Here is a 71,690-nt window from a genome sequence, read left to right on the forward strand (position 1 = left end):
CAGTTGCTATTTTTAAAGATGATATTTTTATTTTAAATTGTGTGTGAGTGTCTCTGTGTGAGTATATGTACATGACTGCATGTACTTTTGGAGATAAGAAGGGGACATTAGGTGCCCTGATACTGGAAATACTAGTGGTTGTGAGCTGACAAGCTTACATGCTAGGAACCAAACTCAGGTCCTCTGTAAGAGTAGAATGCATCCTTCACTGACGAGCCATCTCTCAATTGCTATGTCTATAGAGCATTATCCTCAGTCTGTAGTTACCAGTTTCACATGTGGCTTGTGTGAAAAGTCTCTGTGATCATTTAATACTTCATTTATTTTCATAACAGTCTTATATTCTTCTTAATATTGCAATGTCTTAGCTAAAATGGGAAATGACGCAGCCTAAACAGGTTTTCAGAACCATACCCTAATATATCTTGGTGCTGTTCCAGATCTGTCATGCAGGGTTTTCCTGGTGTAGATGTTTGGACTGGACTTACATAGGCTCAGTTGGGAAAGCGCAGAGATAGAAGCTGATATGGAAGAAACTTCAAGGTTTTCTTAGCTTGATATGGGCTACATGCTACACATATGACTATAAAAAGGGACAAAAAAAGATGTAGAATTATTTTTCTAAGTTATATACGATGAAGGTACACCAGGTTTAAGGGTTCAGGAATTCAGTTCCTCCCTTCATGCCTAAGCCATGTCCTAACATAGATGCAGCATAACTGGGGCTCATGAAGAAACATCTGATGATCACCAGTCACATGACCATGTGGGTGTCAGGAGGCAGAGCCTCCCATGTGCAGTCACTGACTGACAGGCTGAGACAGAGACCTGCATCAGAATAAAAGGGCTGAGGGACAGGGCCCTTCCATCCTCTCTCCTCCTGAGATACCCACAGACTCTGAGCTGCCTATCATCTTGGTAAGTGTCCATGGGAGGCAAGAGCAGAGACTTTTCCAGAGGGGTTGGCAGACTAGAGCTGGAGAGGAGCCTGGGAAGGTCTCTCAGCCTAGAGGCCATATTGTTAAATCATTAACTGTGGTGAAGAGTGAGGGGTGAGACAATGCGGATATTGACAGACACAAGCCACAGCCTTGGTTCTGAGAGACATTGCAATGCTTGGAGCATTCTGGCTCTAGAGAGAACAAAGCACCTTTGGTGTGTAGAACCCTTGTGATGGGAGACTGAGCACGGACAACTGTGCTTCCTGACTGGCTCACAAGGAGGTGGCCTGTGAAGAGACTGCTCCCCCTCATATCTAAAGAAGAGCTGGAGTCAGGAAAGGGCAATGGAGTCTCACTTTATGTGGGACAAAAAGAGAGCCCTGGTTCTGGGTTCTGTCCAAATACTTTTCTAAGGAACAAGACACCATCAGGATGGCAGGGACTTGCTAGCCTTAGCTTGGGCAGATGCTCATTTGGATAACTTTGAATGTTGGCTTCACAACAGGGACTAGTTCTCCCAAGGGTGCCTTAAGAGGATTTACATAGTTTTTTTCTCAGAAACTAAGCTTACTCCATCAAGTAATGATTGCTCTCTCCTTTTATAATCACTTTTCTCTGAAATAATCCACATAGACTACACATTTGTGAGGACAGAGAACAGCAGAAAATTTAAAATGTCAAGATATTCATTGAGTACTGCTAGATACCACTTGACAATTTGTATATTACTTACAAGAGTTTCTTATTTGCCCAATTCATGATGAACACATCGTGACAGCATGAAGATGTTATAATAAATGAGAGGGCCATAGATTTTGTTACAACGCTTATTAGTAGAATTTCAGTGTGACCACAATGGGCCAGGTGGCTACAGTGTCTGGTGTATAATGTTTGTGTAATTTTTCTTGCAGCCTCTGAACACCACAGCTGAGATGTCCTGCCAACAGAGCCAGCAGCAGTGCCAGCCCCCTCCCAAGTGTCCTCCCAAATGCCAGACACCAAAGTGCCCTCCCAAGTGCCAGACACCAAAATGCCCCCCAAAATGCCCTCCTAAGTGCCCCCCTGTGTCATCCTGCTGCAGCTTGGGGTCTGGTGGCTGCTGCAGCCTGGGGTCTGGTGGCTGTGGCTCTAGCTCTGGTGGATGCTGTGGCTCCAGCTCCGGGGGCTGCTGCAGCTCTGGGGGTGGCGGCTGCTGCCTGAGCCACCATAGGCCCCGCAGATCTCTTCGTCGCCATCGTCACAGCTCTGGGTGCTGTAGCAGTGGTGGCAGCAGTGGCTGCTGTGGCAGCAGTGGTGGCAGCAGTGGCTGCTGTGGAAGCAGCGGGGGCAGCAGTGGCTGCTGTGGCAGCAGCGGGGGCAGCAGCTGTGGCAGTAGCCAACAATCTGGTGGCTGTTGCTAACCTAGGTGAGGAAGACTTCAGACAACTGTTGCAGGAGGAAGCCATGCTCAGCAGACTGGTCCATGCATTTGCCCTGCCCACTCAGATGCTGACATCTCCTGTGCAAGGTTCTGCATTCCACTCACCAGATGACAGTGCCCCTTTGCCTCTTTGTTACAAATAAAAAGGCCTTGGCAACCAGTCCTGACAAGACTCTTGCTCATTTTCTCAGAATTATTCTCACCCCACCCCCTAGTCATCTTTTCCTGCAGAGAGACAGAGGCAATCTGAGCTGTTGTCCCCTTTTAGACTTGTATGTGCTTTTGTGACTCTGTATCAACTCTTCCACTATATGGGTAAGAACTATGATGGTCTTTTAATAGTAACCTGATGTGAGGGCTTAAAAATGGCAGTCACTCCTCACAATTATAAAACAGGGGACAAACCCAGTGTCAATGAGTTGAAAGTGAATGTTCACTCTTAGACACTCATTAGATAGACAAGGATCAATACTCAGATTAAATGGGACAACCAGTACATCAGCCAGTAATTTCTCTTCACATTTATGTTGTTGATGCTCTTTTGTAAACAAAGTATGACTTAGACCTGCAAAGTTTACATTGTTTCCTTCACTTTCTTTTTGCTGTTGTAGGTGAGTTTTTATAATGTTATAATGTGGGAACTTCTGCACCACTCACCAATGTCAATGTCTCATTCCTTCCCTTCTTTTTGTTTTTTGTTTTTTGTTGTTGTTGTTGTTGTTTGGGTTTTTTTGGTTTTGTTTTTTTGGGGGGGGTTGTTTTTTTGGTTTTTCGAGACAGGGTTTCTCTGTATTGTTTTGGAGGCTTGTCAGTCCAGACCGGCCTCGAACTCACAGAGAACCGCCTGCCTCTGCCTCCCGAGTGCTGGGATTAAAGGCGTGCGCCACCACCGCCTGGCTTCATTCCTTCCCTTCTGCTGTGGCTGCTGCAATCTTGACATTGATGAGACCAGTATTCAAGGGAGGGGGGACTGGTTGGCATTCTTTGTGTGTGCCTGATCCATGCTTCTGTGTTTTGACTTTAAAATCAAGTCACTGCAGTAGTTCTTAATGGTTTCATTGAACTGTGGTGTCCTTCATGTCTCTAACTCTGCCCTTTATCTTGGAAACTGGCTTCGTCATCGGTTTCCCGACTGTAGTCCCACATATGAGTGTCCCCAAAATGTACTCATTCACTCTACAAACCTCCAGTTTCATGTTTATATCCACATATTTTGTAAATGTGTTTGAAAAAGGACCTATAACACTTAAATTAAATATATAATTTAAGCACAATAAATTTCATTAATTTAAATATAGTTTCAGTTACTTTGCAAAATATTTACGGTTGTATGGCACAAAGAGCAATGAACACTCTGCATATTGTTGAGTTTGGTTGCTATTTGAACAATTTATAAACAACACAATCTCACTAATTTATAAAGGAAAATATGGTGAATCTATTTTTAATAAAATTAAAATATTTGTATTAGTAAGCACTACTGAAGTGACAGAAGTTTCAATTCAGAAAAGTATAGTGCATATTAAACTTTTTGTATTTTAGTCTAAAGTCCTATATGATAGAAAATGTACAATATTTGTCTTTCTGTGAATGGGGTTTTAACTTAACACAACAGCTGAGTCCATCCATTCTCCTACAAGGGCCTTAACTAATTCCTAGGTGTGACTACAATTCCATTGTACACGTACACCTATTTTATTTGTCTACACTGAGCATCATCTAGGTTGTTCCTATATGGTGGCTGTTACCAATAATGCAGTGAAACATACATGTCTGTAGGGGTCTCTGTGCGATACTGAATTGATGCCTTTGGGTTTGTCCCTGGAATTTTTGGCATTAGATTTCAATGTAATTCTAGTTTTAGTTTTGAGGTTCATTTTCGCCAACATCCTCAGCAGCATGTTTGGGCACAGGTTCCCTTGATTGTGGCCACGATGTCTCTTGTTAGCTGAAATTTCAGTATCAGTTTCATTTTCATTACCATGATGGCTTAAAACAGCATACCTTTTCCATATATTCCTGGTCATTTCTTTTTAGAGTACTGTCTGTTCATTTCATTTTCCTTTTATTGATTTTATGATCTTTATGGTAACTTTGTGCATCTTTATACAGACTAATTGCACATCAAATGTATAGTTCCTCACATTTTCTCTTACCCTGTAAGCCATCTCTTCACTGATTCTTGCCTTTCCTGAGTGTGCACTCTTCAAGGTCATGTTACTCTTCACAAATCTCTTTCCCTTGATGATGAGCTTTTCAGAAAGACTGTGCCACTTTGCAAACCTTGACTTTTTTTTCCTTGAGTGTCTCGAGTAGTTGATGGTCTCAGCTTTGTGACTTTGACTCATTCATTTGGTTTGTGTGGGGTAAGAGGAAAGCATCTAGTTTATTTTTGTGTATAAGTGTATACAGCTTTCTCGGTACCATTTACTGGAGAGGCACTTTCTTGTACACATGTGTTATTGCCATTTTAATCAGAGATGTATGGCTGTATCTGTGTAGGGTTGTCTCTGGGTTCTGAAGTCTACTTTATTGGTGTACACATCTATTTTCTAGGACTATGCAGATGTTTTGATATTTAATACAATATTTTTGTTGTGAAATATAATTCCATTAGGTCTTTTAATGGTTTTAAAATTGTCCTTCCCGTGTTTGATTTCTTTGCTGATGTCAGCTGCTTTAAATACCTTGTACATTTTTAAAACTGCATTTTCTGTCCCTATGTGAAATGGGTGTTCTTCACATCTTTTATTACTTTTTCCAATTTCTATATTTTAAAAAAGTGTTCATTGTGGCAACTCTTTCATCTCCTAACTGATGTTTATTCCAAGGTTTTCTTTTTCTTTTTATGCTACCACCAATGGCGCTTTTCCTGGCTTCACTGTTAGGACTTTCAGGATTGGCTTACAAAAATGCTACTGACCTGGAACATTGATTTTGCAGTCTGCCACTTTGCTGAACATTGCTCCTAAGGTTTTTTTTCTGGTAGAATTTTAAGGCATTTCACATATAGGATACCACTGTCTATGAACAGAGATAATTTGTCTTCTTTCTTTTGTGCTTGCATCCCTTTTCTGTCTTTCTCTCCCAGAGCTCTAGCTAAGATTTTAAGAGTGGAGAAAGTCGATGCCCTTGTCTTGTTCCCAATTATAAAAGAAATGACTTTACATTCACTCCATTTAAGTAATATCAGATATATCCTTTGCAAACTTAGCATGTTCAGGGTTTTTAGCTTGAAGGTGTTTGATTTTTTTCTGTGCCCCTTTTTAACACCAATGGAGAAGATTATCATATTCCTGTCCCTAAGTCTATTCATACACTCTATTGAAGTTACGGATTACTAATTGCCCAGACATCCTAATATTCATGGAATCATGCCAACCATCATGGTAAACTATTTCTTTAATGTGCTCCATTTTCAATGTTTTAATACAATATTTATTAATTCATTAATTTTCTTACATGCGTGCCCTGAGTTTTGATGATATTCATCCATTTTCTTCCTACCAAGACCAGCAAGATTCTTTGACCTCTTCCAAGTTAAAGTTCTCCTCTTGGTTTTGTTTTATACCCCAGAAAGTCTGTTTTGTCCATAAACTCCTGAGTCTGGAGACAGCCTCTGGAGCAAGATCAGTCTACAAGTGACCGCACCCTTATAGAAAACTTAATGTTTTTTACCTGAAACGTTCAGCTCTCTCTATTTACTCAGCTTTCAGACGAACAAACTGCTGTGATTGTTATGAACGAACCAGTACTGTTTTGCTTTGGTCCTACCTGACCTCGGACTCTGACTCTGACAATCTTTTTTTTTTTTAACTTTTTGAAAATTTTTATTAAGAAAAAAGAAACACAAAACACAAGACTTTTTTCAGCTCAGTATGTGGAGTGTTGCTTTTTCCAGTTTGTTCAATGCTTTAAAGCTCAAGGATGCCTCACTTTGATTTGTACACGGGCCTGAAGCATCCTAGCTTTTGGCAAGCAAGCAGGAGACTCAACAAGAACAAAAAGGGAAAAGAAAATAAAAATAGGAACAAAGCACTAAATGCAGGGCACATCTGTAAACATATTATACATTTGAAAATTACAATATCAGTAAAAGAGATACAGTTTACAGGTGAAATGAAACTATCTGAAACTGGCCTACCACAAGTTTCTGAACCTGGACTGATACAATAAGTTGTTATATATATTATGTATAAAAAGTTTTTGTTTACATCACGTGGAATTGGCATTCCATGCTTATACTGTTTTAAAAATCTAAGCAGGGCAGAAATCCAGACTAAAAAGTATTTTTCTCTGCAGTAAATCAAATAGCTTCTTTCATGAACTATTTGTTAAAAACCTGAAATAATGAACAAAACCAGAAAATTCTCCATCCATACTACAATCTCTCAAAACTGGACATTTCTTAGAAAACAAGTAAGAGTAAAAAGTACTTTCTCCCCAAATTTGTCCAGGGGATCCAGTTTCCCTTTGTTAGAAGACTGCAACCCTGTAAATGCCCCGCTATTTTAACTTGTATTAGACATACATGGATACATTAATATTTCTCTGTATGTGTGTGATGTGATGCATCAGGCCAGAGAACTTGTTATGCCACTAACATCACCCAGTCTTAAATTGGACCCACAATTCACACACACTTACACTCACTCTCTCTCTCATATGCAATACACAAGCTGCAACATAACAGGATGGTAACGTGATGATAAGACAGGGCTAATGCTGTTTTCTGCCCCAAACAAAATTTCCAGAATTTCACATTATTTTCCTTAAAATAAAAACAAAAAGCCATCTTGCGCTAATAAAATATATTAAGATATAATTAGAAGCTAGTAAGCTCAGAAGTAGAATTTGCATGAAAACACACCTTTCACAAGCCGTGATTATTACCTCCTCACTGGCTAAAAGACATTTTCCATGAACTTTTTTTTCCCTTTTAGACTTTGCTGAGAAATTGAAATTATAAAAATTTACAGAAAGATACATAAGTTTCTCTTAGATGTTTGATGAAAAAGGAGTACACGCTTAGTGTTAGTGACAGAGAGCAAGTCTGAGCACCTACAGCGAAAAGCAGAATATTTTTGTGCTCCCAGTTACACAATTACAATGGATAATTATCAGCCAATTACTTGTTCTGCAACTTTGCTTTAAATGACACTATTGGATTTGTCAGCTGTTAAAAGTCAAACATTTAACCAAAGTTAACTATGTACCCACAAACTATTCCAGGATTGTAGAACTTCAATGCCCTCCCCCTATCCCCACCCACAAAAAAATAAAAGGAAAGGAAGGAACTATTTCCCCAACACCCCACAGAGGCTGCACAACTCCTGGCAAGACATGCAAATCATTGGATTAAAAAAAACAAATAAAAAACAAACAACAAAAAAACATCCCTGCAAACTTCAAGGCATTTATCCAGCATTCTGGCAGGGCTCAAAATAAAACCAAAAGATCAAGGGCGGAATAGGGGAAAATGTTGCGTCATTCTGGGTTCCCTGTGATTAGTGTATCACTTTAGTCACAGAACAAGATAGAGATACCTAGTAAGTGGATTTGCCTTTCCAGTGGGTCATTTCTTGCCCAAGTCGATGACAGCAGGAACTTTAGAACCACGCTTGTTAAGTCTGTATTCATTAATCATTTGCATTCACACTTAACAACAAAAACTAACAACAACAACAACAACAAAAAGACTATTCTGCAATGGTCCATGAGTCCTGGGAGTTTTGTGGCATAGCTGTCTCATTATAGGTTGATCAATATACTAATACTTATTCTCTAAAATTTGTTCCGTTGTGAAGCACTGTATTAACCATTGCTGATGGCACAAAAATTTTGTTCTGATATGTTCTGAGGACTGACTGGTCTAGAGTGTGGTCGTCCTTACAATCTGCAAACACCAGGACCCACAGAATAAGGATCCTTGTGAAGCAAGAAGGAAATATGAGAGAGAGAGAGAGAGAGAGAGAGAGAGAGAGAGAGAGAGAGAGAGAGAGAGAGAGAGAGTCTTTTGATTGTCTAAGAGCTAGATGCTTTTGCTGAGGTAACTGACCTTTAGGGGCACAAGAAATGAGGGTTTCTTTGTAAACAGAAATGTGCTTTATCAGACTCCCAGGGAATGTACAATTTAGGATTCTGTTCATTGAGGAAGAATTATTTTACTTGGTCATCATCCTTCTGTTCAGGAAATTGTCATCAGCACTCCAATTTGGAGGTGTGACACTTTGGACACAACAAACTGACCCCTTCTACTTCTACCAGGAGCCATCTCCAAGAATCAATTGCCATCAAAGGAAAAATTGGTTTTCTCCAATGGAATCTTATTGGATATACAAACCACACTTAAGGTTATTCTACATTCCCAGCAGTAGATAACCATCAAGAAACCCAACGCTATTTTTGGAAATTTTGTCTCATGATGCTTTATTGGGCTTTTTAAAAACCCCAAATATCTTTTATTATATATATTTGTTTCCACTTTTGTGTTTATATATATATATTATTTTTAAATTTAAATTTAAATTAGAAACAAGGTTGCTTCACATGTCAATTCCAGGTCCCTCTCCATTTCCCTCTCCTCCTCCTGTGCCTCCCACCAAACCCCCTAGTATTCCGTCAATTCCCCAGGGAGGATGAGGCCCTTCATGGGGATGTCCATAGTCTGTCATTTCATCCAGGGCAGGGCCTAGACCATCCCCCAAGAGTTCAGGGTGAGAGTGCATCTCTCATTGTTGGATGGGAGAACAAAGTGCATTTGTATACCCGGGATAAATACTGTTCTACTACCCAAGGCTCAATAGATTACCTAGGCCTCCTCGTGACACCATTCAGGGGGTCTTGATCAGTCCCATGCTAGATTCCCAGGCATCAGGCTGGGATTCAAGAGCTAACCCTTGTCAGGTCAGCTGTTTCTGGGGGTTAAACCAGCCCAGTCTTAATGTCTTTGGTCATCAGTTCTCCCTCTCTGTCAATGGATTTCTTGAGTTCAGCTCAGTGCTTAGCCTTGGGAGTCTGCCTCTTCTTCCATCAGCCACTGAATGAAGTTTCTGTTTCCCAGACTCTCTGGCCATGGGATTGTAGGCTGGCACTCCTCAGATCTATGTCTAAAATCCATATATGAGAGAGCACATGCCATGTTTCTCTTTTTGTGACTGGGTTACCTCGCTCGGGATGGTTTCTTCAAGTGTCATCCATTTGCCTGCAAATCGCAGGATTCCATTGTTTTTTCTGCTGAATAGTACTCCAATGTATAAATGTACCACATTTTCTCTATCCACTCTTCGGTTGAGGGAAATCTAGGTTGCCTCCAAGTTCTGGATATTACAAATAATGCTGCTATGAAGATAGTGGAACAGACATCCTTGTTGTATGAACGGGCATCATTTGGATACATGCCTAAGAGTGGAGTTGCTGGGTCTTGTGGTAGGTTTATTCCCATTTTCCTGATGAATCTCCATACCGATTTACAAAGTGGATGAACCAGTTGGCACTCCCACCAGCAATGGAGGAGTGTTCACCTTTCACCACATCTTCTCCAGCATAAATTATCATTGGTGTTTTTGACTTTAGCCATTCTGACAGGAGTGAGATGGTATCTCAGGGTTGTTTTGATTTGCATTTCCCAGATGACTAAGGATGTTGAGCACTTTCTCAAGTGCCTCTCAGCCATTTTAGACTCCTCTATTGAAATTCTCTATTTCTGTAGCCCACTTTTTAATTGGATCCTTTGGTGTTTTGGAGACATGCTTCTTGAGTTCTTTGTAAATTTTGGAGATCAGCCCTCTTTCAGACATGGGGTTAGTGAATATATTTTCCCATTCTGTGGGCTGCCTTTTTTCTTGCTGGCTGTGTCCTTTGCCTTACAGAAGCTTCTCAGTTTCAGGAGGTCCCATTTATTCATTTTTGATCTCACTATCTGTGCTACTAGTATTATGTTCAGGAAGCTGTCTCCTGTACCAATTGGTTTAAGGGTACCACCCACTTTCTCATCTCACAGGTTCAGTGTGGCTGGATTTATGTTGAGGTTTTTGATCTATTTGGACTTAAGTTTTGTGCATGACAACAGACATGGATCGATCTGCATTCTTCTACATGCCAGCAGCCAGTTATGCCAGCACCATTTGTTGAAGATGCTTTCTTTTTTCCATTGTATATTTTTAGCTTCTTTGTCAAAAATCAGATGTTCATACATGTGTGGGTTAATATCAGGGTTTTCAGTTTGATTCTATTGGTCTACCTGTCTATTTTTGTGCCAATACCATGCTGTTTTCAGGACTATAGCTCTGTAATAGAGCTTAAAGTCAGGGATGGTGATGCCTCCGGACATTGCCTTGTTGAACAGGGTTGTTTTGGCTATCCTGGGTCTTTTGTTTTTCCATACAAAATTGATTATTGTTCTTTCAAGGTGTGTGAAGAATTGTGCTGGGATTTTACTGGGGATTGCTTTCAATCTGTAGATTGCTTTTGGCAGGATTGCCATTTTTACTACATTGATCCTACCTACTCAAGATCATGGGAGATTTTTCCATTTTCTGAAGGCTTCTTTAATTTCTTTCTTTAAAGATTGAAAGTTCTTGCTATGCAGGACTTTCACTTGTTTGGTTAGTGTTACCCCAAGGTATTTTATGTTGTTTGTGGCAATTGTAAAGGGTGATGTTTCTCTGATTTCTTTCTCAGCCCTTTTATCATCTGTATATAGTAGGGCTACTGATTTTCTTGAGTTGATCTTCTATCCTGCCACTTTGCTGAAGGTGTTAATCAGCTATAAGAGTTCCCTGGTAGAGATTTTTGGGTCATTTATGTTAACCATCATATCATCTGCAAATAGTGAAAGTTTAACGTCTTCCTTTCCAATTTGTATCCCCTTGATCTCCTTTTGTTGTTGTAAGGCTCTGACTAGAACTTCAAGTACAATATTGAAAAGGTATGGAGAGAGTGGACAGCATTGTCTTGTTCCTGATTTTAGAGGAATTGCGTTTAGTTTCTGTTCATTTAGTTTGATGTTGGCTATTGGTTTCTGTATATAGCTTTTTATTATGTTTTGGTATGTTCCTGTTATCCCAGGTCTCTCCAAGACTTTTATCATGAAGGGGAGTTGGATTTTGTCAAAGGCTTTCAGCATCTAGTGATTTTTGTTTTTCAGCTTGTTTATATGGTGGATTACATTGATGAATTTTCATATGTTGAATCATCCCTGCATCCCTGGGATGAAACCTACTTAATCATGGTGAATGATTGTTTTGTTGTGTTCTTGGATCTGATTTACCAGTATTTTATTGAGTATTTTTCATCAATGTTCATGAAGGTTATTTGTCTGAAGTTCTCTTTCTTAGTTGTGTCTTTGTGTGGCTTGGGGATCAAGGTTATTGAAGCCTAGTAGAAAGAGTTTGGCAAAGACCCTTCTGCTTCTATTGTGTGGAATAGTTTGAGAAGAATTGGTATAAGCTGTTCTTTGAATTTCTGGTAGAATTCTTCACTGAGGCCATCTGGATCTGGGCTTTTTTTTGGTTTGGAGACTTTTGATGACTGCTTCTATTTCACTGGGGGTTATAGGTCTATTTATATTGCTTATCTGTTCTTGATTTAATTTTGGCAAGTGTTAGCTATCCAGGAAGTTGTCCATTTCCTTTAAGTTTTTGAATTTTGTGGAGTACAGGTTTTCAAAGTATGACCTGAATTCCTCAGAGTCTGTTGTTATGTCCCTTTTTCATTTCTGATGTTGTTAATTTGCATGTTCATGCTCTGCTGTTTGGTTAGTTTGAACAAAGGTTTGTCTATCTTGTTGATTATCTCAAAGAACCAACTCTTCGTTGCATTGACTCTTTGTATTGTTTTCCTGCTTTCTACTTTATTGATTTCAGCCCTCAATTTGTTTATTTCCTGGTGTCTATTCCTCCTGGGGGAGTTTGCTTCTTTGTGTTCTAGAACTTTCAGTTGTGCTGTTAATTCTCTAGCATAACTATTCTCCAGTTTCTTCATGTGGGCACTTAGTGCTATGACCTTTCCCCGTAGCACTGTTTTCAAAGTGTGCCATAGGTTTGAGTATGTTGTGTCTTCATTCTCATTGAATTCTAGGAAGTCATTAATTTCTTTTTTCATTTCTTCTTTGACCCAGGAATGGTGCAATTGTGCATTATTCAATTTCCATGAGTTTGTAGGTTTTCTGCAATTTGTGTTGTAGTTGAATTCCAATTTTAATGCATGGTGCTCTGATAAGATGCATGGAGTTATTACAAATTTTTTGTAGCTGATGAGGTTTGATATGTTGCCAAGTATGTGGTCTATTTTTGAGAAGGTTCCATGTGGTGGTGAGAAGAAGGTATATTCTTTTTTATGTGGATGAAATGTTCTACAGATGGCTGTTAATCCCAGTTGGGTCACTACTTCTATTAGACCCTTTGCTTTTTTGTTGAGTTTCTGCCTGGTATTCCTGTCTAGTGGTGAGAGTGGTGTGTTGAAATCTCCCACTATAAACATGTGGGCCTTTATATGTGATTTAAGATTTAGTAATGTTTCTTTTACGAAAGTGGATGCCTTTGTATTTGGGGCATAGATGTTCAGGATAGAAACTTCATCTTGGTGGGTTTCGCCTGTGATGAGTATGTAATGACCTCCTTCATCTCTTTTGATTGATTTTATTTTAAAGTCTAATTTGTTAGATATTATGATTGCTACCCCTGCTTGTTTCTTGGGTCAATTGGATTGGAAAATCTCTTCCCAACCTTTAGCTCTCAGGTAATATCTGCCTTTGAGCCTGAGGTGTGTTTCTTGTATGAAGCAGAAGGATGGGTTCTGTCTTTGAATCCATTCTGTTAGCCTGTGTCTTTTTATGGGTGAGTTAAGGCCATTAATATTGAGGGATATAAATGACCATTGATTGCTCATTCTTCTTTGATTTGGAATGGTTGTTGTTGGTGGAATTATGTGTTCCACCCCTTTGTTCTTTTGGCTGTTGGTAAAGTGGGATTATCTAATGCCTATGTTTTTCTGGTTGTAGTTAATTTCCTTGGGTTGGAGTTTTCCTTCTAGGACTTTCTGTAGGGCTGGGTTAGTGGATACGTATTGCTTGAATCTACTTTTGTCATGGAACATCTTGTTTTCTCCATCTATAGTGATTGAGAGCTTTGCCGGGTATAGTAGTCTAGGCTGGCATCTATAGTCTCTTAGTGTTGGTAGAATATCTATCCAGGACCTTCTGGCTTTCAGAGTTTCCATGAAGAAGTCAGGTGTAATTCTGATAGGTTTGTCTTTATATGTTACTTGACATTTTTCCTTAGCTGCTCTAAATATTCTTTCTTTATTCTTATATTAGGGGTCTTGATTATTTAGTGGCAAGGGGACTTTTTGTGATCCACTCTATTTGGTGTTCTGTAAGCTTCTTGTACCTTCATGGGCATGTGTTTCTTTAGGTTGGGAAAGTTTTCTTCTATGATTTTGTTGAATATGTTTTCTGCCCCTTTAAGGTGGTTTTCTTCACCTTCTTCTATACCTATTATTCTTAGGTTGGTCTTTTCATGGTGTCCCATATTTCCTGGATGTTTTGTGTTAAGGATTTGTTGGACTTAACATTTTCTTTGGTCGATGAATCCATTTCTCCTAGTGTATCTTCAACACCTGAGATTCTCTCTTCCATCTCTCATATTCTCTTGGTAATGCTTGTATTGGTAGTACCTGACCACTTGCCCAGCTTTTCTATTTCCAGCCTTTCTTCAGATTGTGTTTTTTTTCATTTTCTCTATTTCAGTTTTCAACCCTTGCACTGTTTGAATTGTTTCTTGCAATTTTTGGTTTATCTTTTGTACATTTGTTGCATTTTATGATTTTTTTGGTTTGCTTTTCTCCCATTTCTTGCATTTTTTGGTTTGTTTTTTCATCCATACCTTTGAGGGATTTTTCTATATCCTCTTTTAGTGCCTCTATCATTTTCATGAAGTTGTTTTAAGGTCATTCTCTTCTGCTTCATTTGCATTGGTATGTTGCTATTGTGGAGTCTCTAGAATCTGGCAGTGTCATATTTGTTTTTCTGTTGCTGAGTGTGTTTTTGTATTGTCTCTTTCCCATCTCTTCTTCTAGTGGGTGCAGAAAGAGGCCCTTACTAGTCTGGTAGTTAGGGGACCAGAGTTCCCTTTCGGTGGGTGCTAGCAAGTCCAATAATCTGGTAGTTCTTATATTCCTCATCCTAGTTCTGGTCCCGTGGGTGGGGAAAAACACAAGGAATCTTGGGTGCTTAGCCTCCCACCTGGTTCCCTGGTCCCTTTGGTGGAAGAGAATACTTGTGTTCTGGGGTGCTCCTGCCGGGATGGTAAGCTCTGTGGCCTTCCCCAGTCACGGGAAGGCATGCCGGGATATCGGGCTATGGGGCTTTTGTTTACATGGTTCCACTGGGTTCCAATTTTGTGTTTTTATGTGTTTGTGTCTTGTGAATCTTGGTTCTGGTGTTTTTTCCTTTTGTTTCTATTTGTTTGTTTTATTTATTCTGGTTTATTTTTTTATTTGACTGTTTCTTTTCTAAAAAGAGAAAGAATGAAGTCATAGAATAGGAAGAATGAAGAGGTGAAACAGTAACTGGGAGTATATAGTGGAAGATGGATCCTGAACAGAATATATTCTATGAAAATTATTTTCAATTAAAAATTAAAGCTAGGAAGAAAACATTATCTTTGTTTTATCCATATTTTTTATTTGGCTGTAACAACTTAAAAACAGTTTCTTCCTGATTTATTCTATGACACACTAGTCATTGCAGAGTTTATTATGTAGTCTCAATTGTTTGCATATGGTTTCTTATTTTTTTTCTTAGAATTTATTTCTAGTCTGATAAAGGAAAACGATTTTAGTCCTTTTGTATTAGTGAAGTACTTTTATGGTCAAATGTCATCTCTTTTTAAACAGTTCTCATAGCTACAGAGAAATAAGTACACTTTGCATCTGGTGACTGTGATGCCCATATGTGGTGAATCAACTTGATGTATGGTGAAATTTTATTTTCAAGCTTCATTGTTTATTTTTAGTTTTATGACATATCTGTTGATGAAAGTAAAATATTGTACTCAACCACTCATGTTTGGAACCTGAATTACAGAAAAAAACTTTCATACACACAGACATGTACTTAGACACAGATGGGAAGAAATACAGGGAAGACAGGGAGAGAGAGAGGTAAGAGAAGGATTATCATTTGTGTAATGTTTTATTATTTTTGAAGAACTCTTCCTAAAACAGTTTAAAATGATGAGACGATTAGAATAGTTTCATTACATGTCATCAATATACTAAAATTATACTACTAGCAACAATCAAATAGTATTATTTTGAAAGATGTTAATTAAGATTAATTGATTTATAGACTTTATACTTTGAGGGTATTGACACATTATGTGTAATTGATAAACAGGCAAAGAAGAAGAATCATATCAAAACAAAGCTAAATTCTCTTGATTCAGCCTCTGAAGTGTTGAGCACATACATTTTTATTTGAATTACTTTTTTGTGGGGGGTTCTAGGCAGGGGTTCTCTGTGGCTTTGGAGGCTGTCCTGGAACTAGCTTTTGTAGACCAAGCTGGTCTCAAACTCACAGAGATCCGCCGCCTCTGCCTCCCGAATGCTGGGATTAAAGGCATGTGCCACTACTACCCGGGCTTGAATTACTTTTCATTAGAGTTTTCAGTGTTCTCTTATATTCAGGAATATGGAAAATTCCCTTATAAAAGAGAAATATCTAAACACTGAAACCCACAAAATGTCAACAGGTTTAGGTGAAAATATTCATATTGTGTTGCAGCCTAAGTCTCCAGAGCTCACTCTCAAGGCTGACTGTAGTCTTCTCTCAGATAGCAATATACTAATACACACCTATGGACAGAAGTTCCCCTGAGGAACTGGGTGTTGCCCTGCAGAGGCAGAAGTGTGGACTAGCTGGCATGTCAGCCACAATATCCTAGAAGTCCTAAGATGAGCCATGTGTGACTACCAATGTGGAAATCAGGGATCTTGCCCTGACCACTCCCAGTTGCTAAGCCTTTTGGAACAACTAAGGGTGAGACTAAAACCAAACAAGCAAGATGTTGCAAGATTTCTCAAGGTCATGTGGGCTGACATACCTCACTCTTCTTCAGAGTTCAGGTTCCATTGGGGTGAGACAAGTCTTTAGGAGTATCTATTTCTAAGCTTACACGCCAAGGAAGGTGCCAGTTAGAGGATTAGACATCACTAAATAGTTACAGGATGAATGTGTTCAACAACTGAATATAAGAAAGCACAACCTCCAAAAAAAAAAAAAAGAAAAGAAGAAAAGAACAAGCACTAAGAAAAGTTGTTAAGGAATTCATCAAGACTACATTAAACATCACAGATTAAAAGAAAAATAATGTGGACCTAAGCTTCATTATCATAGCAGCTAAAGTTTGTAACATATAATTTAGAGAAAATCATGACCAAAGAACAGAAAACGGCACCATTCACCTAAGAACAAGTTTGAGAGCAGGTAGGAAATGCTACAGATAAAGTAGCTCAAAAGGCTGTGTTCTGGAGGAGTTTCTAATTTTATTAAGTGTTATACAGTCCTGAGTAAGTCTTTGGTGATGACTGTGTGGTAGTTATCATTGGGACTGTTAGGTCTTCTATGGGTCTAGTACTACAACATAGTCAATGAAATATCAAGGAGCTTCAGGGAACTTTGGGTATGTGTAAATATTAGATGTATTTTTGTAAAGACTTGGAAACAGATAATAGGTGAAAATGAATGACAGTATACTGGGAGGTATACATCTCGCTACATGAAGACTTTCTATACATTTGTAAATACCCATGTTTTTCTATCACATTTTCTTGGTATTCACCATGATCCTGTGTCCCAAACTCATGTTATTCCTAAGGTTTGGAAAGTACAGAGTTCACCAGCATTTAGGTGAAGAGATTTTGCTGATTTAGTTTGTGTATTTCTTTGTTCTTCTCACTAATATATTTTAAATTTAAGGTAATCTTAAATCATGACTCTTTAAAAATTTGTCCTTCTATGATGAATCACAACCATTTCTACTAAATCCTGAAAAGAAAAAAGTTCAAAATAATATGTTTGTATATGGCCTATGGACATATGAACTATAAATGAAAATTAGAAGCATCCAGACAACAGAGATCTAATGACCACAGAAACACATTTTTGTGAACTACTAATGAGTGATTCTTTTTTAAAATAACCTGACTTCCTTGAGTCAGGGGTATGGACCATTACCTCTTTGTCTCACATGCAGTGTAGACTGACTTTATTCCTGTTTTTAATATAAATGAACAACATCAGTCCCTTGAACTCTCATGAACCATTTTCCTCTTACTAATGTGCCATCTGAACTTACAGTAATAGCACACAGTTTTCATGAAAGAAATGTGCTGGCTTCTATTGAGTATCCAGTCATATTGAAACAATAAAGATCCAAGGAATTATATTCATAAATGAGAATTACATGTAAGTTCATGAAAAAATATGATATGAAAATATTTATTTAGACAAATATAAAGAAATTAGTAAAATAAGGATGCCCACTCTCTCTGAACACAATCACTGCTATACTCCTTTTTCATATAAATTTTCAAAATGTTGGCCTTCCTTTGGATATTTTCATAAATATTATTTATTGAACCAATTTATCTTCTTTCAGTGGCTATTTTTAATAATGATATCTTTATTTCAAATTGCGTATGTGTTTCTGTGTCTGTGTACATCTGTGTGTGTATGTGTGTGTGTTTGTGTACATTAGTGCCTGTACCTTTGGAGGTTGGAAGAGGGTGTTAAATGCCATGAAGATGGAATTAAAGTTGACTGTGAGCTGCCCAACTTATGTGCGTGCTAGGAACCAAACTCAGATCCTTTGTAAGAGCAGTATGCATTCTTCACCGAGGAGCCATCTCTAAGTTGCTGTGTTTAAAAAGAATTATATGCATTCTGAATTTAGTAGTTTGCACATATATCTTATATGAATACTCCATATGGCCATTTGATGCTTCATTTATTTTTGTAACAATCTTATATTCTCCTTAATATTGCGCTGTCTTAGGTCAAATGGGAAATGGCACATACCGGCTGTTCTGGATTTATCATGCAGGGTTTTCCTGATGTAATGTTTGGACTGGACTTACAAAGGCACAATTGGGAAAGTGCAGACATAGAAGCTGATATGGAAGAAACTTCAAAATTTTCCTAGCTTGATATGGGCTACATGCTGCACAGATGACATTAAGAAGGGACAGAAAAGAAAGAAGATGGAGAAATGAGTGGTTCCTAAGTTAGATATGATGCAGGCATGCCAGGCCTAAGGTTTCAGGAATCCACTTCCTCCCTTCATGCCTAAGCCATGCCCTACGATAGATGGAGCATGCCTGAGCCTCACAGGGGAAGGCTAGTGAGGAACATCTGGTCATCACCAGTCACATGACCATGTGGGTGTCAGGAGGCAGAGCCTCCCATGTGCAGTCACTGACTGACAGGCTGAGACAGAGACCTGCATCAGAATAAAAGGGCTGAGGGACAGGGCCCTTCCATCCTCTGTCCTCCCGAGATACCCACAGATCCTGTGCTGCCTATCATCTTGGTAAATGTCCATGGAAGGCAAGAGCAGAGACTTTTCCAGAGGGGTTGCCACACTAGGAGAGGAGCCTGGGAAGGGTCTCTCAGCCTAGAGGCCATATTGTTAGGTCATTAAATGTGGTGAAGAGTGAGGGTGAGACAATGGCGATATTGACAGACACAAGCCACAGCCTTGGTTCTGAGAGACACTGCAATGCTTGGAGCATTCTGTCTCTGGGGAGAACAAAGCACCTTTGGTGTGTGGAAACCCTCCGGATGGAACACTGAGCACAGACAACTGTGCATCCTGACAGGTTCGGGGTGGAGGTGGTCTGTGAAGAGACTGCTTCCCCTCACTTCTGAAGAAGAGCTGGAGTCAGGAAAAGGCAGTAGAGTCTCACTTTAGTGTGGGAAAGAAAGACAGTCCTGGTTCTGGACTGTCCACACACTTCTCTGGTGAACAGGGCCCTCCAGGATTATACCTTGCCAGCCTTATAGAAGGTGGTGGTTTAGATTTCTCTGAACTCTGACCTCACAACAGGACCTGGTTTTCTCAATTCAACCTTGAGCGGGTTTACATTCTTTTCAGGGATTCAGTTTACTTCCTTACCAATAATCTAGAAGTTCCTTGAAATACTGACCTAAAACTGAAATCACCTTTAAGCAATGATTACTATTTCCTTTTGCAACTAGTTCTCTCTGAAATAATCCATGTACTGGCACATCTATGAGGATTAATACTAGCAAACATTTTTACAATGTCAGTAGTTTTTCATCCAGTACAGTTGGATAGTAGGTGATATTATCTCACAGGCATGAGTTTCTGAGATTTCAGTCTTGATGAACATGATATGAGAGCATGAGTATATTAGAATTGAAATGAGTATAGATGGTGTTTCTATAATCTTCAGTGACACTTCTGGTCATCAGGATGGCCCAGGTAGCCACAATTTGACACATGTATTCTCTTGCAGCTTCTGCACACCCTCAGGCCAGGATGTCCTGCCAGCAGAGCCAGCAGCAATGCCAGCCCCCTCCCAAGTGTGCCCCCAAGTGCCCTCCCAAGTGCCAGACACCTAAATGCCCCCCAAAATGCCCTCCTAAGTGCCCCCCTGTGTCATCCTGCTGCAGCCTGGGGTCTGGTGGCTGTGGCTCTAGCTCTGGTGGCTGCTGTGGCTCCAGCTCCGGGGGCTGCTGCAGCTCTGGGGGTGGCGGCTGCTGCCTGAGCCACCACAGGCCCCGCAGATCTCTTCGTCGCCATCGTCACAGCTCTGGATGCTGTAGCAGCAGTGGCAGCAGTGGCTGCTGTGGCAGCAGTGGTGGCAGCAGTGGCTGCTGTGGAAGCAGCGGGGGTAGCAGTGGCTGCTGTGGCAGCAGTAGCAGCAGCTGTGGCAGTAGCCAGCAATCTGGCGGCTGCTGCTGACCTGGTTGAGGAAGACTTCAGACAAATGGTGCAGGAAGAAGTCCAGTTCAGAAGACCTGAAATTGCCTGCCAGTCCTGTCTTCTACGGCTGTCCTCCATCTTTGGCATGGAGATGATGAAATCTTCCTGTCCAAGATTCTTAATTAATACCCAGTTTTCAAGGTCCCTGTTCTATGTTGCCTAACTAACAATAAAAACTTCTCTCACACTTCCACCAGTTCTTGCTCATTTAAATTACCATCATCCCACAGATCAGCATTTGCAACTGGCCCTGGTGATACTGTTTGGGGTAGAAGTTTGGTTCAGGGCTTCAAGGTCATGTAACAGTCACTGCCCGGGGCTTGGATTGTGAACCCTTGGTCACCCTTTCCTGCACATAGAGGGGGTGGTCTAGTCTGAACATTGATAGTGACAGTTGTGGCTATGGCCACTTTCTAGGGTCAAAGGTTTTTGTTTAAATGATTTTTAACCATTACTGTATAATTATAAGAACTTTGATGGTATTTCTGACAGCCAATATGGAGTGATAACATTAGAACAAAGAATAAATTAAGTAACCATTTCAAGGAAAGCAGATAGCTATGATTAGATATTTATTGAAAGAAATGTGAGTCAGTCAGAACAATGATCCAGAACAAAGCGATCTCTCATTTGTCTTTTATTTAATTATGTGATAATCTTTCTCACACAAATAATTTTAATGTAAAATGGATAAACTTACAAGCCTATACTAGATACCAGGGGTTAACAAATTAGAAGTCCAATGGGAGAAATGGGCTGCAACTATTGGAGCTGTTGGCAAGTGAGTTGTCTATCATTCATGCCTAAATTCAGGCCATGTGAATGGATGTAGTGCTTTGGAACACTTGTTTTCATTTGAATGGCTGTGGGATATGTGTGGTTTTGCTTTCTTTTGAGATTTTTTATCTTGATTTGTCCTGTTCTTTCTCAGACATTAGCTTTTACTTTCATCTGATTATGATAAGAAATGATACTTTATATAATACCAACCCTTCAAAAGCTATTAAAACTTGCCTTTTGTTCTTCCATGAACAAAAGGCAGTGCTGAGGTAAATTTACATCAGTAAACACTATATGACAAAGGACATTCCAATGGGAGGAATAGGGGCATACTGTGGAAATACTGGACCAAATTGAGACCAAAAGTCAGCTGGGAAAACTCCAAATCTTATAACTCGAAGTCTGATGTCAAAGCTTTGCTGACAGTAGCTGCCCACTCCCTGTTTGTAGTTCTCCCTGGAAGACATCACACAGCTCTCACAGGTCCAATATCCTTTGGTCTCTAACACAATCCAGGCTTCACCTTCATATCTTCATGCAATGGACTCTCAGGGCCTCCATTCAAGGGCCTCCCCCACCACATGCCTGGTCTCAGAGGCTATCCTTAATCCTAGAGGAATATTTTACAACCCCTTTATTGCTTTATCTTTCATGACTCTAAAGCGAGAGCCACATGGCCAGTGATGCCCTTCCCTGAATCCCATTTGTATCAGTTTTCTTTTGTAGGTGTTTTCAGGCACAGAGATTTCCTTAGGATTTCATTTTTACAAATGGAAGCTTGGCTTGGTGGAGTCTAGCCCTAAGGGGTCAATTTCCTTTATCCCAGTAAGCATTATGGTTCTTAACTCTGTGAGTACAAGTGTCAACTCCAACACTAATTTCCTGCTGCTCTTTTTCTTTTGAAATATCATGTATTTATTTTTGTCCCACTTTCTCTTTTTTATTTTAAACCTGCATAAAAGTATTCACTAATAGCCACACAACAGTCACTATAAGGCTTCCCTGAAATCTTCTATTACAAAATTAGTCCCCCAAATTTCAATTTAGCCTCAGGCAGATTTTGAGGAAAAGGGAAGAAAATAGCCACGTTCTTTCCCACACTATCACAATAATGGCCTGTATCCAGCCCAGTTGCTAGTATTTTTCTTTTCTAACACCTCTTGATATGGGCTTTCATAATCCACATTGTTCTTAGCATTGTTGTCTTCCAAAATTCTACTAGGATGGTCTGTTAAGCCTTGATTCGAGCACTCAACAGATTTCCTACTCCAAATTCCCAAAGTCTTCCACAGTCTTCCAACAATCAGCATGGTCAGGTCTGTTACAGCAATATCCCACTCCTGCCTTAGTTACTTTTATACTGCTGTGAAGAGACGTCAAAATGGAAACTCATAGAAGAAAGAGTTTACTGGGGCTTACAGTTTCAGAAGGGGAGTCCATCATGGCATGGATTATGGCAGCAGGTAGGTAGACAAGGTACTAGAACAGTAGCTGAGAGCTTACATCTGATCTATAAGCAGGAAGCAGAGAGATCCATGTGGGAATGGCAGAAACTTTTAAAACCTCAAAGCTCACCCTCAATGACACTCCACCTTCATCAAAGCCAAATGTCCTAACATTTCCCAAACAGTTCCATCAGCTGCAGACCCAGTATTCATTCTCATTCAAATCAACAAGGCACGTGTCACCATGATTGACAATGTGAGTCAATCTCAGGAGCCCACATGATAGAAAGAAAGAACCAGTTCTTATACTTATATTCTGACTTCCACATGTTTGTCATGGCATCCAGACATTCCTTTCCCTCCAAAATAAATATAATAATGTAACTTTAAAAATGTACACAGCATGAACTATTGTAAATTATTTTCTAAATAATTTAAAGAAAATTAAGAGGCAAGATTTTGGAAACATTACACTTCTCTATTTTAAAATCAATTGCAAATCTAAAATAGTAAAGTCACTGAGGTACTAAGATATAGACATGCGTGCTAACTGGAAGAAGATAACAAGAAAATAGTACATCCTAACTGGAAGGAGTGGAATGAAACCCAGAGAGAAATCCTCATATACATGGCTAAATAAATGACTCTTAACCCAGCCTGCTAGGTCATTCACTGATGGAAACAATATTCGCAGAAGAATTGTGGAAAGTTCCATACCTATCTGTTCAACAATGAGGCTGGAACATCAAATATGCACAGAGTATGACCTAAGCCTAAGAACAAGATGTAAAGTGAAACCTTGGAATACCGAATTTGGCAGTGAATTCTCAGACTGAACACCAACATCATAGAAACAAATTTAAAACAGTATACCCTTTCTATATGAAAAAAAATCTTACTCAATATATCAGCAAACAGAATTAAAGGAAAGCTTTTGAGATGGGACTTAAATATGTGTGAATCAGACTTCTGACAACATGGTACTGTCCACAGTATGAAACAAACTTCTTCAACTCACCAAGAAAAAAAAGAGTAACTTGATTTAAAATACAGAAAGGGCTTGAATACATATTTTTCTAAAGAATATATTAAAAATGATGAGTAATCATATGAAATGCTTATTGTTGCTATTAGGTAAATGAAAATACACCCAAATACACACTTCAGGCTTGAGACTGGTTATTGTAAACAGCAGAGGTTGACAAGTTATTGATGAATATACAGAAAAATTAGAATCTTTATTCAAAGTATGGAACACAAAATGCAATAATCATTATGGAAAATAATATGACATCACCTGAAATGCAACAGCAGCCACATCAGAAGCAGAAAGTCCAATGAAAGCAGTACCATTAGGAGGTATTTGTTTACTGGTTTACAGTAAACAAATTGTTTACAGTAGCCTAAAGACTGGTGTGATTGAAATGCTCATTGATTAACAGTTTTATTAAAAGAGCTGGTATATACATACAATGTTATATTAAGTACTCTTAAATATATATATATACATATATATATGTATGTGTGTGTGTGTGTGTGTGTGTGTGTGTGTGTGTTAAAACATAGACCAAATAAGAACATGTTGTGCTAATTACCAGCAACCAAAAGAATGGTGCTGCGTTTTTCTAATCCCTGGAGATCTGGAGGTCAGTCAGACTTCTCTACAGCACCGGGTATACTCTCTATACCAGGCAGAAAATGTTCATTTATAGAAGCTGGATAGAGAAAGTAATTGAAAACTATTGATGAATGAGTATGCAATTTCAGTTTTGTAGAAAGATAAATATTATGCAGATTGAATATAAAACAATATGATTGTATACAACACATGGAGGTAAACTATTAAAATTGACTTGGGTGTTAAGTTTTGTGTGGTGTGTTTAACAGAATTTTTAGAAATGTAATGCTTTTTACAATTTGTTGAAAATGTTCAAAACTTATCTTGGTTTAACTACATGTGACATAGAAGAAACCATATCACTAACAGCAACCAAAAATAAAATTAAATTTTTCTTACTTCTGTCTGTAATGAGACTTCCTTTGTCCCATCAGCCAGATCCCAAATAATGGCCTGAAGACTTTTTATTAACTATGAAATCTCAGCCAAGAGCTTAGGCTTGTTCCTAACTAGTTCTTATAACTTAAACTAATGCATTTCTACCAATCTATGTCCTGTCACATGGCTCATGGCTGTTACCTTTCCTTCTACAAATACTGCTTCCTCTACCTCTGGCTTGAGACTCTGATTTTCGATTCCCAGAGTTCTCTTTCTTCCTGGAAGTCCTCCATTTAACTTCACACAGTGTACAAATATCCCACAACATCTGTGTGTTTATTAGTCTGCTTCTCTGTCTCTCCAGTGTGTGTGTGTCTGTTATTGTTAATACCTTCATGCTATGGCACAAATGTGAAGGTCAGAGGACAGCTCATAGGAGTTGGTTCTTCTTTCTACCATGTAGATCCAAGGGTAAGATTCAGATTGTCAGGCACTTTTAACCATGCAGCCCTCTTGCTTGCCCTAAATCATATAATTTTAGAGGGCAAGTGAGTAGATGTTGACGGTTCAGTGGTTAAAGTCTCTTGCAGAGGACACAGATTCAATTACCAAGGCCCACACTGTGATTCACAGCTTCTTGTAACAACAGTAACAGGGGATTCAATGTATTCTTCTAGCCTCTACAAACACCTGCCCTCTTGTGATATGCATACATATACTCAGAGACATGGACACATTAAATAAATATTTCAATAAGTTATAGATTTAAATGATTCTATATAAACTATCTGAATTTTCTTTAACAATATAAAATAACTGTTTTATTGTTTATGAATGACTCAAGCTCTTATAGATAATGCTGTTGGTCCTGTCTCCAGATCTCAGAAGAAACGTTTTTTTCAGTTTGAGTCAGTTCTAGTTATGGTTCAACAAATTTCTCTTATATTCAACAACAAGAAGGGAATTTTCCTGTAAAAAAGAGAACCATGTCACGCAGAGTCCCAGAAATCCAACGGTTGGCTGATCACAATGACTGTAGTGACCTTACTATAGTTAGGACAAGGATTAAACTCCAGTTTCCTGAAACAGACAGGGTGCTCCCGTACCACTCATACAACACTTATGCAGGTCATATGAAGACCTGGACATTATCCTACACACAAGCAGAGGTGCGGACCAGATGATATCTCAGCCTCCTCATCCTTAAAGTTGGAAGTTGAGATGAGCAGGCCTGCCATTGAATCCAGGAGTCAATTCCAGACCTCTCCCTGTTACTAAGCCTTTTGGAGTAACCTAACCAGAACAGACTTCACAGTTGGGGAGACAGTGGTAGGTCTTAATGTGATGTCATCACAATGCCTCACTCTGGCTGTCTCAGAGTGTGGGTTCCTATCGGGTGACTTGAATCACTAGGAGTAGCTGTTAATATGATGAAATATTACTGATAATGTCAGAGGATTTAAAAGTTTTAAAATAACCAAAGTATGCATCATTCTGTTTTGGATTAATGAAGACAAAATACAAAGCCCAGGATGGTTTGTCAAGCACTTATAGTAGTCTTATGCACATAACATGGTACATTAAAAAATAAAAATCAGGATTCAGGTGAGCATACGTGGTGGGAAGAGTGCGCAGCATGTGTTGCAGGTGAACACATTTATTACCAAGTATAGAAAATAAAATATTTCAGCTAAGATTATGCTTAAGGAGGATAGAAAATATCAATGTACAGGCAGAGCAAAAAGCCAAATTTCCACTTAAAATGTATGGAGTCCTTAATAGACCTTGAGCATATATTAGTATAAAGAGTGATTTATTTTTGATATGATATTAGAACAGAATAAAAATACTATAACAATTTGGCATCAGTATTTTGTCAGATGAATCTTGGCACCTGTAGATAATAGAGTCTCTGGGAAAATGTAGATAAGATGAAATGCAAAGATAACTAGACTGAAAAATAGATGATAGGCAAATAGATAATTGACAGATGACAGACAGAGAGATATATGGATCCATGAAGAATTACAGAGTATTATCTCAATAAGTCCTTAAGTAAGATAGATATAAACTCTCTCACATTTCCTTGGCACTCACCATGCTCATATGGCTTGAACATTATTCCCAAAGTCTTAGCCAATCCTTTATTCCCAAAGGCCTTTCTTTTGTTTCATTCTGACTTTGGTTTATAATCTCCCTGTGTTTGTTCAGCTTTTAGAGAACATCACAGTGTGACTGTTTCTGCAATCATTTTCCCTATATTATATCTTAACTATTTTCACTGAAATCCTAAAATTGGGGGTGTTCAAACAGTTGAAGAGCAGAGAATGATGGGAATCAGGGGGGATGAAGAGAATAGAGGGGACTAAAAACAACAGTTCAAACATATCCAAAGAATTAGTAAGGACTTTGTCAGGGAGGGAAGTGTCTCTTTTTGTCCATTTTGCCTCACATGGAATAATAAGAATACAGTGTCTCAAGGGTTTTGTTATCTTCTCATATGTAGACATTATCCCCTCCATTTCATATGAACCCCCAAATCTCAAACCATACACTAACACAGAGAGCAAAGATGTGTGTTCTGTTTATTTTAATGATTACTTTATTACTTCATATCTTACTAATGAAACATCTCAACCCTACCAGAAAACAAAACAAAACGAAACAAAAACAGTCATTTGAAAGCAAACACTTGGGGAAGGGAGAAATGTCCAGTGGTTAAGAGCATACTGCACCTACTGAGGACCGGAGTTGGGATTCCAACATCCTAACAGGTTTTAACCCCAGATCCAGGGGATCTGGCAACCTCTTGAAGCTGCCACTGACACCTGCATGCATATACACATCTTCACACAGACACACACAATGCATAGAACTACATCTGTAAAAACACATGGCTGTTCTCCTTTCTGCAGCACACTTGCTAACTCTGGAGCAATGGAGGCAACACTACCTTGGCCCATGAGCAAGACAATACAAAATTCATAAATCACTCCACCTAAAAATGTAAAATCCACTGACAAATAAGGAAGCCCATTTTCTCCATAAGGAAATACTGCTTTTAATTTTTAGTAGTACATATTAATTTTACAGAATGGGCAATCTCATAGCATTTCCCTACACAGGACTATTTAGGAAATATCCACTCATCTTCAATTATTACTTTAATTTTGTGTGTGTGTCTGTGTGTATCTCTCTGGTGTAGAGTGAGTGTACATGTGTCTGGTGGGTGTACATCCTATGTATTGTGAGGAGATCAGAGGTTGCATCAGGAATATCTTTCCTAACTTCTTCATTTGAGACATGGTTTTTAACAGAACCCGAAGCCTCCTATTTCAGGCAAACTATCTTGAAATTTGTTAGAAATCTGTCATAATCCATTTTCTCCAGTAGGCCTGATTATTATTTTCTAATACTTCATTAACTTTAATAAAATTCAACTAATTTTCATTAATATTTTTAACAGTAAAATTAAAAAGGGAACTAGGAAGACCAAAAATATTTCATAACACAAACTTAGCTAGCCCCCTCCCAGTCTAGGTCCATCATTCTGCATTTTGCTCCTGTAGATGTCTAACTAGGTGATACAACCATACAGATTGGAAGAGTACAGATAGCTACATAAGTAGCCAGGCTTTGCTACTGTAGTCTCATGCCATAGGCAGTAAATGAGACAGGGAAATGAGCAGGTCCAAAGGTTGATACTCTTCAAGTGTGTGAAGTTTAGGATGCCAGGAATCTCTTTCCTCCTTACCTCATGCCTGAACTATAATTCAGGCTTGAGCACTCCTGAATCCATGGAGGAAAGCTAGTGAGGAATATCTGGTCATCACCAGTCACATGACCATGTGGGTGACATGAGGCAGGGCCATTTATGCCAAGGCACTGTCTCACAGGCTGAGGCAAAGTCCAGGATCGGAATAAAAGGATTCAGGGACAGAGAACTTCCATCCAGTCCTCCTGAGGTGGCCAGGGATCTTGTGCTGCCCGTCATCTTGGTAAGTCTTCATTGGGAGGCAAGAGCATGGCTTGTGCCAGAGGAAGGCTGAGAGAAGAGCTGTAGAAAACGCTAGGCAGGACCACGGATCCTGGAGGCCATTTTAATAGAGGACTTAGGGTAGGCCAGAATGATGGGTAGTAGAGAAGGGTACATGCATGAGGTCCATGAGCAGTCAGGCTGCACATAACAAAGGGCTCCACAGAGTAACAGCTTCTTTTTAGAGTGAGTCTGTCATAACAGGACCCTGAAACACAGGTTAAGCACCTTAAACAAATTCCAAAGTGTTGCCCTGAAGCAGTTTTGGGCTAGCATTCAAGGACAAGATGGAGGTAGAGTAGGGTAGCAGGTGCTCCTTTTTAACTTGGAAAACCCACAAAGTTGAAGGTCTGGGATTATTCACATGCTTTCAAGAATGACTAGAATACACCAGCCCCACCATGGAGGTACCATCCTGTTGACATGACCTGAGCAGGTGGTGAATTGAGCATATGAGAAAGCTTGTCAGGGAACAGGGACAGGAATTCCTGGTCCTAGTCTGCAGGAAATGATGAGGTTTTCAGACTTCCCATTGAGGGAATCTGTTTACTGATCCAATACTAACTTGGGTTCTTTGCAGTAGTGCCTTGTATAATAAAATAATCTTTCAAGTTATGAGAGAGAAAGAGTGCTCTTTTTTTTTGTTTTGTTTTCGTTTTTCAAAACAGGGTTTCTCTGCATTGTTTTGGAGGCTGTCCTGGAACTCTCTCTGTAGACCAGGCTGGCCTCGAACTCAGAGATCCGCCTGCCTCTGCCTCCCGAGTGTAGGGATTAAAGGTGAGCGCCACCAATGCCCGGCGTGAGCGCTCTTTGTTTTAAGACACATTTTTCTTAGAAATGATGTATTAATTGGGTGATTTCAGTTTGAAGATATGTTTGGAATGGTCCCCATTGCCACATTTAAGTTTGTGATTCAGAGCCTTTTGTCATTCCATGCTGGACAGCAGATGCCAGTACTTACCTGACTGGCTTGGGTTTCTGATGTTCCCAAGACATGATGAGGAGGATGTGAGTGGATGAGTAGCTTAGAATTGAAATCACTAAAGATGTTTTTTCTATGATGAGGAGGATGTGAGAGGATGAGTAGCTTAGAATTGAAATCACTAAAGATGGTTTTTCTGATTACCATGGATGCTAAGGATGAAGGATGGGCAGGGTGACTGCAACAGTCTGGCACTGACTTTTCTTTGAATATTCCACAGTACCCCAGCACTCATCAGCTGAGATGTCCTGCCAGCAGAGCCAGCAGCAATGCCAGCCCCCTCCCAAGTGTGCCCCCAAGTGCCCTCCCAAGTGCCAGACACCAAAGTGTCCTCCTAAGTGCCCTCCTAAGTGCCCCCCTGTGTCATCCTGCTGCAGCCTAGGGTCTGGTGGCTGTGGCTCCAGCTCTGGTGGCTGCTGTGGCTCCAGCTCCGGAGGTTGCTGCAGCTCTGGGGGTGGCGGCTGCTGCCTGAGCCACCACAGGCCCCGCAGATCTCTTCGTCGCCATCGTCATAGCTCTGGATGCTGTAGCAGTGGTGGCGGCAGTGGGTGCTGTGGTAGCAGTGGTGGCAGCAGTGGGTGCTGTGGTAGCAGTGGTGGCAGCAGTGGCTGCTGTGGCAGCAGCGGGGGCAGCAGCTGTGGCAGTAGCCAACAGTCTGGGGGCTGCTGCTGACCCATTCCATTCTGTTCTCAAGCATGCGGCGCAGCAGGAAGCCATGTCCAGAACGCCAGTCCACAACTGCTACTCTCCTCTCCTCTGTCTCCCTGGTCCTTGGTTGTAAGATATTGAAAATCTGTATCAAATTCTGAATTTGCTCCAATGATTCAATGCCTTCTTCAGTATTTTGTGATAATAAAGTGTTCCTTATTGGTTCTACCAAAACTCTTGTTTGTCTTGGCCAAAATAACCCTCACACATTAGTTTTAACATCTGTGGCTCAGTGGTGCCTTGAATTGAAGTCTGTATCAGTAGTGTGATGTAATCAGTAATAAGGGTCACTCTATAGGGTCCAGGTAGTAAAGCATCTGTCATCTATTACTGTGCACACATGAGGGCAATCCAACAGTCATGCTCTGTTTAGGCTACTTTCCTTTTTCCTTTTATGGATATGGGTTTTCTCTGGTATCCCTAATTATCTTCTGTGCTTTAAAAGTATCTGCATTGGTACTCTACCACTTCACATGAAGTGAGAACAGATCAAAACCAGCTGCTCTTCATCTTGTGAAAGGTTAGATAAGCCAAGTGCCCATTATGCAACCAGGAAAGGACTTAAATATAACAGTGAAGACAAAAATACTCCTAGAAGAACACATTTTGTCAAAACTTTGAAATACTGGACTTTTCAGCAACTTATATGTAATGAATCTATGGTAACAACAACGAAAGTAGATTTCATGAACTAAAATAATGCTAAATTCTTCTATGGATGGCTGAACATAGCACACACAAAAAAATTACAGCCTTTGGCATAAGCACATGTCAGTCATATCTCACAAGGCAATTATCCAGAGTGTGTAATAAATTCCTTCAGCTCACTAAGATATAAGCAAACAACCTGATTTAAAACTTTGAAGAGACTCACATGTACATTTATCCCAAAAAAGACATGGGTAAAGTTTCACAGTATGATTATTAGACAAATAAAATCCACAATGAGATAGATATAACCTCTAAACCAAGAGTGTGGTCACGTTGAACACAACATGGTGTGACTGCTCATTAGGACTATGTAGAGAAATTGGTATCACTGTGCACTCTTTGGAATGCAAATGTCTATGAAAAATACATTTCCCTCAAACTTTTAACAGCATTAACTATGAACTAACAAGTTCACATCTCCACTCTATTGTCTGTCTGTCCATCTACATATCTACATATGCATTTGTGTGTGGATCTCTGTGTACATTTACAGAACATATGCCTGAGAACAGAACCTTAAAGAACTTTTTCTATACCAAGTTCACAGAAGCACTAGTTACAATAGCTGAAAGATGAAGGCCATTCAAAAGTACATTAATTAATAACTGTCTTTAAAATATTGTACTAGCATATTAAAGAATATTATATAACCTTCAGAATGCCAAGTATAATAGCTCCTACAATCATAGTCAGGAGGATCACTGATGGTGGATGTCATTCATATATGTTTCTATTATTGGTTGATGAATAACACACTGTTTGGCCAATAGCCAGGCAGGAAGGCTATAAGAGGAAGAAGTGAGGAGAGAGAGGGAGGCAGAAGAGAGACACCATGTGGCCACCAAAGAAATGGTCCAGGTATTCTCCAGTAAGCCAAGACGACATGAAAATACATAGATTAATAGTTATGGTTTAATAATTAAGAGAGAGCTAGCCAGTAAGAAGCCCTAGATATTGGCCAATAGTTTATAAATTAGTACTGCGTCCATATGCTTATTTGGGGCTAAAGGGCGGGGCAGAAACTTTCATCAACAGATCACAAGTTCAAGGACACCCTCTTTTCTACCAGCCTTGTCTATGTGAATGAAACATTTTCTCAAAAGAAATTAATTATAGAAATATGTGTACATGCTACAATATGGATGAAATGTAAAGGGAGGATACAAATTAAAATAGGTATTAGAAAAGGACAAACACTGTATCATTCTTCTGTTGGAAACTGAAATTAGTCAGATTTATAAGGGCAAGAAAAGAAATGCTGATTTACAGAGGCCAGGGAGAGGGCCCGTAGTGACGTACTGATGAAGGAGTGTATTGTTTCAGTTTTTCAAGATGATAAAACACTTAGGAGGAACAATGCATCTTATTTATGTATGTAACTAAAAACTAAATAAAGAAAAATACTTTAAATGATGCATCTCAAAAAGATTGTTTTACTGAGTTTCACAATTAAAACTGCATAAGTTATCAAAGTTTATGTGACATTTTACCAATTAGTCTAGAAACATGATAACTGTACCAACTAAGAAATGATAAGATTTTAGCATGCTTTCATCACACATGCCAACAAAGTATTAAAATTTTTGCCTTGACACAGAAATCAAATAATATAAACTTTAAATGCTACTGAAGATAATCATTAAACAGTGTACTTTTGCATTTCAGCTATTATTTTTTTTAAATTTGTTTAAAGTAAAAACAATCTTATTTTACATACCAATCCCAGTTCCCTCTCCTTCCCATCCTCCAATTCCCCTCATCCTCCTCCTATCTCATCCCCATCCACTCCTCAGGAAAAGGTTTTCCATGGGGATCATTAAAGTGTGTCACATAATTTGGGGCAACTTAGTCCCTCTCCTGCCCCCATGTGTCTAGACTAAGAGAATATCCCTCCACAGGGAATGCACTCTCAAAATCCATTTGTTCACTAGGGATAAAAACTGGTTCCATTGCTAGAGACCCCATAGACTTCCAAGGCTCCCCAAGGCTTCCTCTACATTCAGGGTGCCTGGTTTGATCTTGTGCTGGTTCCCCAGCTGTCAGACTGGAGTCTGTGAGCTGCTACTTGCTCAGGTCAGCTGTTTCTGTGGGGTTTCCCACCATGGTCTTGACCTCTTTGCTTATCACTCCTCTCTCTCTGCAAGAGGATTCCAGGAGTTTGGCTCAGTGCTTAGCTGTCGACCTTGGCTTTTGCTTTCATTGGCTACTGGATGAAGGCTCTAAGATGGCATTTAAGGTAGTCACCAATCTCATTATAGGGAAGGGCATTTAAGGTAGCCTCTCCACTATTGCTTAGATTCTTAGTTGGGGTCATCCTTGTGGATTCCTGGTGATTTCTCTAGTGCCAGGTTTCTCATTAAGCCCATAACAGCTCCCTCTATTAGGATATGGAAAGAGTCTCTGTCTTCAATGCATATGTTCTATACATGTACACAGAGATCCATAAAGAAATACACATGTAGATGGACAGACAGACACGAGAGCAGAGGTGTGAACTTGTTGGTTCATATTTAATTCTGGTAAGTTTTTGAGGGAAAGGTATTTTTCATAGTCATCTGCATTCCAAACTGCACAGAGATACCAATTCCTCTGTGTAGTCCTAATGAGCTGTTTTGATTGTTTATTGGTGAAAAGAGGGAAACAAAAGAAAACTTATTTATTGGTGGTGGCTCTGAAACTCATAGAAAAACCACTTTTTTCAGATTGCATCACTTCTGGTTAGAGCTCATCAGCATTTCTTATACCCTGTGGAATGGAGAAATAGAGACAACTTGACAAATGAAACACTGGAAAACCAGTGGTATCCTATCCATGTAGTTATATTGACCTGATACCTAAGCTACAGAGTCCATGGTCAAGCCTTAAATTCCAATCTTCCTGAGGTAGGAGTGCCAGTCATACATCCCATAATCATACAGGCCAACTGAGGACTTGGGTATGTTCATGCAGAGAGACAGAGGTGTGGACCAGTTGGCATCTCAGCCTTGCCATACTAGAAGGTGGGATCTGGATTTTGTGGAAATCAGGAAGCAATCCTTAACCTCTCTCTGTTACTAAACCCTTTGGAGCAAACTGACCAGGAAAACAGATGTCAGTATTGGTGAGACAGTAGCAGATCTTCAGGTGATGTGACATCACATTTCATTCTCTGCCAGTCTCAGGATGTACATTTCTATGCAGTGACGTAAGTCATAGGAGTTGCCATTTATAACTTGAAACATCACTGATAAATCTTGTAGCATAGTTCAAAAGATTTTTAAATAGTCAATATGTATATCATTCTGGGTTTTTTTAAAGATTTTTTAAATGTATATATGTGTGAGTGCCTGTGTTAATGTATCTGTTCTATATTCATGCAATGTGTACCATGGATATCAGAAGAGAGTGTTGGATCCCTGAAGTTATATGCTCCGATGGGCCATCCAATATGGGTGTTGAAAGCCAAATCCAGGCCTTGTGCAAGAGCAGAAATTGCCCTTAAACACTGAGCCATCTCTCTAGTCCCAAGCATCCCATTTTAATTAATGAACATAAAAGTATAAAATTTTAGTAAAGCTGTTAAAGAGTTCATTATAATCTCATGTGCATGGCCTAGCATATAACTGATATCAAAATACAAAAGAGAATGAGTAGTACTTTCAGAATGAGCAAAGGCATTGCATTACAATGAGAAGCAGAAATATAACTACAGAAAATAATGTGGATCAGGCCCAAACAACTGAAAGATAGATGGAAAAAAATAAGCAAATAGAGGTTGAGCAGAAGGCATGATTCACACTAGATTTGGAATTTTTTTTCACCGAGGCAGTTTTCTTAGTCTGCATTCCATTGTTTTGATAAAATGATGACCATAATCAACTTGGGAAAGAAACAGGCTTATTTGGCTTATACATTCTGGATCACAGTACCTTTGGGGAAGCCAAGTTAAGAACTGAAGCAGAAACCATGGAGAAATGCTGCTTACTGGCTTCCTTCTCCTGGCTTACTCAGCCTGCTTTTTATATACTCCATGACCACCTGCCCAGTGGCGGTGCTGTTTATGTGAGTGGGACCTTACCACACTAATTAATCATCAATTAAGAAAAGCCCCACAGGCTTATCTACAGGCCGGTCCTATGGAAACACAATTTTCAGTCGAGATTCCCTCTTTTCAGATGACTTGAGCTTGTGTCAGCTGACAAAAACAATTTAGTCATCACAGCAGGGAGCAGTCCTTGGAAAGACTTCACTAGTAGCTGAGTGTCAACTATTTGGGTGTGATGCTAACAAATGAATCGAGGAATGATCACATGGTTACATGTCTGCCTAAGCTATTCGTATTATGACACAATGATGTCTTCTACAAAATTCATGACAACAACCACAAAGTCAAGTTAAGAAAATGATCACTGAAACCACAATAATGTTTTAGTTGTTCGTGGATTCGTGTTGGTCTTCTTTCACAGCTATCCTTGGATGCGCTTGGAACTTGAGAAAGTGATTTTCAGAGGGATCTGGGTATCAGAGCACATGTAAATGGTGAAGGCTCAGAGAAAAAGTGGGAGAGGTAATAGATGATGGATAGACAGAGAGATGATGGATAGATGATAGATAGATAGATAGATAGATAGATAGATAGATAGATAGATAATGGATAGATGATAGATAGCTTAGATGACATGATCAACAGACAGAATAAGTTGTGATAAGCAACAGACATGTATCTTTCTAGATATGTAGGCATTACATCTATTTATAAGTAAGTGCATGTTTTAGCCACGTTCCAGTTAGTCTAGCATGCCCATCTGAGGGAGAAATTAGTCACAAAGGCTTCTCAGTGAATGGTCCATCAATGGCTAGGGAGAAAACAAATTTCCCCTCACACGATTCAACTTGGCCTTGGTTTGTAGATACTCATTTAGTTCCTTTTGTTTGCTTGCTTGCTTTTAAATTAAACCTCAAAGTCATGTCTGTCTTTGCAAAAAAATTGTCTTACAAAGAATTTAAACACTTTTCATTAAAAGAATAATATATATCAGTTCAGAACACCATTTTGTATAAAGTTTGTGGCCTTAAGGGACGAAGGAAACATTGAAAAGGGAGCCGCTTTGAAAATAACAGCACAAGCCTAATCCTGGGAAGTATTTAGGACATGTGATCTTAAAAATCACCTGGTTGCCCCTGATAAAGTCCCCATTACCTATGTTATCAACATGGGGAAGCAGATGTCAACAGCCCAAGACCTCTCTCCTTTCTGCATTTCTCAACTCTGGTCATCATGTTCTTCACTCGCAGTCTCCAGAAATCCAATGTTCCACAAGAATATGAAGATGAAGTTTCGACTCTGCTCCTTCCAACAGTCCCATCCTGCTTCAACCTTACAATTACTCCAGCTGAGTTCCCATGAGAAAAAAAACAGCAGGGAGGCTATTTCAAATCAGATTTTAAAAGAAAACCAACTAGCAGATTCACTAACTTTAGAAAGAGCTGCACTTCACTTCTTTGTATTCTCTGTATAAATTAATTATACAAGATAGTTGGCTTCACTGTGAACCTTTTACATGGGCATGAAATATGTCAATTGTATCTACCACTGATAAATCGTTATTTTAAACAACTAAATTTTCCCCCTATACAGGTCATTTGTCAGAGAGCTACCATGCACAAATCTTCCCATCAGCCAGTTTTCATTTTATTTTTTTTCATATTCTCCACTTTTAGTGATTCTCTGTGGCTTTCACAAGTCCTTTACAAATAATTCTCATTGATATTCCAATATTACAGGTAAAGAGGGAAAATGAGACATGATAAATACATTTTTTTCCAGTTTAAATTTAGATAAGAAACAAGGTTGCTTCACAAGTCAGTTCCAGGTCCCTCTCCCTTTCCCTCCCCTCCTCCCATGCCCCCCCCAACCCCCCCCGTTATCCCCTCATTCCCCCAGGGAGGGTGAGGCCCTCCATGGGGGTGTCCATAGTCTGTCATTTCATATAGGGCAGGGCCTAGACCCTTCCCCAAGAGTTCAGGGTGAGAGTGCACCTCACATTGTTCTATGGGAGTCCAAAGTCCATGTGTATACTTGGGATGGGTACTGATCTGCTGCCCAAGGCTCAATAGATTACCTAGGCCTCCTCACTAACACCCAGATTCAGGGGGTCTTGATCAGTCCCATGCTGGATTCCCAGGCTGATGCCTGGGATTCGAGAGTTAACCTTTGTCTGGTCAGCTGTTTCTGGGGGTTAAACCAGCCCAGTCTTAATCTCTTTGATCATCAGTCCTCCCTCTCATTTTAAAATCCCATTTTAACATTTATTGTGCTGAGCTGGATCCAGTGACTAGGATTTTGGCTGTTTAGGTGTCTACACTATGTGACATAGCCACATAGAATGGCAGTATGCAGGGATGGAAAATAGCCTGAGATACTCTTACAGCAGGAATACTTGAGGTGCAAGATAAAGGATGACAGGAATCTACTTCCTAGCCTCATGCTTAGGTCATAGTCCAAGCTGAATGTAGCATCCACGAGCCCCATGGAGGAAGGCAGGTGAGAATCACTGGATCATTGCAAGTCATTTGACCACGTGGGTGTTAGGAGGCAGGGCCACCATGCCCAGCCACTGTCTCACTGCTGGGGCAGAGCCCAGAGTCAGAATAAAAGGGCTGAGAGGCAGAGCATCTCCATTCACTCACCTCCAGAGTTGCCCAAGGATCTTTTTGCTGCCTGTCACCTTGGTAAGTCTTCATGGGGGGCAAGAGCATGGACCTATCAGAGGGAAGCTGAGAGGAGAACTGGAGAAGAGGCCCAGAAAACACACTGACAGCATAGAAGGGAGGAAGGGACCAAAGCTGGGAGGAAGGAGGTGGACTAAGAAGTAAATCGGTGGCTTTGACTTCTGATTGTGGAGAGGATAATGTGTCCTCAATGGAGCTGTCCATTATGACAGGAACCTAAGGGCAGTGGACCTTGTCAGGCTTTGCTGGGAGAGCTCCCCTCTGCTAACACAGCCTCGAGACAGCCTGCAAAGAAAGACAAAAAATGAGGAGAGGGCACCAAGCAATCTTTTGGCTTAGAAAACACGCAGAGCTGTGGATCTGGAATTTTATCACATGCTGCTCAGAATTTTTAAGATACAGCAACACAAGACTTGCCATGTCAACCAGTTCATAAGAGGTGTTGAGATGAGTTCAAAATTTCTTGAAATGAAGAACCAGACCTGGTTCACTTCTGCAGGAATGGATAAGCTAGATTTTTTTATTAAAGGGCATAAGATCACTGATCAGTAATTGCTATTTTCCTCTCTGACATCATTATCATCATCTTGGGCTGCTTAGGGGACTGATGGAATCTCGTAAGAATCTCCATATGACATACAATAGTACTAGATGAAGACCAATTACATTGTAAAAGATGTCAGAGAAATGTAAGTGGAGGAGGAAGTTATTCTGAATATGATGTGAAATATCTCAAATTAAAGGTTACAGTAAAAACAAGTTTTAAAATGAATAAGTGCCTCTTCTCTCTTGTCAAAACTTGCAAGATAATTTGCCTCTGTGGGCCAGTACTGTAAGGGCCTTGGAATTTGTTAGAAATAAAACTACTGAATACGGAGTTTCTATGAATAACAGTGATACTTAGAGGTGGATAGGATACACTAAGATTCTGGGTCTGATTTGTGTGTTACTTTTCCACAGCTCCTGAGCACTCACCAGCTGAGATGTCCTGCCAGCAGAGCCAGCAACAGTGCCAGCCCCCTCCCAAGTGTGCTCCCAAGTGCCCTCCCAAGTGCCAGACACCTAAATGCCCCCCTAAATGCCCCCCTAAGTGCCCCCCTAAGTGCCCCCCTGTGTCATCCTGCTGCAGCCTGGGGTCTGGTGGCTGTGGCTCCAGCTCTGGTGGCTGCTGTGGCTCCAGCTCCGGGGGCTGCTGCAGCTCTGGGGGTGGCGGCTGCTGCCTGAGCCACCACAGGCCCCGCAGATCTCTTCGTCGCCATCGTCACAGCTCTGGATGCTGTAGCAGTGGTGGCAGCAGTGGTTGCTGTGGCAGCAGTGGTGGCAGCAGTGGCTGCTGTGGCAGCAGCGGGGGCAGCATTGGCTGCTGTGGCAGCAGCGGGGGCAGCAGCGGCTGCTGTGGCAGCAGCGGTGGCAGCAGTCAGCAGTCTGGAGGCTGCTGCTGACCTGAGCCGTTAATATTTAGACAAGCCCTGCAGGAGAAAGCCATGTTCAGAGTCCTGACCCTTACTTTTGTTATTCTCTGCTCCTGCTGCCCTCAGTGCCCTGGGCTTCGAGATGTAGTCTTATGGGAAATTCTGAATGTTCCCCTCTGTTAAAGGGCCTGTCTTCTGTTTCAGCGTAATAAACTCTTCCATTACAATCTTCTAAAGACTCTTCATCATTTGGCAAACATCTTACAGATCAGCTGAGTCAATAAAGGCTCAGTTGTTCCAAAGATGATTCAGAAGCCTGAATCTGTGTGGAACAGGAATAGGACGGCTCACAGGGTGTGGACAGTGGTTCCTCAACTGCCCTTACTACACACATTAATGATCATCTATCTCACATGCTGTCCATTGATATTATTGTCATCTTATGGGTACATATCTGTTTTTTTCTGGCTTTCTATCTTTTACTCTCTTGTGTTAATAATTACTATGTTAGCATTTCTAACAGACGGTGTAATGTGAGAGCTCAGCAACACCTAGAACATGTCACTTTTTTGGATATTGCTATCAAGCTGTATGTCCATTAAATGGAAGATGTGTGGCTACTTATTCTGTCAATAAGCTATGATTTGATTCTAACCTTTCTACTTAGTGAGAATTAGCTAGAAGAATCACAGGACACATATTTTAGAACAATCATAAACTTCATCAAAGAATTCAAGGAGTTTAAAAATCACAAAGATGAAGTTCAATTAATTTCAACCAAATAAATGCCTGAGTGATGCTCAAAGAAATAGAAACACAGAGCTGATGCAAACAACAAAGACGATCTAGTATTTGAAAATTGAATTCAAAACAGAGATTGAGACATTGAAGAGAACTCAAGCTGAAATGAAGACAGCATTGAAAAAGCTAATAACCCCACCAGAAACTCAAGGAAAAGCATGATGAGTAGAAGGAATCAAGCAGAAGGCAGAGTATCACGATTCAAAGACAAAATAGAAAATCTAGATCAGCAGTTCTCAAACTGTGGGTCACAAGTCCATTGGCAAACCTCCATCTCCAAAACTATTTGCATTACAATTTGTAACAGCAAAATCACAGTTATGGAGTAGCAGTGAAATAATCTTATGGTTGGGGATCATCACAACTAGATTGAAGGGTTGTAATATTAGAAAGGTTGAGAACCATTGATCTACATAAAATAAACAAAGAATAGTAAATAATCTAGATGCAATAAGCGAAGAATATTAAATGATTTTTAAACCACTGGGGGAAAAACTTGTAGGAAATGTAGGGCACAATGAAAAGAGCAACCATTCTAATTATAGGAAAAGATGAGAGAGAAGAATTTCAGGTCAGTGGCATAGACAGATCTTCAATAAGATCATGGGAGAATAACTTATCTGAACTAGGGAACAACACACCCCTTTGGGGATACAAGAAGCACACATAGAACTCCAAATATACAAGAGTAGAAAAAAATCCCCGTGGTATTTCATAGCTAAAAACTAAGTATGCAGAGCAAAAAAGTATATGGAAAACTGAAAGACAACAACAACAACAAACAAACAAACCCTTTGGTCACATACAAGGATAAAACCTATCAGAATGGTTTCTCAATGTAAACTTTGAAAGTCCAAGAACCTAGAGCATTGCATTCCAAGTACTGAAAGCCCACAACTGCAAACCTAAACTGATGTACTTAGTGACACTACCCACTCTAATTGATAAAGTCTAAAATCTCCTGTATTTGGGAACTAGAGATGGCTCAGTGGTTAAGAGCATGTTATTCCTCCAGAGGATCCAAGTTTGATTCTCAGCAGCCACATCAGTTGGCTAATAACCATCCTTAACTCCAGTTCCAGGAAAATCAGGCTCCTCTGGCCTCTGTGCTCACCCATACTCATGTGAGCATGTGTTTCATTAAAATATAAAGAAAATATAGGAAAAATGTTTCAGAATGAAAAGAGGAATGATCATAGTCAATGGACTGTGAACCAAAATATGAAGCCATAATTACTAAAAGACAGAGTATTATTGAGAACAGAAGAAAAAGCAACAGAACAACCAACACAGTGACAATTAACATATACATTTCTTTTCCCCTTTTATTAAACATAGGTTACTTTCACATATAATATGAGTATAGCTCCTCCTCCCTGTATTCATGCAGTTCTTCACCACTTCCTCTCCCATCCGGATCCATGCCCTTTCTGTCTCTCATTAGAAAAGAGATAATATACAAAAATAAAATCTAATAAGAGAAAAGAAAATCCATCATATAGAAGTTGGGCAAGACAAGCCTACGGGAAAATAAAAGAGCCACAAGAAAAGGCACAAGATTTAGAGACACACTTATTTACACATTCAGGAGTCCCATGAATATACTAACCTGAAAGCTACACTTTACTTGCAGAGCACCTCGTGAAGATCTGTGTAGATACTGTGAGTGCTGACTCAGTCTCTGTGAGCTCATATGCTTTGTAGAGTTGTTTTAGAAGGCCACGTTCTGGTGCCCTCTGTCCTCTCTGTCTCCCCAATTGTTTCTTCCCCCTCTTCCACAGAGTTTTCTGAGACACAGGGGAAGGTTTTGATGGAGATATCCTATTTAGAGGTCTGAACACACACATAATAACTTTAAATATTAATAGCATCAACTTTCCAATCACAAGATACAGACTCAATGAATGGATCAAGAAAAAAAATTTCATTCATCAACAAAAACATATCTTAGCTTTAAAGATAGAAGAAGTAGTTTTGATGTGTATTTCCCCAGTGGCTGAGAATTTTGAAAATTTCTTTAAGTATTTCTTAGTCATTTGAGTTTCCTCTATTGAGAATTATCTATTTAGATATGCGCTCCAGTTTTATTGTGTTATTTGTTTTCTTGATATCTAGTTTCTTGAGTTCTTTATATATTTTGGATATTAGCAATCCTCTATAAGATGTGTAGTTGGTAAAAATATTTTACCATTCTATGTGCTGCCACTTTTTCTGAATGATGGTGTCCTTTGTCATACAGAAGATTCTCAATTTCATGAGATCCCTATAGTAATTGTTGATCTTACTCCCTGCTCTAGGGGTGTTCTCTTCAGAAAATCTTTTTTCCTCTGTCAGTATCAAAATATCTAGTTTTATGTTGGAGTTCAGTTTTGTGCAGGGTATGAATCTCTTCCAATTCTTTTAGATGCAGCCATTCAGTTTGACCAGTACCAATTTTTGAAGATGCTCTTTTTATTTCAGTGTGTATTTCTGGCATTCTTAAAATCAAAAATCAGGTGTCTACAAGTGTCATTGTTGTTCTTTTTTCTCTTTGGGGGGCATCTCCCAAATAAATACGTGGAGACTTATTCTATGAATGCCTCATCTTAGCTTGGCTTGCTTCTAGCCAGCTTTTCTAACTTAAATTAACCAGTTTCTTATCTTGTACATTTTGCCTCTAGGCATTTTGCCTTTCTTTATTCTATGAGTCTTTCTTGCCTTGTTATTTCGTGGCTGGATGTGTGGCTGGTTCCTGGTGTCTTCCTCTTCTCTTTCTCTCTCGTTCTCTCTCTCTCTCTCCTCTCTCTCTCTCTCTCTCTCTCTCTCTCTCTCTCTCTCTCTCTCTCTCTCTCTCTCTCTCTCTCTCTCTCTCTCTCTCTCTCTCTCTCCAGGCAGGGTTTCTCTGTGGCTTTGGAGGTTGTCCTGGAACTAGCTCTTGTAGACTAGGCTGGTCTCAAACTCACAGAGACCCACCTGCCTCTGCCTCCCAAGTGCTGGGACTAAAGGTATGTGCCACCAATGCCTGGTTCCTTTTCTCCTTTCCTCACCCCTCCTTCATCTCTTCTTTTGAATATAGATTTTTTTCCTCTTTATTCTCTCTGCATGGCGTCCCTGCCTTACTTCTCACTCCTGCTTAGCTATTGCCTAGGTCCTCCAGCAGGTAGAGAGGGGGAAGGGCTGAGCAGGATGGTGTGTGTGTCAACAACTCAAACACTCCCCCCTGCTAGTTACCAGGGGAAAAATACGCACTGAGCCAGGAGACTGTCGAAGCAGAATCTCAATTTATTTTAACAGGTATGAACTTATATACCTGAGGGCTGAAGCAGGGAATGGGAATCATAAGATAGGGTAAGGCCATGAGGAGTAAGGGCCAATAATATTCCATCAACCTGGCAGGTAGGTAGGCAGGAGGCAATCTTATACCAGGTCTGACTGAGTCACCCTCATGTGGAGGTTACAGGTCAGAGACAGGTCGTCAAACTCCAGCCACTGGGAGTTTACACTGGGCCTCACATCCGAGCCATTTTTAGGTCCAACAATTCAGCTCTATTAGACCAATCAGTTGTTTTAGACAGGCAAAGCAACACAGCTTTACAGAGTTAAACAAATGCAGTATAAAAGAATGCAACACATCTTTGAAGCAATAAACAAATATTCCACAGCATAAACAAATGTAAGAAATTTTAAACTAATATTCCACAACACACAAGTGTGTGTATTTATGTCTGGGTCCTCAGTTCAATTGCATTGATAACGTGTCTGTTTTTTGTGCCAGTACTATGCTGTTTTACTACTATAGCTCTGTGGTACAATTTGAAATCAGGGATGACAATACCACCCTTTTTCTTTTATTGTTCAGGATTGTTTTAGCCATCCTATGTTTGTGTGTGTGTGTGTGTGTGTGTGTGTGTGTGTGTGTGTGTGTGTGTGCGTCCACATTAAGATTTCCTTTTAAGTTATGTGAAGAACTGTGTTGGAATTTTGATGGGGATTTCATTGAATCTTTAGACTGATTTTGGTAGGATGGCCATTTTTATCATGTTAATCCTACAGGTCCATGAGCATGGGAGATATTTGTATCTTTTGATATCTTTTTCAGTGACTAGAAGATTCTATCATACAAATCTTTTACTATGTAGTAAAAGATACCCTAATATTTTATATTATTTGAAGTTGATATTTAAGGTGTCGTTTCCCTGAATTCTTTCTCAGACCATTTGTCAATTGGAGGGCTACTGATTTTGTGACTTAATTTTTGTATACAGCTACTTTGATGAAAGTATATGTAAGCTAATACTTCCTAATGGAATTTTGGGGACTCTTATCTATATTATCACACCATCTGCAAATGAAGATATTTTGACTTCCTTTTAAATTTGCATTCCTTTGAAGACTTTCAGCTTTCTTATTGATTTAGCTAAGATTTCAAGTACTATATTAAATAGATGTGGAGAGAGTTGACAACTTTGTCTTGTTCCTGATTTTAGAGGAATTGCTTTGAGTTTCTCTATTTAAATTGATGTTGGCTATAGACTTGCTGTAAATCGCCTTTATTTTGTTGAGATATGTCCTGGCATCCCAAATATCTCTAGGATATTTTTGTCATTAAGGTACATTGAATTTTGTAAAAAGTCTTTTTTATTTCTAATAACATAATAATGTGGGTTTTATCTTTTACTTTGCTTACATGGTAGAATATATTTGTTGATTTATGTATCTTGAACCATAACTGCATTCTCTGGCATGAAGCCTATTTGATTATTATGGAATGTATTTTTGATGTGTTCTTGGAATCAGTCGACAAATATTTTATTTAGAATTTTTGCACCTATATTCATAGAGAAAGTGGTCTCTCATTCTCCTTCTTTGTTGGCGCTTTTTGTAATTCAGGTATCAGGGAACTATTGCCTTATAAAATAAATTAGACAATGTTCCTTCTGTTTCTATTTTGTGAACTAATTTTGAGGAGCACTGATATTTGATAATAAATTCTTCTTTGAAATTCGGGTAAAAATCTTTGCTAGCACCATCTGGTCCTAGGCTTTTTTATTTTTCAGCCTTGAGAGGATTTAATGACTGTTTCTATTTCATGAGGGTTTATATTTCTGTTTAAGTTTCTTATCTGATCTTGCTGTAACTTTGGTAAGTGGTATATATCTAGAAAGTTATCCACTTTTTTAGATTTCTCAGTTGGTGAGGTTTAGGCTCTTAAAGATTGCCCTTATGATTCTCTGGATTTGCTCCATGTCTGTTGTTACATCCTCCTTTTCATTTATAATTTTGTCAATTTGGGTCTTCTCTCTCCACATTTTCGTTAATTTACATAAGGGTTTGTCAGTCTTCTTGATTTTCTCAAGAACCAACTCTTTGTTTCACTGATTCTTGGTATTGGTTTGTTTCCTTGTTTCTGTTTTAATTAGCCACAAATTTGGTTATTTCTTGCTATCTACTCGGTTTTGATGTGATTTTTTTCTTTTTGTTCTAGAGATTTTAGGTGTGCTGTTAAGTTGCTGGTAGGAGATCTCTCCATTTTTGTTTGTTTGTTTTCATGTAGGTACTTAGTGCTATGAACTTGTCTCTTAGTGTTTCCCATAAATTTTAACATATCATGTATTCATTTTCATTCTATTCTATAAATTGTAGGATTTTTTTTATTAATTTCTGTCTTTACCCACTTTCCATGAGTTTGGAAGCTTTCTGTTGTTTTCATTGTTGTTGATATCCAGCTTTAATATATGGTGGCTCCAGTTTTTTTATTTTTATTTTAAAATTTAAATTAGAAATAAGGTTGCTTCGCTTGTCCCTCTGCCTTTCTCTCTCCTCCTCCCATGCCCTCCCACTGACTCCCCCAACACTCCCTCATTTCCCAAAGGAGGGTGAAGCCCTTCATAGGGGTGTCCATAGTCTGTCATTTCATCCAGGGCAGGGCCCAGACACTCCCCCAAGAATCTAGAGTGAGAATGCATCTCTCATTGTGGGATGGGCACCCAAAGTCCATTTGCATGACAGGGATAAATACTGATCTACTAACCAAGGTCCCATAGATTGCCTAGGCCTCTTCACTGACACCCACATTCAGGGGGTCTTGATCAGTTCCATGCTGGTTTCCCAGCCATCAGTCTGAGATTCAAGAAATAGCCCTTTACTCATCAGTCCTCCTTCTCTGTCACTGGGCTCCTTGAGTTCAGCTCAGTGTTTAGTTGTGGGAGTCTGCCTCTGTTTCCCTCAGCCATTGGATGAAGGTTCGTTCCCCAGACTCTCTGGCCGTGGGATTGTAGGCTGGCACTCCCCAGATCTATGTCTAAAATCCATATATGAGAGAGTACATACCATGTTTGTCTTTTGTGACTGGGTTACCTCACTCAGGATGGTTTCTTCTAGTGCCATCCATTTGCCTGCAAATTTCAGAATTCCATTGTTTTTTCCTGCTGAATAGTATTCCACTGTGTAAATGTACCATATTTTTTCTAACCACTCTTCAGTTGAGGGGCATCTAGGTTGCTTCCAAGTTCTGGATATTACAAATAATGCTGCTATGAACATAGTGGAACAGATGTCCTTGTTGTATGGATGTGCATCTTTTGGATATATGCCTAAGAGTGGAATTGCTGATCTTATTGTAGGCTTATTCCCATTTTTCTGAGGATTCTACATACTGATTTCCAAAGTAGTTGTACGAGTTGGCACTCCCACCAGCAATGGAGGAGTGTTCCCCTTTCTCCACAAACTCTCCAGCATAAACTGTCATTGGTGATTTCCCCTGCAATGAGTATGTAATGTGTATGTAATGACCTCCTTTGTCTCTTTTGATTGATTTTATTTTAAAGTTTAATTTTTTTAGATATTAGGATTGCCATTCCTGCTTATTTCTTGGGTCCATTTGATTGGAAAATCTTTTCCCAACCTTTAACTCTGATGTAATGTCTGTCTTTGAGGCTGAGGTGTTTCTTGTATGCAGCAGAAGGATGGGTTCTGTCTTCGAATCCATTCTGTTAGCCTGTGTCTTTTATGGGCAAGTTAAGATCATTAATAATGAGGGATATTAATGACCATAGATTGCTCATTCTTCTTTCATTTGGAATGGTTGTTGGTGGTGGAATTATTTGTGGAAATCCACCCCTTTTTTCTTTTGGCTGTTTATAAGGTGGTATTATCTAATGACTATGTTTTTCTGGTTGTAGTTAATTTACTTGGGTTGGAGGTTTCCTTCCAGAACTTTCTGTAGGGCTGGGTTAGTGGATATATATTGCTTGAATCTAGTTTTGTCATGGAATGTCTTGTTTTTTCCGTCCATAGTGATTGAAAGCTTTGCTGGATATAGTCATCTGGGCTGGCATCCATGGTCTCTTAGTGTTGGTAGAATATCTCTCTAGAATCTTCTGGCTTTCAGAGTTTCCAGGGAGAAGTCAGGTGTAATTCTGATAGGTTTGTCTTTATATGTTACTTGACATTTTTCCTTAGCTGCTCTTAATATTCTTTCTTTATTCTGTATATTTGGGGTCTTGATTATTATGTGGCGAGGGGACTTTTTTGTGATGCACTCTATTTGGTGTTCTGTAAGCTTCTTGTACCTTCATTGGCATGTCTTTCTTTACGTTGGGAAAGTTTTCTTCTATGATTTTGTTGAATATATTTTCTGCCCCTTTGAGGTGGTTTTCTTCACCTTCTTCTATACCTATTATTCTTAGGTTTGGTCTTTTCATGGTGTCCCATATTTCTGGATGTTTTGTGTTAGGGATTTGTTGGATTTAAAATTTTCTTTGGTTGATGAATCAAGTTCTCCTAGTGTATCTTCAATACCTGAGATTCTGTCTTCCATCACTTGTATTCTGTTGGTTATGTTTGCATCTGTAGTACCTGACCATTTGCCCAGATTTTTTATTTACAGCCTTCCTTCAGATTGTGTTTTTTATTGAATCTATTTCAGTTTTCAACCCTTGCACTGTTTGAAATGTTTCTTTCAACGTTTGCTTTGTCTTTTTGTCCGTTTGTTGCATTTTTTGAATTTTTGGTTTGTTTTTTTTTTCTTCCATTTCTTGCATTTTTTGGTTTGCTTTTTCTTCCATTTCTTGCATTTTTTTGGTTTGTTTTTTTCTTCCATTCCTTTGAGGGATTTTCTATATCCCCTTTTAGGGCCTCTATCATTTTCATGAAGTTGTTTTTAAGGTCATTCTTTTCTGCTTCATTTGCTTTGGAATGTTGGAGTCTTGCTGGTGTGGAGTCTCTAGAATCTGGTGATGTCATATTTGTTTTTCTGTTGCTGAGTGTGTTTTTGTATTGTCTCTTTCCCATCCCTTCTCCTGGGTGCAGAAGGAGCCCCTTACTAGTCTGGTGGTTAGCGGACCAGAGTTCCCTTTCAGTGGGTGCAAGCAAGTCCAATACTCTAATAGTTCTTTTCTTCCTGGTCCTAGTCCTGGTCCCGTGGGTGGAGAAAAAGACCGGGAATCTGGGGTGCGTAGACTCCCACCTGGAGGGGAGACTCAGTGGCAGTCTCCAGGCACTGGAGCATGAGCCCAGAAACAGACACGGAGTTGCCTGATCCCATGGGTGGAGAAGAAGACAGGGAAACTGGGGTGCATAGACTTGTGCTGGGAGGGAAGGCTCATTGGCAGTCTACAGGCACTGGTCCCTGATCCCGTTGGTGGAAGAGAAGACCAGGAATCTGGGGTGTGTGGCTCCCACCAGGAGGTGAGGCTCTGTAGCAGTCCCCAGGCAGTCCCCAGGCACTGGAAGGCAGGCCCAGATACAGGGCCTGGTTTACCTGGCCCCCTGGTCCCATTGGTGGAAAAGAAGACCAGGAATCTGGAGTGTGTGGCTTCTGCTAGGAGGTGAGGCTCTGTAGCTGTCCCCAGGCACTGGAAGTCAGGCCAGATACAGGGCCTCGGCTCCCATTATTTTATGTAAGCACTTAGAGTTTGAACTTGCCTCACTACAGCATGTCATTTTAATCAAAAGAATAATTAACTAAAAAGTCACAACTATCCTAAACATCTATGCATCAAACTTAGGTGCACACAATTTCATAAAAAACTGTACACCGCCGGGCGTTGGTGGCACATGCCTTTAATCCCAGCACTCGGGAGGCAGAGGCAGGTGGATCTCTGTGAGTTCGAGGCCGGGCTGGACCGATAGCCTCCGAAACAATACAGGGAAACCCTATCTCGTAAAAACAAAAACAAAAACAAAAACCAAAAAAAAAACTGTACACCAATTATCATCAAACCCATAATAGTAGGTGATTTTGATACCCTACTTCTATAGACAGGCTATTAAACAAAAAAAATAAGCAGAGAAATATCAGTATTAAATGTCATCCTAGTACAGATGGATTTAGAGCTATCTACCCAAACACACACACTCACACACACACACACACACACACACACACACACTCACATTTCTTAGCAGTACATGGAAGCTTCTCTAAAATAGACTGCATCTTGGGATTCAAAATCCATCTTTAAAAATTCTGAAAGATTAAAATAATGTCTACTATCTTAAAGTAATAAATGCTTTTCCCTTTTAAAAAATTGAAAATAGATTTCCTTTCATACATCCTAATCAGTCTCCCCTCCCTCCACTCTTCCCACCTCCCTTCTTCCCCAGATCCACTGCCTCCTCCAGAAGGAGCAGGCCTCTAAGAGACAACAGTCAAACATTACAAAACAAAATATAACAAGACAAGGCAAAGCCATAACACTAAGACTGGACAAGACAACCCCACAGGGTATAAAGAGTCCCAAGAGCAGACAAAGGAGTCAAAGGTACACCCACTCCCACAGTTAGGAGTCTTACCAAAACACCAATACATCCACAACATATACACAAAGGACATGGTACAGGGCTCTACTGGTCCTATGCTCAATAAACAGAAAAAAAAATCTCTAGTAAGTGCATTAACTTGTGGAGTATCAACAATTTGTTACTGAATAATGAAAGGAGAATGTCAAGGAAGTCAAAGATGAAATCACAGAGATGTAAAAAGTTTCTTGCAACCAAGTGAAAATAAAACCAACACAACAAAAACTCTGGGACACACTAAAAGAAGACTTACGAAGAAATTTATACCTCTAAGTGCATACTTTTAAAGTATCATAAAAAGCACAAATAAATGACTTAGTGATGAAACAAAGTGAGAAAAACAAAAACAAACTGAATCCAAACCCAGCTCACAGCAAGAAATATTAAAAATCAGAGTCAAAATTAATGAAATTGAAACAAAGAAAATAATTTTAAAAAATCAGCAAATATTAGAGGCTGTTCTTTGAGGAAGATTGAGAGACTCTTGGTCCAAATAACCAAAAGAAAGGCAGAACCCCAAATAACAGAATCATAAATTAACATAGAGACACCACAATAAACAGCAAAGAATTTCTGAGTATTAAAAAGTAATACTTTAAAACATGTACTACATTGAGTTGGAAAATCTAAAAACTAAAAAAAGAAAGCACTAAGTTTTAGATTTTGCCAGCACACCAAAATTAAACCAAGAAGAGATGAACAACCTAAATAGTCCCATAGCTAATGAGGAGATTCAAACGGTAATAAACAAAGTGACACTCACCAATTAAAAGCCGTGCCACTGAAAAACATTCAAAGCCAGGTAAAAGACATTAAAAGAAAAATGTATAGCCAGTCCTTCTTAAACTATTCAAAAAAGAAAGAAAGAGATGGGAAAGAGAGAGAATAGAAAGAAAGAAAAGGAAACAGAAGCATTACCAAACACCTTCTATGAAGACTGTGTCACTCTAGCACCAAATCAAGTAAGGACACACCAAAAAAGAGAAGCTATAGACTTATACTCCTGCTGAACATAGACAAAAATGCCCAATAAAACACTTGCAAACAGGATACAGATATGCATCAAAAATTATACAGCATGAGTATGTTGGCTTTATCCTTGAGATGTAGGGATGATTCAACATAAGTCAATAAAAGTAATAAGCACAAAAGTGGACTTACTGATAAAAGTCACATGATGATCTCAACTGATGCAGAAAAAGGTTTTGACAAAATCCAACATGATTTATGATAAAAGTGCTAGAGAATGGAGCACCAGAGATAGCATCATTCAATGTAATGAAAGTTACATATGAGAAACCGTGCCCATTATCATCCTAAATGGAGAAAAATTGATGAAATAGCACGCAAATCATGAGTGAGACAGAGCTATCTACTATCTGCACTACTTTTCAACATTGTGTTTGAAGCACTATCTGGAGCAACAAGGCAAGAGAAGGAAATTAAGGGAGTACAAATAGGAAAAAAATAAGTCAAGATACCTCTATTAACAGGTAATGTGATATAGTGCATAAGAAATCCTAAAACTTTGGTCTCGGAGTTTTTAGAAATTAACAATATTAGCAATGTAGCAGGTCACAGAATCAGTTTTTTAAAATCAATAAGCCTTGACAAGCCTTAATACAAGGGGGCATGGTCCTTAGTCTTACTACAACTTGATATGCTATGTTTTGTTGATATCCACAGGAGGCCTGCCCTTTGTGAATAGAAACAGAGGAGGAGTAGGGGGAAGGACTGGGAGGAGAAGAGGGAGAGTTGTAAAATAAATAAAAAATTCAATAATTAAAAATGTGAAACATAAAATACTGAAACTGGAAAAGAAAACAAACAAACCAACATGTATGGTGCCCTCCAGAATACGGTATAGGAAAGGATTTTCTTTTTTTGATTGTTTGGGTTTTTTAAATTTTATTTCCATTAAGTAAGTAATTCTTTCCCAGCCAGATCACAGTTTCCCCTTACTCCCTCTTTTTCTCCTAGCCTCCTCCCCCACAACCTATGTTCTTCCCTTACATCTACTCCTCCTCCTTTCTATTTAGAAGAGGCAGCCCTTCCATGTATTACAGCCAGCCACGGTATATCAATTGTAGTAAGACAATGGCCTCCTCTCCTATTAAGGCTATGAAGTCATTGATTTTGGAGGAGAACCTACAAATGCCACTTTGCTAATCAACATAATTCCTAAATATATTCTAAATATCTATCCTTCTACCCACAGATAAGTATAAGTCTTATCCCTGACCAAGGAAACTTCTCTTGGCAACAGAAAGTGGCCATTGCATAAAACCACAATCTGGCAGTGGCACCAAGACCTATCCCAGGTATGAGGATTTATTATGCTGACCTAGCCCCCTGACAATGGGTAAGATATCCACACCAGCATTCAGGCAGATACTCAGAGAGCTCAAAGGGTCCTGTGTTGTGTGGCTACACAAGGACTCTGTACACACGTGCAAGCTTTCCCTTTTAAGAGAACAGACTACTATACACAGCAAAGCTTTCAACAATTATAGGTGGAGAAAACAAGATGTTCCATGACAAAACCAGATTTAAAAAATACATATCCACTAATCCAGCCCCACATAAAGTACTGAAAGGAAAACTTCAACCTAAGGAAGGTAACAATGCTCACAAAATCATAGGTAATAGATAATCCAACTTTATCAAAAGCCACAACAAAAAGCAGGGTAAATCCAAAGTAATGACAGCACCAACAACAAATCAAAAACAAATAAGAATTAACACTCAATGGTCCTTAATCTCCCTCAATATTAATGGTCTTAATTTGCCTATAAAAAGACACAGGCTAACAGAATGGATATGAAGACAGAATCCATCCTTCTGTTGCATACAAGAAACACACCTCAACTTCAGAGACAGACATTACCTCAGAGTAAAGGGTTAGGATAAGATTTTTCCAATTAAATGGACCCAAGAAACAAGGTGGTATAGCTATCCTAGTATCAAGCATGTTAGACTTCAAACTAAAATCAATCAAAAGAGATGAAGAAGGTTATTTCATATTCATCACAGGAAAAATCCATTAGGAAGAATTCTGAATTCTGAACATCTATGCCCCAAATACAAAGGCACCCTCGTTCGTAAAAGAAACATTACTAAAACTCAAATCACACATAAGACCTCACAGAGTTATAGTGGGTGACTTCAACACCCCATTCTCACAACTAGACAGGACCACCAGGCAGAAACTTAACAAAGAAATAAAGGAACTAACAGAAGTTATGACCCAATTGGTTTTAACAGACATCTATAGAACATTCCATCCAGACACCAAAGAATATACCTTCTTCTCAGTGCCACATGGGACCTTCTCTAAAATCAACCACATACTTGGCAACATAACAAATGTCAACAGGTACAAAAATATTGGAATAACCCCGTGTCTTATCAGACCACCAGTTTTTAAAGTTAGGCTTCACAACAACACAAATTGCAGAAACCCTACAAACTCATGGAAACTGAACAACACACAATTGCACCATTCCTAGTTTAAGGAAGAAATGAAGAAATTAAAGATTTCCGAGAATTCAATGAAAATGAAGACACAACATACCCAAACTTATGGGACACTTTGAAAGCAGTACTAAGAGCAAAGTTCATAGCACTAAGTGCCCACATGAAGAAACTGGAGAATAGTCATACTAGAGAAATAACAGTACAACTGAAAGCTCTAGAACAAAAAGAAGCAAACTCACCCTAGGGGAGTAGATGCCAGGAAATAATCAAATTGAGGGCTGAAATCAATAAAGTAGAAACTAGGAAAACAATACAAAGTATCAATGTAATAAAGCACTTTTAAGAAAGTAACTAAATGTGGGCTGATATCATCAAAATGTGCCATAGGCATACATGGAAAAGTTCTTATGGGAACCCTTTGTTTTAACGGTTAATGTATTATAACAATAATTTAAAAATTCTGATTTCTTCTAGAGAATATCAATTTCATTGTTTACTGGTAGATTAATATTTCTGGGGATCATATGGGATGGAGGGAATGATGTCTATACAGGTCTAAATAGGTGGAAAAGAGAAAATTCTGTGAGATACTGCATGCATATTCTTCTATGTGAGGCAAAATGAATAAAAAAAACACATCCTTCCATATCGGGGCATGGCATTTCAAGGGCAAGAATCCTTACTAATTCACTCATATGTATGTGCATTCATACAGCAAGGACATCTGTTCCACTATGTTTATAGCAGCATTATTTGTAATAGCCAGACCTGGAGGCAACCAAGATATCCCTCAACTGAAGAGTGGATAGACAAAATGTGGTACATTTACACAATGGAGTGCTCCTCAGCAGAAAAAAAACAATGGAATCTTGAAATTTGCAGGCAAATGGATGGCACAAGAAGAAACTATCCTAAATGAGGTAACCCAGTTACAAAAAGACAAACATGGTATGTACTTACTCATATATGGATTTTGGACATGAAACAGGGGAATGCCAACCTACAATCCCACCACCAGAGAGTCTGGGATACAGGGAGGAACCTAAGAGAGATATGCATGGTATTCCAGAGAAGGGGAATGGGACAGGATCTCCTGAGTAGACTTGGAACATGGTTGGAGGGGACGTGGAGCTGGTGAAAAGTTAGGGGGAGAATAGCAGGTGAGAGAAGCACATGGGGGAGCAGGAAGTTTGAGTCAGGGGAAGAATAGAGGAGAGCAGGATGGGAGATACTATAATAGAGGGAGTCATTATAGGTTTGAGGAGAGATCTAGCACTAATGAGATTTCTAGAGATCTACAAGGATGACAATAACTGGCAACCTAAGCAATAGTGGACTATCTTAAATGCCCTTCCCGATAATGAGATTGACGACTACCTTTTATGCCATCCTAGAGCCTTCATCCAGTGGCTCATGGAAGCAGAGGCAGACACCCACAACTAAACACTGAACTGAACTCCTGGAAACCAGTTACAGAGAGGAAGAAGTGATGAGCAAAGGGGTTACAGAAACCCACAGAAACATCTGATCTGAACAAAAGGGAATTCATGGACCCCAGACTGATGGCTGAGAGGCCAGCATGTGACTGATCCACACCCCCTGGAAGTTGATGTCAGTGAGGAGGCCCTGGCAATCTTTGAGGCATCAGGTAGTAAACTAGCATCTGAATGGCATCTGAATGGACTTTGGGAACCCATTTCACATGGAGGGAGGCTCTCTCTGCCTGGACACATGGGGGAAGGCTTTGGCCCTGCCCCGGATGATATGACAGACTTTCAAGATTCCCCCCCCCCAAGGGCCTCACCCTCCCTGGAATGTCAAGTGGGGATTAGGTGGGGGGATAGGGGATTGTGGGGTAGGGGAGGAGGGAAGGAACTGGGATTGACATGTGAAACAAGCTTGTTTCTAATTTAAATTTAAAAAGAGAGAAAAAAGAAAGAACTATGACAAAGAGAAGCTCAGAAAACCTAAGGTTCACTAAGTATAATGGCTACATTGACCTGACCCAGGTGAGCTCACAGTCAAGGATTAAATTCCAGTCTTCCTGAAACAACCAGGGTGCTCATACATCACTTATTTGGGTCATCTGAAGATTTGGGTGTTGTCCAGCACACAGGCAGAGGTGTGGACCAGATGGCATCTTAGCCTCCTCATCATCCTTGAAGTTGGAAGTTGAGATTAGTAGACTTGTCATTGAATCCAGGAATCAATTCCTGACCTCACTCTGTTACTAAGACTTTTGGAGCAACCTGACCAGGAGAACAGATGTCACAGTTGGTGAAACAGCCGCAGGTCTCCAGGTGATGTCGCCACAATACCACACTCTGGCAGTCTCAGAGTATGAGTTCCTATTGGGTGGCTTGAGTCATTAGGAGTAGCCACTAATATGATGAAATATCAGTGGTAATGTTAGTTAGAGGATTTAGTAGTCTTAAAATAGCCAGTGTATGCATCATCCCATAATGAATTAATGAAGATAAGTACACAACACAGAAAAGGTTGTCAAATGATTTATTGTAGTCTTATGTAAATAGCATAGCACATGGAAAGTAAAATTCGGAGGGGCTGTAATGAACAGACATGGCAGGGAAACATGCTCAGCTTGTGTTGCTTGGGGAAGCATTTAGTACCAAGTATAGAACACAATGCAATTCAGCTAAGAACATTCCGTAGAGAAGGTGGAAACTGTTTAACATTCAAGCTGAGGCAAAGGCCCAATATCTGATAGTACTTTGGGTTTTTACCTTAAACTGTAGGGGGTCCCAAACAAGATTCAAGCAATTGATGTAATATAGGAGAAGAGGAAAGTCCTTTCTTTCATCTGATATTTAAAAAGAATTCAGGAAAATTACTTAACCTAGTGCAAACATTTTGACAAGGAGGGTTAGAACCTGTAAAAGGTGAAGGCTAAGAAAAATTGAGACAGACACTGATACATAAATAAATAGGCAGCTAGTTAATTAGATTATAGGTAGATAGGTGCATAAATGGCAGATGCATGCATTTTAGACAGATGTTTAGCTGGCAGATAAGAAACTGACGGATAAAAGTTAATAGCTTAAAAAAGATGATAGAGAGATGAAAGATACATGCATAATAGATAAGAAGACAGATGATAAATAACAGATAATGGATAAGTAGGCAGATAGAGTCATGGTAATTTGCAGTCATATATCTCTCTAAGTCCATAGAGAGGTAGATATTATCTCTCTCACATTTCCCTGGTGCTCATCATGCCCAAATGACTTGGGTATTATACCCAAAGTCTTACCTTCCCCCTCACCTGACACATTCAGACTTTGATTTTCCAACTCTCTGGGTTTAATCAGTTTCTAAAGAATATCATAGTCTGACTATCTCTTCAATTGTCTTGTTCTAGATTAAACATCCAATATTTCCTCTGAAAATCCCAAAACAGGGCGTTCAATCATCTTCCTTATGCAAACTAAAGAACAGTAGGTACTTGTAAAAAACAGGTGAATGAAGGCAACACATAGGCCTAAAAAACCCAGCTTAAACACATCCTGTGAATTAGTAAAGATTTTTGCCCTTGAAATACCATGCCCCTGATAGGGAAGGATGTGTTTTTTTTATCCATTTTGCCTCACATAGAAGAATATGCATGCAGTATTTCACAGAATTTTCTCTTTTCCACCTATTTAGACCCCTATAGACATCATTCCCTCCATCCCATATGATCCCCAGAAATATCAATCAACCAGTAAACAATGAAACTGATATTCTCTAGAAGAAATCAGAATTTTTAAATTATTGTTACAATACATTAACCTTATAAAACAAGGGGTTCCCATAAGAAATTTTTCATGTTTGCCTATGGCATATTTTGATGATATCAACCCACATTTAGTTACTTTGTTAAAAGTGCTGACTCCTTTCCTTTATTCAGCAAGTTAAACATGTTGTTTGTTAAGAGTTTTCCACCATCTAATGTCTTTAGAAGGTTAATTTATTCTCTCATATCTTTTCAAAATATAGTACTGACTTTCACTACACACACAAGTAATTCTCTTCTATATTTGAAAGTTATCCTTAAAAGGAAAATTTTACAGATCAAACAAGTTTCAAAACCTCACATGGTGCCTCTGCAGACTCAAATTCATCATCCAGGATTTTGCCTGTGTACATGTCTGTGTGACACAGCCACACAGATTGGGAGAAGGTAGACAGCTTCATAAGTCGCCAGCTTAAACACTGTAGTTTTGAAAATTCCATCCAGATTGAACTTGATTAAAAGGCTATCTGGGGGTTGGGCATTGGTGGGCGCATGCCTTTAATGCCAGCACTCAGGAAGCAGAGGAAGGTGGATCTCTGTGAGTTCGAGGCCAGTCTGGTCTACAGAGCGAGTTCTAGGACAGCCTCCAAAACAATACAGAGAAATCCTGTCTCAAAAAAACAAACAAAAAAGAGAAAGAAAGAAAGAAAGAAAGAAAGAAAGAAAGAAAGAAAGAAAGAAAGAAAAAAGGCTATCTGAACCGAAAGTTACACTAGGAATAGGAAGCAAGTGAACAGTTCCAAAGTCACATGCCCTTCAGGTTTGTGAAGTCAAGGATGCTAGGAATCCACTTCCTTCTCACTTCATACCAAGACTGTAGTCCATGCTTGAGTTTTCCTGAATCCCCTGGAGGCTGGTGAGGAACATCTGGTCATCACCAGTCACAGGATCAGGTGGGTGTCAGGAGGCAGGGTCATCCATGCCCAGCCACTGTCTCACAGGCTAGGACAGAGCCCAGGATCAGGATAAAAGGAGTGAGGAGCAGATCTCATCCATCCATTCCTCCTGAGGCACCCACGGATCTTGTACTTGGTAAGTGTCTATTGGAAGAAAGAACATGGGCCATACCAGAGGGAAGAGGAAAGCAGAGCTGGAGGAGAGAACCACAGAGTCGGGAGGCCATTTTTACAGGGCACGTAGGGTGGTATGGAATGATGGGTGAGAAAAGGGGGTTCTGATACCCATAGGAGGAATGAGCAGTCAGGGCCCATTTGACGTCGAGCTCTGCAGAGAACAAGCATCTTTTTAGTGAAGCAGGTCTCTGAGTAGCACGAGTCCAACTTCAACTTTAGAAAATTTATGGACTCTGAAACACAGCTGTGGCCCAACATCCAAGGGAAGAGATGAATGTAGAAGAGGGTATCAGGTTCTCTTTGCAGTGAGGTGCATTTTCCCTGAAATGATGCTTTAAATGGGAAATGTCAGAGTCTGTGATTCAGACCCCTTTCATCAGAACCAGCTTAGCTTGTCCTTCCCTGCTGGACACCACATATCAGTTTTTACCTGGATTGTGTGGGTTTCTGAAATTCCCAAGAGACAGTGATGAGCATACTACAATGGTAACCACTAGAAATAGTGTTCCTATGGTTATTGTGGATGTTACAGACTCAGGGTAGCCTCAGGGCCCTGGGTCTGACTTGTGTGTGATTCTCCCACAGCTCCTGAGCACTCACCAGCTGAGATGTCCTGCCAGCAGAGCCAGCAGCAGTGCCAGCCCCCTCCCAAGTGCCCTCCCAAGTGCCAGACACCAAAGTGCCCTCCCAAGTGCCAGACACCAAAGTGTCCTCCAAAATGCCCTCCTAAGTGCCCCCCTGTGTCATCCTGCTGCAGCCTGGGGTCTGGTGGCTGTTGCTCCAGCTCTGGTGGCTGCTGTGGCTCCAGCTCCGGGGGCTGCTGCAGCTCTGGGGGTGGCGGCTGCTGCCTGAGCCACCACAGGCCCCGCAGATCTCTTCGTCGCCATCGTCACAGCTCTGGATGCTGTAGCAGTGGGGGCAGCAGTGGCTGCTGTGGTGGCAGCAGTCAGCAGTCTGGGGGCTGCTGCTGACCTGCGTCCCAGGACTTCGGACAAGTTGTGGAGAAGGAAGCCAAGTACAGCAGAAATGTCCTTGACTGCCACTCTTCCTCCCTGCTGTGTTCTATATTCTGGGCTGTCTGACATCCTGTGCAAAATGCTTACTTACCTTTAAAATGACCAGACTGCAACAGTAAAGTCTCCCCTTTCAAGCCTGACTAAAGTTGTGTTTATTTTTGGCAACATCATCCTTCCAAGTCAGTGTTAGCCACTCAGAATTGTAGTCCTTGTCAGTAATACAGGTCAGCCAATTCCCACGCAGTGGGAGCCCAATGGGGAACATGAAAGAGCTCAGATGCTTGTGCTTTCTTTGTTTGCACCGGAAAGCCTACAGACAGAGTTGCATAGACCAAATCTAAGAAGAAAATGAGAGGCAGACATAGCTAAGGAGATAGGGTGGTGGATGGTGGGAGGATTTTTCTCACCAATGCTTTCCAAATGGCAGGTCTGAAGTGGCCTTCTTGTAGCCCTTAGAACGGGAAAAGTGAGGCACATGCAGCCAGCACTTATGGGAGTCACTCTGGGTCAGCCGTGTACTCACATAGGCAGGCCCGGTGTCACAGACTGAAGGGAGACATCAAGGGCAGGATAAATAGGCTTAAGACTAGTGAATGTCTACCCACCAGCTCTAGTACTCATGTGTTGCGTGTGATCCAGGTGTGTAGTTACTGGAAAGAACTTCCTGACAGGGGAGTTGGACATAGTTCTAAGCGCAGAGGTGGGAGTTGGGAATGCAGAATAAAGAAATGCCTCGAAAGTCTGCTGAAGGCCAACGGATCCTAAAGCATCAGTGTTCTGACAACGCTGGTGACCGTCTCCACGTACACAGTCCTAACACATTTGACTGCTTCACAGTCTTGGGCCTCTGACATTGCACATAAAATGTGTTCCTTTTCTTGCCTGGAGCCTGTGTTGCGAATACTTAGTCCCCAGACAGTGATGGTCAGAAGCGTATTTGGGGCCGACAGTCACTGAGACCTGTGGCTCTCACTCTAATCGGTGTCCCTCAGGAGATCAGGAGTGGTGCCTGGGTGTCTGTACCAAAAGCACTGAAGAAGAATCATCATAAACAAGGCGTATCAGTTGGGCCAGCGAAAGAGATGGAAAAGACTAATGGCTTCAGAAAGGACAGCACCTGGCCTGGGATCACTGCACCAGAAAAAACAGAGTCGTATCCCCCCAGTGGACAATCAGCTTGGAGCCCCACAATGTGCAATGACTGTGATTGGTGACAGTGTGATAAGCCTTTGCATCCATTACTCTCATGTGTGTAGGTGTGTGTTATGTTATATGTCTCACATGTACATATGGAAAGTACTTACTTAAAGATATTGGGAAGTCATCCACATGAAGGGATGCTCTCTCAGGCTGGACACATGGGGGAGGGCCTAGGCCCTGCCCCAGATGAAATGAAATACTCTGGAGATCTCCCACGGAGGGCCTCACTCTCCCTAGGAAATGGTGTGGGGATTGGGTGAGGGGCTGGGAGGGGTTGGTGAAGGGGCAAGGGAAGAGGGGTGGGAGAGGGAGCTGGGATTGGCATGTGAAGCAAGCATGTTTCTAATTTAAATAAAAAATATAATAAAAAAAAGATATTGGGAAGTGCCTCCCTGAAGAAGTCTACTTTCTTCCTTACTGAAGGTTTCTAAAATGTGTATTGACCGGACAGGGGGTTCTTGTTATCATTGGCTTCCTCTGTTGGAAAAGATCATCTGTTTCATAAAGGCATACTGAGGAGCCAATGAGATAATGTGAAATGTTTGGCAAACTGTTTCAGAGACAGTTTCCTCCATGGCTTATACTGGAGAAACGTGTAACGTGTATGGAAATGACTGTATGAAGGCAATGAAACAGGACTGAGTCAGCTCTGTGGGACTTGTACCCTGCTTCAGCTCCAGCATGATCACCTACCAAGAGCCATCACCTCACCTCCTCATCCAACCAGCCGGGTCACCCTTAATATCTCTCTGTCTAAGTCACCCCAAAATCCTCCCATGGAGAGTCAGCACTGGGGACTGATCTGCAGGTGACTGCGGCTGCATCCTAAGCCAAAGCAGACTAAGGACAGACTCTGGGTGCTACAGCTAGGCACATCAGCCTCCAGCTGCTGTGACTGAAGAGCGACCATAAGTTTGGAGACTTTTGCTGAATGCACTTTATTTCCTCATCCATGTGAGTTGGCTTGAGTGTCTGAGTCATACACAAGAGTTTCGTCTCTGGGTAAGGTGTCTAGTGTTTTGGGGATTAAAAAATGTATTCTTTCAAAACCGTTAAAAACCACATTCCCCTTGCTGTAGCTCTCCCTGTGAACCCTAAAATACAGCTGTCGGAACTCTTCCCTGTTTTACTGCGTGTATTGTGGGACCCGCTCCCCAAGTGCCCATTGGGCAATTCAGTTTTCTTGCTTATATTGTCATTGTCTAGTTTCTGTCTCATGCTGTTGGCACCGAGGTTTCAGTAGACAGAAGATCAAGTCAAACACTAGGAGTGTGAATGTGGGTTTCATGAAGTATGTTTGTCTTTTATTACTAATTCTGTGTTTTGCCTTTAAATCAAGGCGCTGCCTCTGTGAGTTCAAGGCCAGACTAGTCCACAGAGTTCCAGGACATACAGTGCTACACAGAGAAATTTTTCTAGAAAAAAAACAATAAATAAATAAATCAAAGTGCTGAAGTAAGACTGAGGTATTTTTGTGTTTTAACTTGTAATTCTCTTCACATCTTGATTCTCAGACACAGGCAGGAAATCCGCATTGCCATCTGTTTCCCCACCCTTTCCCATACTTAAGACCTTAGATCCTGTCCCTTGGCCTAGGAAATCTCCAAATCCATTTTCCTACTGAATTTATAAATATACATGCACATATTAAAACACAAACAAAATTCACACAAAAGGTAAAATTACTAACTTTAACATAACTAAATTTTTTATCTGTGCTTCTGCATGGTTCTACTTGTGTGTATGACACATGTATGTGTTATTCGAGTGTGTCCCTATTAGTGAGCATACATGTGTGTGTGTGCATGAGTGTGGAGGCCTGAGGTTAAAGTAATTAGAGATGCCACTAAAACTTACTAAAGAAATTCGTTGATTTATTCACTCAGATCATTATTGGGTTTGATAAATTTCATACCATTTTTTGTGAATTTATTCTGATATCAGTCAAATGAGATAAAAATACAATAATTAAGACAAGTTTAGGATTATTCACTACAAAAAATATCCACAAGGGGATGGACTGAAACATACCGTACAAAAGCAACACTATCAAAAAAAAAGAAAATTCCAGGTACTTTTCCCAATTACTTATAAAACATCATTGTATGTGTGTATATATGTGTGCCTGTCTGTCTATAACAACAACAACAATGAAAAAGGAGAAAAGGAGGCCATGAATTTGAAAGAGAGCCAGAAAGGGTATTTTGGAGGCTTGCGAATATGAGAATGATGTAATTATAATATGAATTAAAAAAAGAAATAAAATCTCTTAATCAATGTCAAGAGAACTAGAAGAAGATAAAAAAAACACATGCATAATACATCCAGGGGCCATACAACGTCAGAGAATGTCTAAATAGCCAAGGAAGAAGTCATGCCAAATCTACAAAACAGAAAATACTGGCTGTTGATTGGTCTGTAGTGCCAATAAATCAAAAATGCAGCCTTATGATCAATCAAATAATACAATTTTAAACAATGTTATTTAAGTAGAAACTGAACCTTCCTTCAGACTGTGAGATAATGGCATCATTATTTATGACTATTCAAAAGGTTGAAATGAGAATAGAAATGAGAAAAACAAATGAGAAATGACTAATTTCCTTGATGCTGACTCAGGAGCACAGAAAACAAAAAGCTCATTATTTCTTGAATTTCTTCTGCTTAGAACTCAGTTGTGTTCTTGCATTCTTCAACATGGAGAAAATTAGTCATTATAATAGAGAGACAGTATGCCACATAGAAATCCCAAGAAAGAAAGCAGTTGACAAGTCAAGATGGTTACACTGACCTGAATGACAGGTAGGCCTGAAAAGCTCACAGTCAGAAACAGATTTTCAGCCTTCCTCAAGCAGGGCTACATGGGTCAGCTGATGATAAAGCTGTGCTCCGGCATAGAGGCAGAGACATGAGGCAGATGGCATCAGGATCTCATCATTCTGGAAGTCAGGAGCTGAGCTGAGCAGAGCTGCCATTGTGGACACCCAGGAATCACTTCCTGACCTCTCCCAGTTACTAAGACCGTTGGAGCAGCCCGAGGAAGAGAACAGCATTCTTGTCAGGTGAGATAGTGGCAGATCCCTAAAGTCATGTGGCCTCACATATCTCGCCATGCATATGTCAGAGACCAGCTCCCTGAAGGGTTATCTATATCATAAAGAATAGCTATTTATAAATGAAAATATCATAGATAGACTTGGTGAGAAGATTTAAGATCATAAACTATTCAATGGGCTAGATGGGTACTGGTAAAGAAATACAAAACCCAGGTCAGGTTTTCAAGAAGGTTATTATAGCTTCACGTCAATGATATGGCACATGAAAGACTCTTAAAATTAGGTGTGATGATCCATGTGCAAAAGGCATATAGGACATTAAATAGACAAGACCAGGTAAGAGATTCACCACCTCTATTAAAAGTAAAACACTAACTACAAAAATCAAAGAAAGTATGTGAAAAGACATCTTCTATACAACCAGTAAACAATGAGCACTTATAAGTTCTCTCTCTCTCTCCATATATACACATATATGTGTGTGTATAGATAGATATATAATTGGCATAATGTATAGGCATATATATCAATAAATTTAATGTAGCATATAAATGGACTCTAGTACAGAAATAACCTGATCATTTCAATAGTCACAGAAAAAGCTTTTGAGAATCCAACATTCATTAACAATAAAAGGACTGAAGAGCCTAGGAATAGAGGAAATTTGTCTCATCATAATAAAGAGCATATGTGACAAACCTGTACCCCAAATTACACTAAATGGAGAAAACCTTAAAGTATTTACACTAAACAAAAACGCATAACATCCAATTAGTCTTCTGTTACTCAATACAGTGCTTGAACTATTAGCTACACTAATAAGAGAAAGAAAGGAAATATGATTAAAAATACATCAAAGCACCTTCATTTACAGATGACACGACTCTATTTATAAGAGACCCTAAAAATTCCACCAGAAATCCCTTAGACTTGAAAAATACTTCAAGAAATGTGGCCTGTTACAAAATTAATATCAACAAACCAGTAGCTGTCATGTATAGCAATAACAAGGATATCAAGTTGAGAAAAAATCCTCAGAAGAGCCCCATTCACAGTTCCTTAGAAAGCATCTTGGAATATATAGTCAAGGAAGTGGAAGATCTCCACAATGAAACTAAAAAGACTGAAAAAAGAAACTGAAGAATATACTGGAAGATGGAATGGACTTTTATCTCATGGATTAAATAATTAATATTGTAAAAATTATTTACTGAAAACAATCACCAGATTCAATACAATCTCCAACAAAATTTCAACGCCATTTTTCACTTAAAAAGAATCTTAAAATTAATTTTCAAATGCAATAAAATGCAGATAGTCCAAAACAATTATAGCACAAAGAATGACAGAATTATCAACTATGATGATATTTCAAGTTAAGCTACAGGGTCATAGTGACAAAAACACCATAGTACTGACAAAAATGAAGACATGTAGATTATTGGAATCGAACAGAGGGACAGATACAAAACCATGTAGCCAGACTCACCTGATTTTTACAAAGATGCTAAAATGCACAATTGAGAAAAGTCCATCTCTCCTGAAAAAATTGTATCATCACATGAAAAGATTTAACTAGACACTTATCTCTCACCTGCATAAACATCAACTCCAGGTGGATCAGAGTCCTGAAAATGCAGGGTAAATACTTCAAAATATTGGCAAAGGCAAGGAATTTCTCAACGGGACTCTGTTGGTCAAGAAATAAAGCAAATATTTGACAAACTAGACCTTATGAATTTAAAAAGATTCTATACAGAAAAGGAAATAGTTAAGTGAAAAGGCAGTCCACAAAATGGGTTAAAATCTTTGCTAGCTATATGGATTAATATCTGTGATGTACAAAAAACTCAAGAAGTAAACTACTCAATCAATAAATGAGCTAATGAAGTTCATAGACATTTATCAGAAAACGAAAAACAAATGGCTGCTAAACATTTGAAAAATATAAATTTGATAGCCATAGGAGAAATGCAAATCCAAATAGAAACTGTGACTCCATCTTACCCCAGTGATAATTCATGAAGTGCCCATCCCGCGTGCAGAGTCAGTCATCAGGGAATCTGGGGGAGGGAGTGAGAATGGGGGGACAAGTGACAGGAGAGACAGAGACAAGACAGGATTCTGATCAGGCCTTGTTTATTAAAAGTACCAACAGGGCTTAAGTGGGGCAGGTAGCAGAAGGGCAGGGAACAGAAGTTCTCCTTGGCAGGGTATGTTCCAAGGACACAAGTCTGCAGCTGGGGTAGCCTGGACTTCAGGCCAGGAGACAGAAAGATAGGAGAGCCTGGATTGCAGGCCTTGAAAATATGCTGTACAGGAAGATAAGCAGACACAGAGACATAGAAACTTAACTAAGTGTTAGTCTCTAAGAATACAGTATGAATATTAAGATAGCTTTTATTATGCTAACCTTATTTAGGACCCTCCACAATGAAGTTATAAAAATTGGGCCTGTTATGACCAGCTATATATTTCTGGACATTTACTCAAAGAACTCAAAGTCAGCAAAGCAGATGCTGTACATCACGGTCATAGAATCTTTTCCATATATAAATTATATGTCTATATAATATATATAACAATAGAGGGATGTGTTAAGAAAATATAGTATACATTGCAATTTTTTCACAATGAGGAAGAAAGTAATGTCATTTCCAGAGAAATAGAAATAACTTAAGATGATTCTAGGTGAATTAATCCAGGTGCAGAAAGACAAATATGCATATTCTTTCATATTTTCCTTCTTATATTGTATATAGACATGTAAAACTGTATATGTACACTTGACATGAAACTCAAAGTGAAACTCTACAAGAACAAATGAGACTGATAATGGTAGTTAGGGTGAAACAAAGACAGAAGGGACTATGCCCAGCATTAAATTTGTCTCATGACCAGGTAGGAGGAAGATAGATACAAAACTGTAGATTTTGTAGTTTAACCCTGAAACTTGGAGTGTTAATCATTTCAGAAAGATCAATGAAGTGATCAGTTGAGCAATGAGAATCTCTTATGGATCCTTTAGTTATGACAGGAATCCACTTCCTCATCTCACGTCTAAATCATATTCCAAGCCGGATGCAGCATCCATGAGTCCTATTGAGGAAAGCTGGTGAGGAACATCTATTTGGTCATCACCAGTCACAGGACCACATGATGTCAAGGGGCAGGGCCCCCCATGCTCAACCACTGTCTCATAGGCAAGGGCAGAGCCAAAAGTTAGAATAAAAGGACTGAGGGACAGAGCACCTCCATTCACTCACCTCCTGAGGTACCAACAGACCTTGTGCTACCTGTCATCTTGGTAAGTGGCCACTGGAGGACCTGGAGCATAGTCTATAGAGAAGGGAAGAGTTGGGGAGTGGGAGTGGGCTGGGCAAGGCCATAGAGCTCAGAGACATGGTGGAAGAGCAGAGAGTATAGAAAAAAATTGAAGGTTGGGTTGCTGTAGTAGAGTAAAGGGATTCTAAAACTCACAGGAGGTATTAGAAGTAACTGGGTAACTGGAGAGGATCATTTACCCTCCAGTAGAGCTGTCCCTCAGGATGGGAACCTGAAATACAGAGAGCTGTGGACCTTGACAGGCTTTGAGGGGGGTGGAGGAGGGGAGGGGAGAGCTCCCCTCTACTAACACAGCCCTGAGACAGCCTGCAAAGAAAGACCAAAATTGCTTAGAAAACACGCAGAGCTGTGGTTCTGGAATTTTATCACATGCTGCTCAGAATTTTTAAGATACAGCAACAACACAAGACTTGCCATGTCAACCAGTTCATAAGAGGTGTTGAGATGAGTTCAAAATTTCTTGAAAGGAAGAACCAGACCTGGTTCACTTCTGCAGGAATGGATAAGCTAGATTTTTTTTTCATTAAAGGGAGTAAGATCACTGATCCATAATCACCATTTTCTTCTCTGACATCATTATCTCATCAGTTTAGGATGCTTAGGGGATTGATGGAAACCTCATAAGAATCTCCATATGACTTATGATGGTAGTAGATGAAGACCAATGGCATTGTAAAAGATGTCAGTCAGAGAAATGTAAGTGGAGGAGGAAGTTATTCTGAATATGCCTTCAGACTGTGAAATATCTCAAATTAAGGGTTACAGGGTTTTTAAAAAGAACAAGCACCTCTTCTCTCCTGTCAAAACTTGTAAGATAATTTGTCTCTTTGGGCCAGTACTGCAAGAGCCTTGGGGTTTGTTAGAATAAAACTACTGAATATGGAGTTTCCATGAATAACAGTGATATTTAGAGGTGGATAGGATGCCCTAGGATCCTGGGTCTGATTTGTGTGTTACTTTTCCACAGCTCCTGAGCACTCACCAGCTGAGATGTCCTGCCAGCAGAGCCAGCAGCAGTGCCAGCCCCCTCCCAAGTGTCCTCCCAAGTGCCAGACACCAAAGTGCCCTCCCAAGTGCCAGACACCAAAGTGTCCTCCAAAATGCCCCCCAAAATGCCCTCCTAAGTGCCCCCCTGTGTCATCCTGCTGCAGCCTGGGGTCTGGTGGCTGTGGCTCCAGCTCTGGTGGCTGCTGTGGCTCCAGCTCCGGGGGCTGCTGCAGCTCTGGGGGTGGCGGCTGCTGCCTGAGCCACCACAGGCCCCGCAGATCTCTTCGTCGCCATCGTCACAGCTCTGGATGCTGTAGCAGTGGTGGCAGCAGTGGGTGCTGTGGTAGCAGCGGGGGTAGCAGTGGGTGCTGTGGCAGCAGCGGGGGCAGCAGTGGCTGCTGTGGCAGCAGCGGGGGCAGCAGCTGTGGTAGCAGTCAACAGTCTGGGGGTTGCTGTTGATCTTTGTCAGGAGGACCTCAGACAAGCAGTGAAAAAGGAAACCTCCGGAGGAAGACTGCCTGCTCTCTCTTCCTCCTGTCGTGGGCCTAGAGATGCTGAAATTATGTGGAAAATTCTGAATGCCCTAACAAGCAGGGTAACTCATTTTCTGTATTACAAAATAATAAAATCTTCCTTGCAATCTTCTTCAGACCCTTAGCCATTTTCACTATCATCATCCCTACGTGTCAGTGATTGTAACTGGTGTTCCATTTTACTCTGGGTGACAGAAATGTGGATCAGGAATGCGGGTCAGAGAGCCATCCATCTGATAGGGTGTGCATAGTGACCTCTCAATCACCCTTTCTTGTTCACAATGAGGACTAGTCTACCCCACATGCTGCCTATTGCTGTTATCATCCTCATCTACATACAGATGTGTGCTTTCTGGTGTTATATACTTGGCTCTACTATGTTCCTGAGTACTGGGATAGAGTTTCTAAGAACTCACACATGTATCCTTTGCAGTGGCTGTAACACCTCACTAAATGAAACTGAGTCTCTCTCGATAAACTTTGATTCTCAGGTTTTTTTTATTAAAAAGACCTGTAAAGGTATAATTTTGCTCATTGTTCTAGTATATTGACTTAAATTCGAGTCTTTTACATTGTTGAACCAAGTCAAGAAGATCAATGCTTATCAGAATCCAAATGTGCTGACAATTTAAAATCCAGTTGTAAATCAAGTTGATGGAAAGACTTCTATTGGACATCATATTCAGCAAAAATCTTGACCATGTGATCTCAAGTAGGTAAGCTCTGCTCCTGAGTAGATTCCTTGCAGTGAGGGGGTGCAGCAGGATGCTGTCCATTCCCCCATGTTGCTTTTGTAACAACCCAAGGAGGAAAATAGTGACAGCCAGACAGTCCTGGGACAGATCTCTGTGGGGTGATGTGTCCAGTTACACATTTCTGCCAGCTGGGGTCATTGCACAAGTAGCTTAAGCATTACACAGGTAGAAAAAAATAGTGACTGCACAGTACCATAGGAAAGTAGATCATGCACCTGCCAGCAAAGTCTGCCTGCTCCTACAAACTGATGAAATATAATGGTTATAATGATGCTATCTTTTAGTATGGAAGGTTTGTGCTTGAAACAGTTTGATCAGTTAATTAAACTGTCTTATTTAATACTCTGAAAATTCAGGAAAAGAGGGTCATTCAAATCTATATTTTATAGTTGAAGAACCAAGTGAGAAAAGTTAAGGAGTCTGTACTAACTTTGATATTTGCTACTAGAACTGGAATGGTGTCTGAGTATGTCTGACTCAAAAACTACAAACCTAACATCTAGGAAAATTTTCCCAAGTTATTTTTAAAAGAAGGCTTTGGGAGTGCACGTTTCCCATAATTTATATCTAATGACTATGCCACATTTTAAACAAACAAGTAAATAAATAAACAAGTGAATAAAATGACATCCTCTGAGAACAAGATGGAGCACATGTAAAAGCCCTGTAGGCATGCACATTTCTTTGTTCAAACCTTAATGCCTGGTGTTAATGAAGCAACATTGCAGGAGGGAGATGAGAAACTATGGAAACCAAGCTTAAGAAAGAGAGTAAGGGGCAGGTAACACTGAGCAGATAAGGCAATAGATGATGAAAACAATATACCATCCTATTTAATATTCCATGTTTGGAGCACCTGCTTTGTCCAACCTGCCCACCCTCTACCAAGCAGTGAGGCAGGAATTCCAGGTACCATGTCACAGGAGCCACACAAAAGCAGGAGGCAGGTCTTCTAGTAGGCAGACCCTATCTCACTTGCTGAGGGCAGAATCCAAGGCAGCATAAAGAGTGTTAGTCTAAACAAATTCCATCTACTCACCTAAGGTGCCCAGAGACCTTTTTTCTGCATGCCACCCTACTTACACGTACCTACTGAGAAAAAGCACGATGCTGGGCCTTCTTACAACTTTAGTCAAATACTTAAAGGAAAACAACTTAAGGGTGGAAAGGTCTCTCAAGTCAGGGCTCTCTAGAGGAAAAGAGCTGATAGAATGAATGTATATTACAAAAGAGGATTTATCCTATTTTCTTACAGGATAGGGGTTTGGTAGTCTAACACTGACTATCTGACACCTAGAGAGGCTCAGAACTTGGCAGCTACTCTGTCTGTGTGACTGGATACCTTAGTAGTCCTAGCAGTACACTGAAGGCCTAAAGGATTCCTGGAGAGCCTCTGTTTTCCAGTCTGTATTAGAAGGCTGAACAAACTGGGTTCTGATGGTAGCAATCAATGGCAACAGCAATAAGAATGAGATAGATATGCTCATCATCAGGAAGCAGGCAAGAAGCTGGAGAAATGGCTTAGTTAAGAACACATATCACTCTTACAGAGGACAAATTCTGTTCCCCAAACCCATGTTAAGCAAGTCACAACTGTTTGTAATGCTACTTCCAGATGATCCGATGCCTCTGGTCTCCAGAGATACATGCAGTCTTGAACTCACAACTCACTATGGGAACACACACACACACACACAGAGAGAGAGAGAGAGAGAGAGAGAGAGAGAGAGAGAGAGAGAGAGAGAGAGAGAGAGAGAGAAATGTCGTTTCCTTAGGCCTCTTTTATATCTGGGCCATCACTGGAAGGGGCTGCTTAATCTGAGGATAATCTCCCTCAGTTAATACTTCCTGGAAATACACTACCAATCCATCCATAGGCATCTCAATTAATTGCAGACCTAACCAAGTTGATCATAAATGTGAATCATCATAAAGGATTTGCTTGGGTTTACACTTTGAAGGACAGCTTATCATGATGGGGAAGGATAGTATCAGGAGAATAAGCTGGTCACATTGTATGCTAGTCATATTGGGTTCACAGTTTTTCCTGTTACAAAATTCTAGCCCAAAGAATGGCACTGCCCACATTCAAGTTGTCGTTCCTCCTCAGTTAAACCTTTAGGGAAACACCCTCATATACACACCCAGAGGTGTGTCTCATCTCATAATGCAGAAACAAGACATAGATGTGAAGAAGAGATTTGTAGGGTGGAGGGGGAGGTTGACAGGAGTAAGGAGAGACTGGGAAAGTATCTGAATCCGTGTGTGTGTGTGTGTGTGTGTGTGTGTGTGTGTGATATGACTCTAAGGTTTCTTCATTGACTAGAGGCAATTAATATAAGGGGTTAAATTCAGTTCACTTAAATACTTATCTCTTATCATTACTGAGTCAATATTTCCTTGCAATCCCTTGATGGTTCATTTATCAAGAAAATTTTTCTATAGCATTGCTGATGTCATTGAGAATAATGTGCATGCTATATCTTGATCCTTTTTAAACACTCATTTATTATGTTGTATATATGTGAGTGAAGGAGAGCACATACCACTGCATATATGTGGAGGTCAAAAAACTTTTTAGGAGTTCATTGTTTCCTTCTAGCCTGGGTCCCAGGGATCAAGTAAGGTTTTCAGGCTTGCATGACAAGTACTCTTACTCACTAAGCCATTATCTAGGCCCCATATATTTATATTTATTCTGTGATCTTACTGAGTCTCACT

The 71,690-nt window shown here is 40.0% G+C and overlaps 6 protein-coding genes across 6 annotated transcripts; all 6 read left to right on the top strand.

Annotated features, from left to right (window-relative positions):
- The first annotated feature begins 838 nt into the window (after positions 1-838).
- LOC110342771 (late cornified envelope protein 1C-like) lies at positions 839-2,521 on the top strand. Its single transcript, XM_040752299.1, has 2 exons — positions 839-918; positions 1,853-2,521. Exon 2 carries the CDS (start codon positions 1,874-1,876, stop codon positions 2,339-2,341), a length of 468 nt encoding a protein of 155 aa, XP_040608233.1. The 5' UTR covers positions 839-918; positions 1,853-1,873; the 3' UTR covers positions 2,342-2,521.
- Positions 2,522-18,887: 16,366 nt separating this feature from the next.
- LOC101830623 (late cornified envelope protein 1C-like) lies at positions 18,888-20,563 on the top strand. Its single transcript, XM_005080318.2, has 2 exons — positions 18,888-18,953; positions 19,903-20,563. Exon 2 carries the CDS (start codon positions 19,926-19,928, stop codon positions 20,349-20,351), a length of 426 nt encoding a protein of 141 aa, XP_005080375.2. The 5' UTR covers positions 18,888-18,953; positions 19,903-19,925; the 3' UTR covers positions 20,352-20,563.
- Positions 20,564-28,500: 7,937 nt separating this feature from the next.
- On the top strand, positions 28,501-30,493 carry LOC101835442 (late cornified envelope protein 1C). The gene is made up of 2 exons (XM_005080258.4): positions 28,501-28,591; positions 29,832-30,493. The coding sequence occupies exon 2, from the start codon at positions 29,855-29,857 to the stop codon at positions 30,281-30,283; it is 429 nt and encodes a 142-aa protein (XP_005080315.1). The 5' UTR covers positions 28,501-28,591; positions 29,832-29,854; the 3' UTR covers positions 30,284-30,493.
- A 7,175-nt stretch (positions 30,494-37,668) lies between these two features.
- On the top strand, positions 37,669-39,380 carry LOC101830357 (late cornified envelope protein 1C-like). The gene is made up of 2 exons (XM_040752302.1): positions 37,669-37,741; positions 38,702-39,380. The coding sequence occupies exon 2, from the start codon at positions 38,725-38,727 to the stop codon at positions 39,181-39,183; it is 459 nt and encodes a 152-aa protein (XP_040608236.1). The 5' UTR covers positions 37,669-37,741; positions 38,702-38,724; the 3' UTR covers positions 39,184-39,380.
- Positions 39,381-57,940: 18,560 nt separating this feature from the next.
- On the top strand, positions 57,941-59,233 carry LOC121142420 (late cornified envelope protein 1C-like). The gene is made up of 2 exons (XM_040752304.1): positions 57,941-58,036; positions 58,663-59,233. Exon 2 carries the CDS (start codon positions 58,686-58,688, stop codon positions 59,046-59,048), a length of 363 nt encoding a protein of 120 aa, XP_040608238.1. The 5' UTR covers positions 57,941-58,036; positions 58,663-58,685; the 3' UTR covers positions 59,049-59,233.
- A 7,324-nt stretch (positions 59,234-66,557) lies between these two features.
- On the top strand, positions 66,558-68,325 carry LOC121142419 (late cornified envelope protein 1C-like). The gene is made up of 2 exons (XM_040752303.1): positions 66,558-66,656; positions 67,662-68,325. The coding sequence occupies exon 2, from the start codon at positions 67,685-67,687 to the stop codon at positions 68,138-68,140; it is 456 nt and encodes a 151-aa protein (XP_040608237.1). The 5' UTR covers positions 66,558-66,656; positions 67,662-67,684; the 3' UTR covers positions 68,141-68,325.
- The last annotated feature ends 3,365 nt before the right edge of the window (positions 68,326-71,690 follow it).

Source organism: Mesocricetus auratus, unplaced genomic scaffold (genome assembly GCF_017639785.1).
Source record: "Mesocricetus auratus isolate SY011 unplaced genomic scaffold, BCM_Maur_2.0 Super-Scaffold_100009, whole genome shotgun sequence".
Classification (NCBI taxonomy): Eukaryota; Metazoa; Chordata; class Mammalia; order Rodentia; family Cricetidae; genus Mesocricetus; species Mesocricetus auratus.

What these genes read in the sequence shown, in the direction of transcription:
- LOC110342771 (XM_040752299.1), top strand. Translation starts at nt 1,874, where the DNA reads ATGTCCTGCCAACAGAGCCAGCAGCAGTGCCAGCCCCCTCCCAAGTGT.
- LOC101830623 (XM_005080318.2), top strand. Translation starts at nt 19,926, where the DNA reads ATGTCCTGCCAGCAGAGCCAGCAGCAATGCCAGCCCCCTCCCAAGTGT.
- LOC101835442 (XM_005080258.4), top strand. Translation starts at nt 29,855, where the DNA reads ATGTCCTGCCAGCAGAGCCAGCAGCAATGCCAGCCCCCTCCCAAGTGT.
- LOC101830357 (XM_040752302.1), top strand. Translation starts at nt 38,725, where the DNA reads ATGTCCTGCCAGCAGAGCCAGCAACAGTGCCAGCCCCCTCCCAAGTGT.
- LOC121142420 (XM_040752304.1), top strand. Translation starts at nt 58,686, where the DNA reads ATGTCCTGCCAGCAGAGCCAGCAGCAGTGCCAGCCCCCTCCCAAGTGC.
- LOC121142419 (XM_040752303.1), top strand. Translation starts at nt 67,685, where the DNA reads ATGTCCTGCCAGCAGAGCCAGCAGCAGTGCCAGCCCCCTCCCAAGTGT.